At 38.8% G+C, this 52794-nt stretch overlaps 1 protein-coding gene across 1 annotated transcript; it reads left to right on the forward strand.

Moving 5' to 3' along the window:
* Window positions 1-2989: 2989 nt before the first annotated feature.
* Window positions 2990-52466, forward strand: DAPP1 (dual adaptor of phosphotyrosine and 3-phosphoinositides 1). Its single transcript, XM_019757653.3, has 9 exons — window positions 2990-3215; window positions 21741-21863; window positions 25843-25976; window positions 36703-36833; window positions 44993-45040; window positions 49630-49692; window positions 50329-50414; window positions 50840-50927; window positions 52246-52466. The coding sequence occupies exons 1-9, from the start codon at window positions 3115-3117 to the stop codon at window positions 52312-52314; spliced, it is 843 nt and encodes a 280-aa protein (XP_019613212.2). The 5' UTR covers window positions 2990-3114; the 3' UTR covers window positions 52315-52466.
* The last annotated feature ends 328 nt before the right edge of the window (window positions 52467-52794 follow it).

The following is a 52794-nucleotide window of genomic DNA, read 5'->3' on the forward strand; positions in this document are numbered from 1 at the left end:
ATTGTTAAAGTTTGATTGTGTCCATTTCTATGTCCAATACCAGTATGGAAAGAATTAAGTGCTATGAACCAGCACTATTGACAACATTATTGAAATAAATAAGAAGCGAATTATGTGGTTTTTAAATATATAACTTGCGTTTGCTTGGAAGGTGTGTGGAAGCAAAAGTTGTGATTTCTTTAATAAAAAAAAACACCATCCCAATCGTCTAATGTAAAATATATTACCAGATATTTTTACGAATGACTAGCATTTTGTTGAAACCCATCTAGTAACACTGAGTAACTGCTACCACTACACTGCTGAATGTGTACTTGGTGGAACAGGGGGATGACAGTGGAGGGAAGGGTCCTGGGGAAAATGGGATAAGTGACAAAATGGAAGAGTGATACTGCAGGAGAGAACAACAGATGGGATAGCAAACTGAGAAAGGGACAGTGGCAGGAAGACTGAAAAAGGGAAGAGGGTCATCTTAGTAAATGCTACTACTTTCCTGGGGTGGGGGGAGGCTAAAAAAAAGAAAAACCAGAATTTGCTAAAAGAGAAACAAAATAGATACTAAAACACCGAACAAAGGGCTATAGAAAAGGGAACAGGAAATCTGCTGCTTTGCGGGTCCCCTATCTCTGCCACAAACACATTTAGCAACTCCCCCACCAGGACTGGCCTTTTTGCAAGTGGATTCTGCACTTCTGTCCTAACAAATTGTAGCCCAAAGAATTTTAAATGCTCAGAAACAATCAGTTAGTGTGTATGTTATCAGAGTTCAGCCTCCCCCAGGCTGTCTCTAGACACTCAGGAATTTCTCCCTGGCCATCAGAGGAAGCCAAGGTCTCACAAATCACTGACATGCAGAGGTAATAAGGAAGAACCTTAAAGAAAGATAGAATGATGGCATATAGTCCTTCACATGAAGGACTATATGCCACCAAATTCAATAACCTAGAAGAAATGGACAAGTTCTTGGAAACATATAGCCTGCCAAGGCTGAACCATGAAGAACTGGAAAATCTAAACAGACTGATCACCAGTAATGAAATTGAATCAGTCATCCAAAACCTTCCCAAAAGCAAAAGTCCGGGACCAGATGGCTTCACTAGTGAATTCTACCAAACCTTCAAAGAGGATCTAATACCAATCCCGCTCAAACTCTTCCAAAAAATTGAAGAAGAGACAGTACTCCCTAACTCATTTTATGAGGCCAACATTACCCTGATACCAAAACCTGGTAAGGACAACACAAAAAAAGAAAACTACGGACCAATATCTCTGATGAATGCAGATGCAAAAATCCTAAACAAAATTCTAGCAAATCGAATACAACAATGCATTAAAAAGATTATTCATCACGACCAAGTGGGGTTCTTCCCCGGGGTACAAGGATGGTTCAACATCTGCAAATGCATCAATGTGATACATCACATAAATAAAATAAAGGACAAAAATCATATGATTATATCAATTGATGCAGAAAAATCATTTGACAAGATACATCATCCATTTATGATTAAAACACTTAATAAAATAGGTATAGAAGGAAAATACCTTAACATAATAAAGGCCATATATGACAAGCCCTCAGCTAATCTCATACTTAATTGTGAAAAACTGAAGCCCTTTGCTCTACATTCAGAAACACAACAGGGCTGTCCCCTATCACCTCTGCTTTTCAACATAGTGTTGGAAGTCCTTGCCAGAGCAATCAGGCAAGAGAAAGAAATAAAAGGCATCCAAATTGGGAATGAAGAAGTTAAATTATCACTCTTTGCAGACGACATGATGCTATATATAGAAAACCCTAAAGACTCCACCAAAAAGCTATTAGAAACAATCAACGAATACAGTAAAGTTGCTGGCTACAAAATCAACGTACCAAAAAAAGAAAGAAAAAAAAAAAAGAATGATGATATTAGGCACAGATTAGCCGCTCCTTTAGGAAGAGCTCTTCTGTCTTGGTGTCCCATAAAGCAGTCGCCTTAAACTTGAAAGTGTAGGGAGTCACCTTGGGGGATCTGGATCAAAATGCTGGTGCTGGTTCAGAAGGGGTGGAACGAACCCGAAATTCTGCGCTCTGATAAGCTACAAGTGAGTCCAATGCCCCTGGATCCCCAGGTGGCACTGGGAGAAGCAAGTTATACAGCACATGTTCTTTATCCATTTATCTCTGTACTTTGTCCAGTTATGCCAAAATTCAGTTATGGCAATTTCCCTTCAGGACATTCAGGCAGCTGGAATTCTCTGCCCACGAATCTGGACACAAAGCAATACCAGCTGTGAATAAGCCCATGGAAGGAAGTGGCATTCAAAGACTCTGGGCATCCTAACCCACCCCAGGAGTTGGCACCAGGCTGGTCCCTTCCAATTTTTCCTAACTTCTTCTCACCTAATCTTTCTGTTACAGAGGAAACAATAATTGTCTCTCAATCATGCCAACCTGAACATCAAGGGAATGTTGGAAAGTTGGGTAATTAAAACAGAAATATTGAGAAAGTGCTAAAAACTAGACTTCAGGATCAAAGCTAGTGGCTTGACTGATTTCTTTACCCACTCTAAAGATGTTCTTGAAATTGTAGCTTCCCCAGAGTTTAGTGTGTGTGTGTATGTGTGTGTGTGTGAGAGAGAGAGAGAGAGAGAGAGAGAGAGAGAGAGAGAGAGAGAGAGAGAGAGAGAGAGAGAGAGAAACACATGGAAGGTAGGGATGAATGAATGTATACACGTCCCTTCTCTACAAACCAGAGGCTAATAGCACTACGGAGAAACTGTGATCTGATCTCAAGAAAAGAATTTGAATTAATAGTCCAATCCCAGTTGGAGTGCTGTCATTTTTATTTCCTTTGACAGAAACTGCCAGTTGTGTGATGAAGTGTGGGTGTCCTCAGAGGTAGCTACCTAAGTTTGCATACTTCCTGACTGACAGAACACTCCTGCAAATGCCTTGGGGCCAGGGTGGTTGGTGTCAGTGGGAGGAGTAACCAAGTTTCACTTCCTTGCTGGTTGGAGACTCACAGCCACAGCTGGCTTCTCTCTCAGAGGAGTGTAAGGAACAGCAGAGCCCGTCTCTCTGCCTCTTCCCCATAGCACCTGGCAGGGGCTTCGCAGACGTGAGGAGTGCGAATGGGCAGAGCAGAGTCTCTAGAAGGGAAGATGAGCACCCAAGATCCTTCAGATCTGTGGAGCAGATTGGATGGAGAAGCGGAGCTGCTCCAGGAATTGGGGTAAGGGAACTGATCCCCGCTTCAAAGTGCTTCTTGGGTAAACATTAACTCCCTGCTCTCACCAAATGCTCACTTTGATTAATGATTACCATTAGCGCTCTATGCCCCAATCTTCTCTCCCTTCCACGTCATTCATTTCTGTCTGTCAGATGTCTTTCTGTTTGGAGTCAATTGCAATGTAAAAGTATATATTATTTTTCTAGATGTGAAAACATGTAGATGCAGGAAATGGGATTAAAATCAAATGTTGGACATTCTTTGAGACTAGGGACAGAATTGGGATGTGTGGGTTGATGTTGCTTGGTCTTCTTGATTTTGATCTGGTTTATGGATAAATGTGCTTGTTGTTAAAAATTTTGAGCTCTAAGCTGTTGACTGTAAGATAAACAGACAGCCTACCCTCTTGTATAGGAGAGGGACTTTTTCAAAAGAGAAAGAATGAGGAAGTATCTGCAGCAATGTCCCATTTCCTTTCTTTCTCCTGACATCGAATGTGTGAGCTCTTGTGTGTATGCATATCTGCAGGGACACTGTTGAGCCTTTTAAATACTAACAAGTCAGAAAGAGGACACAATTTCTGCCTCAAACAGGTTGTAAGTTTGGGTAGGTGGAGTCATCATAGCCCCTTTTTTAAGAGACAAGATGAGACAGTTTATCAGGATATTTAATCAAAGAGACAAATATACACAAGAGAGGGGTAGGGAATTCCCTATGGACACTGAACCTTTTCCCTGAAGCGTTGGGAATATCCTGACAAGGCTGGTTTTGACACCTGTGCTTCCCGAGAGGTACACCAGCACCTTTTGTCTTAATAAACAGCTCTAATCTTCACAACAGTGCGATCACACAAGAACTGTCATCATCTCCATCTTACAGAGGAAGAAAATGAGCACCAGAGGGGTTGAGTACCTTGCCCACATCACAGGTCAATTAAATGACAAAGCTGGGATTCCAACCTGCCAAAGCCTGTGTTCTTACCCAGAGAAACACTGAAACTAGGTGAAATCTCTCTGCAGTAAGACTGCGGAGATTGTGTCTTTTGTGTTGAATTATTGTAAAGGTTCTCAATAAGTCCTGTCTTTAGATTTTAAATTTGGGGTCTCAGAATCAAACACTACCTTCAGAAGGTAAGTTAGATCTTACAGTTAGAGTTTTCTAGAAAGCAACTTCCCTTTCTTGGAAATTCACTATCCTTCTTAGATTGAATCCCCAAAGAAATTAAATGTCCCTGTGAGCACCCAAAACGGGTGTCACAATGTCCAGGTACTGAAGCTGAACCCTTGGGTCTCACTTAGAACCTTAATATATTATTAAACTATAATTCTTTACATGCTTCGTGATCTAGATTCTTACCCCACGATCAGTAGGAAGACCCAAAGAAGAAGAGAGACAAATGAGATATTCAACTTCAGTCCTTTAATTCAACAATCCTTGAGTCTAGACCAGGGGTGTCCAAACTGCGGCCCGCAATCCATTTTTTATTGGACCGCAGCAAATTCCAAAAACATATTTAGTTTACTTAAATAAACCAGGTGAGGCAATACGTACTTCACCGCGAGTGAGTAGCCCGGCTGTTTGTGTATTTTACCGCATATGGCCCTAGGTGAAAAATGTTGAAAAAAGTTTGGACGCCCCTGGTCTAGACTCTGTGTTTGAGTACATTGGCCCTCTAATGACAAGATGAGCTAGATGACATCCCTTCTCCCCACCATAATGCCCGTGGCAGGAAGCGACTACAGGTGAAACCCACAAGGAAACAACTCTGTGTCTTCCCTTCCATGTTCAAAGAATGGATGTTCAATACAACCCAGAAACAACCAAAACAGGTGTTTTTATGTCCAGACTTCTCTATTTCAGAAGGCCTGGGAATTTATTAAACATTTGAGAATGGTTTCTGTAAGGAAAGGAAGCTACAATTATCTGGTGAAATTACTTCCTAGTTGTGATGCTCAACCTTGGCTATGCACTAGAACCACCCAAGGAGTTTTTAAATATTCCTACACAGGGCAAAGGCCAGACAAATGACATCAGCGTCTTAGGGGTGCGCTTTTTTTTTTTAAGCTTTCCAAGTGATTCCAGAGTGAGACCAAGGTTGAGAATCACTGCATAGAATATAAATCCACCAGAAGCGCTGTGTACATGTGGCTTTGTTTTTCATTTATTGGGTATGTACCTGAATCTGAAAGCCATTAATAAATGTTAACAAAGTGGTCTGGGAGCACTTTGTTGAAAATTGTATTGAGGTATATTTTAGAGATCATAAGACTCCCTCATTTCGAGTATATAATTCAATAATTTTTAGTAACTTTAAAGAGTGGTACAACCATCACCATAAATCAACTTTAGAACATTTTCATTCCCTTGATAAGAATCCTCAGGAGCATGCTTATTTAAACACACTCAAGGGTGTGCTGGTAAACCATCTGGGCGAGGGGTAGCCCAGATTTCTGGAGTCTGCCTGTTTCCCTGATATAAATACTCCTACCATGGGCAATGTCAAGCTGCCAAGAGTTTAACAATCAGCTTGCAAAATTCCTGAAAATTGAATAATCAGCTTGAGCCAGTACTTACTCCCCCAGGACATATATGATACGCATTTTATAGGTAATAGCTGAGAAAACTTGAAAATGACCTGTTGTCTCTGGCAGAATTCTGAATATAAATGAAACTTTCCTCCAACCTTAAGTCACTGGTTAGGTACCAAAACTTCTGGTTAATTTAATTTTTAGAAAGCTCCATACAAAACAAAATGATTTAATGTGCTTGGTAGATAAAAAGCAGCTGGTTTTAATGACTTAATTTTTAAATTATTTTAATAGGTTATTTGATTCGGCAGATTCTTATGTTTGTATTTTTGATAGCTATAAACAGATAATGTGGTGGTTAAGTTAGACCGATAGCATACATTTTTGTTCTTCTGTCCCTATTTTTTCCTCAGACTCTAGAATATGTAAGCTCGCTAAATTTAACCCTGAACTGCAGCAAATCATTGTTTGCCTGTCTAGGACAGACATGACTTGCTCAGAGCACAGGCTTATTATTCCCTTCTGAAGAGCTTAAATCAAGTAACTCAGATGGATTTGTGTCTCATTTATAGAGTGTCAATCTAAAAATATTTCTTTTCTTTCATTTAAAATATATTAATGTGTCCAACATCAAGGGGACAAAACCATCTGCACTGTCGCTCAGCTTCACTGATACCTTGGTGGTATGGGGTTGGGCGTGACCCGACAGTGGTGGAGGAAGAGGCCAGGGGGTGGAGAACGGCCCATGAGAAGCAAGAGGCAGGCTGGGAACAGTCAGGCTCTTTGTTGCCTTCAAAATGAAGTGATGAGGAAATGAAAAAAGTAATGAATATTAGAGACATCACCTAAGTAACAAACTAGTGTTTGCTATTAACTAGTAACAAACTAGTTAATAATTTACAATTCCAGAAATCCTTTGACTATAACAAAATCTCTCATGAGATAATGTAGGAACAGTATAGTTATCTAGTTTATAAAGGGGTAAGCCTTCATAAACTGTATAACTGCAGACACAAAAGGGATACTGTGAAATACAAATATTTTAGGATATTTTCAAATTAGATATTCAGATTATCTAGTCAGACATATTCCCTCAGGTGAGAAATACAATAAGTATTCTTTTTTTAATATACTTTCCCAAATCTCAAATGTTATAAGAAAGTGTTGGTGTTTGGCTGCGTTGGCCAGTGTCAAGAATCTAGACTCTAAGTTCTGGATATTTAAGTAAATAATTAGAAAGTTCTCTCATTTCTCTGCCCCTTAATCTTTACATTTAAGAGAAGGTTAGAATAGATCAGGGATCAGCAAACTTTTTTTTGCAAACAGCCAGGTAATAAATATTTTAGGCTTTGCGAGCCTTATGAGCTCTGCCCAGACGACTGACATCTGCCGTTGTGTGAGAACAGCCAGAGATAACACGGAAACAACGACCGTAAAGGTGTTCAAATAAAATGCTATTTCTGGGATTTGAATTTTACATAATTATCCTGGGTCACAAAGTATTCTTTTTTTTCCCACCACCCATTTAAAAACATAAAACAATTCTTGGTTTTCAGTCCATACAAAAGCACGTGTCCTGGCAAGAACTAACCCTCAGGTGATGATTTGCTGACCCAAGAAATAAGTGATAGTAACCAAAATGAGTTGGTATGATGAGGCAGACATTTTGCACACACTAGCTCTGGTATTCAAAAGCTACTGGTATTCCAGCTTTAAATACAAGCAGGCTCATTAGCAGAGCAACCAGGCTGCCTGACGTCCCAGTGAATCTAGGTCTCCAGGCTGTGTTTATTCCACCAAACCAGGATGCTTTCCTGTGTGATAGTCATTCTGCACTGACCCCTACTCTGTGCCAGTGCCATGCCATTCACGTAGATGCAGAGGGTGACTTCAAATAAGTTAAGGGAACTGTCCAGGTCACTGACATAAGTGGTGCAGCTGAGGGACATGACTATGGGAGTGCCCCAAAGCTGACGTTCTTGTCACTGATTCAGTAAGGTGTATACATATGTTCTCGTCATGGCAATTAGTAATTACTGGATGCTCACCATGTGCCAGGCACTATTTTAAGCCCTTTGCATATATGACTTATTAAATTCACACATCACTACAAGGTAGTCCTCCTACTAATGTCAGTCCCATTTACAGATGAAAAAAAGTGAAGGACAGGTTATATTCCCCAAACTGTCATGGACGGTGGAGATGCCTGACCACGGCGCTGTACCCCTGAAGCTGAAGCAGAATAATATTGAATGTCACTATAATTTAATATATATATATAATCAAGGGATGTGGAGTACAGCATAGAGCATAGAGTCAGTGGAACTGTAACAGCTATATAGGGTGACAGAGGGGTAGCAGATTGGGGGAGAGGGTTATCACTTTGTGAGGAGTATAAATGTCTAACTGTTACATTGTTTTGTACACCTGAAGCTAATAAAATAAATAAATAGATAAATAAATAAATAAATAAATAGTTATGAAACTGAAAGGAAAAAAAAGTGAAGGACAGAGCTTTTATCACATGCCCAAGCTGACGTGCTCAAAAACCTTTTAATCCAGTTTTCCTCCAGAGCCCACGTGACTGTCCACTAATGTAATTTCCCAATTTCCATCAAACTTCTCTCTTCTTGTATTGGCACTATATATTAGTGCTAGCATAAACTGAGAGAGGAAAAGAAAATTTCTGTGATTACTATGACCAATAAATTTATTATGAAAGACATTATTTCACATGCTTCACATATTACAAATGCACATGGACACAAAACCAGCACAATATGCTAATTAATGAGAACTTCATTGAATTTTGTGTAGATTTCATTTTTCGGAGCTAGACAAATTGACTAAGCTAAGAAAAGCACAGTAAAGTCAAAGGTTTAAAGGAACCTGTTTACAGATCTGTGATAGCAAGTAGGGCAATAACACTGGTTCGTCTTCTGTGCACAATTTTGTAGTCTTGGAGTCTAAAAACGGAAGGTGAGTCTCTTGTGGCTGTAGGAGAACATGTAACTAGCGTACAGTTTGATCTCTATTTGACTCAAGCGAATTTCCTCTTCAGTTGTTGTGTTTTCTGTTCCTCTCTGGGTGGTGGTGACTTCCTTCTACTTACATGAGGAAATCTGTCCACAGATTCTCCACACTCTGTGGGGTCACTTTGTTTTATTCATTCACTTTTCCACTCATTCATAGATCCATCTGTTGTTTATGGCATTATGCAGTGTGGGGGATACGAAAATTAAGACGAAATGGCTGTCCCCTTAGGAGTTTACAGTATAGAGGACAGAGAATACACATTCATATAGTTGGAGAACGCAGGGCAGAGTGGGCTGAGGGTATCTGGATAAAGTGCACAGCACATTGCAGGCGGAGGGTGATGACTGGGCATGGAGAAGATGGTCTTGGAACCAATAGGATTTTGGTCAGTTGAAGTCAGAAAAAAAGACATTTTCTAAAGAGAAAATGGCATGAGTCAAGTGGTGAAAGTGGCAGGACACATGAGCATTCAGAAAACAACAAAAGCCCATGGGGACTCAGACCCTCCCAGTCTCTGGGACCCAGTGGTTAATCAGCGTTCAGTTTGCTTCTGGTCTTGACCTCTGAGAGTCTCTACCTTCAGCCACATTCCATGGGAAAGCTTCCGCCTGGCTTTCTTCTTTTAGTTTCTGGTGTCCTTACCATGCCCTTCACTTTTTTTTTTAAAGCCTGGGTTAATTTCTTGCTCCCACTGACTCCCCTAGAGAATAAATTCCTTTTCTGAGCGCACACACTTCTGGCTTCTACTCCCTGATACGGACCTGTCGGAAACCACCACAGTCTTAACTGAGTCTGACTCTGTTGCTTGTTCGCCTCCTAATTCTCTGTGGCCATGTTCCCCCTGACCCCCTGCCCACTAGTGCCTGCCCCCCTATCTGTTGTTAGACCTTCTTTGTTTAAAAATATTTGAATTTTAAAAAGCATAAGAGCAATAATTTAATCTGTCTTGATAAAAGCATAGTTAGGTAAGAAAATGTTATTATTTTTAGAAACACATGCTGAATTACTTAGGGTTCAAGTGCCATGATGTCTGTAATTTACTTTTAAAAAGTTCATCCAACAATATATAAAGAAAATGTGACAAAAGGTTAAAATTTATTCTACCTAAAATGTGGATGCTATTTAAATGCGAGTATTATTTGTACTGTTTTTTTCTATTTTCCTATTATCTGAAATTACTCATAAGAAATAGTTGAAAATAATAGTAGTATGTGTTAATAATTGAAAGTTTGGGAAATAAAGAAAAGCACCAAAAAAGTCTGTCATGTACCATCAACCAAAATGACACATTGTTCAACTTCTCTCCAATCTATTGGAAATCCTTTTCTGTAAACACACACACACACACACACACACACACACACACACACACACACACACACACTGAATTATGGCCATACCATATATATAATTTTTGCTCTTGCTTTCTGGTAGGATATTTTCTGATCATCTGCTTCCTTGTTTGTCTCAAAGCAGGTTCTGGATCTGGTCTTTCCTGAGCCAGTCTGTTTTCCTATATTAAAGTTTGGATATTTCAGTGGGTCCAAAGTCCAGAAGGTCTTAAATAGATTAGGTGTTTGGACTTCGTTCAAACTCCATTTGACAATAGGGAATCATTGAATGTTTATAGGAATGTGGAATTACATGGTCATTATGTTTTGTTTCTAGGTAGATTAAGCTGGTAGTTGAGCATGATACGTGGCAATGGCTCCAGAGAAAAGAAAACTAATTAGTTAGGGAATTTACAGATTGGTGCATAAGAAACTGGACTGATGACTTGGGAATAGCAAGGAAGGAACAGGCGTAGGAGCAAGTAATTCCACTGAGCTAAGCACAGTAAGTGATTTGCATGCCAATAAGAATGTTATTGTATGGTTATTGAATGCTTCTGTATGGTTTTCCAAAATGGCACCAAAGAAATTTTGAAGACTTTAATATTATAAATGTCTTATAATTTATTCTTTGTTTGCTTTATCACTATATATTGCTAAAGTTGCTTGGGTGTCATGTGACTGCTCCTATGGTTCTGACTCACCACCAGTAGAGTCTACATTTTAGGTTGATTCCTCAGTAATCTTAGAACAATTTTACAGATGTCAATACTGAGGCAATAAGAGGTTTGGCTACCTGCTCTAGGCCAAGTACAATGAACTCCCTTTGACAGTGAGCTCCTTAGGAGAAGGGCGGGCTGTAGGTTATTCACCTTTATCTGCTCCTTCCAAGCCCACCACGTGACAAAGAGCAGATGTGTAAATGTTTGAATTGTCCAAAGTTAGGTCAAAACCAAGACCAGAACTCAAGGCTCCTGACTTCAGCCCTGCACTACACCAATAGTGATTCACTCAGTTCCCTTATACTCAAAAATTTTTATTGGTGGGAAAACATGATGTTATTTGGAGGCATCATCTAAATAATGGAATAGAGAGGAGAGAAGTAATAAAACAAGAATCTGTCTGGGCTTATTTTTTTTTTTTTTTTTTTTTTTTTTTTTTTAACATCCTCCAATGTCTGGGGCTCTTTCCTGTAGCTGTAGCTCTTCCTGAAAGTTGCCCACTCTGTCTCCTGAACCAGCCCACAATAGTAAGTCATCAATGGTAAGTCGTCAGGGGCAACTGCAGTATGAAGACAATTACCCTGAAGCAGCCTTTTATGATGCATAGGCTGCAAGAGTACCCAGAGTAAGTGCAGTGTCAAGTTTAATTCCACTCAGATGAGCCCTCCTGAGAGAACCTCTGGTTTTGACTCTTTGCAACCATTCTAGTCCTCCTCAAGTTCTTATCCACAAAATGTTTTTTTCTAGTCAGTCTTTGAGCTTTGGGTCCCAGTCCAAATCAAATATTCCCTGGCCCCAACCACTGGGGCAGTAGTGATGCTCTTTGGGTCTTGCAGCCTTTTCTACACGGTGCAGGCTGACCTGGGGACTCTACAGGACCTCTGCTAGAATGAGATGCAACTTACCCGTCCTCCCTCCAGTCAGTGGCTCTGCCCCTCCATCTCTCCAAGTCTCTGACAACCCTGAATGTGTTGATCTACCTCTGAGTCAGGCTCTTTGGGTTTCTCTTTATGCATCTATGTTCTTCTCTCTCTTTGGCTTCTTCCTCTGTCTCCTGGACCACTCTGTTTGGGTCTGTATCTGTGTTCCTGTCACTGTCTGGCTATCTGTGTGTGCTGGTATGCCTTTTTCTGTCTCCAAGTTTTGGTCTCTGTTGTTCTTTCTGTCTACAGCTCTTAACTTTTGTGTCTCTGACTGTACCATTTTATGTCTCTGAGTCTCTGAGTCTCTCTCTCTGTCTCTCCCTCTTTGTGTGTGTGTGTGTGTGTGTTTCCATCTTTCAGAACTTCTTGCATCATTCCTCAGACTCCTTCAAGAACAGGTTTATCCTGGTATCTAACTCCCACAATATTCTCTTCTTTCTTTCAGTCCTGTTTCCTTTTCGCTGAGCCTTGACTCCTACCAAACAAACAAACAAACTTGGGGCTCACCTTTAGTTCATTGTTTGACCAGATACTCACTATCCTGCCTCTGTCATCACTCAGGTATTATTCCTCAAGCCTGGAGCTGCTGGCCTCACCATTTTGCTCTGCTATTAGCACATAAAAATGTGGGAATTTAGAATGGCAATATGAAAAGTCACAGACAGGCTGGTTTCATCACAGAAACCTCTATTGGAAAGACTGTGGTGAGTCTGTCTTTCAGCTTCCCCTATGTATCACACTATGCCTGCCTGAGGCCTCAGCAGGACTTTCAAAACTTTATGCAAAGCCTTTGCTTGTTTCTCTCTACTTGGGCAGGGTCCACCGCTATGATCAATGGAAAGATAAGCCCACATTTGTAAATATGGGACTTAATGTGCATGTAGGAACAACACCGTCTTATCTTAGATACATCACAGCCTGACTCTAACGCAAATTGCAGCACTGACAACTCTTGAAGAAAATGTAACATCCATGACTTTTGTTGGCATAGAGGGCCAAAAATTTTATTTTTCACAAAATCAAAGAATCTAGCACCAACTTTATAAGCCAATGAACATGAAGGAAATCAGCAGTTAAGCAATCCCATGGAATGACTCAAGGACAGATTAACCCAATTTAACATTCCTTAGCTTGGGATTGCCTAATAGATTCATCTTATGTTCAATCACCACTGTGTTCAGAAGGATTCTGAGGCTGAGTATAGGCTTAGCAAGAAAGAAGACAGATCAATGAGCTTTATTCATGGCCTTAGAAAAGGAGAGTGGCATCATACGCATATGCTATGTATTTGTCATCTTGGGTCTACAGAGTTCAGAAAGTGTGTCAGCGTCATGCAAAATGAAGAATAATTTTAAAAATGAAGAAAAAGAGAAAATTATCTAGAGAAGAATGCTTTTGTTGGCTTCAACTCCAGGGCCTTTTAGCTGTGTTCACACAATCAGGAGCTTCTGTTCTTGCTTTGGGTTGAAATGTGTGTCCTCTTTATAATTCTAATGGGACGGAATCTATGTTACAGGTTCTATGTTACTTCCTTTTGCCAGAAAGGAGAGAAATATGTCATTAAATACATGAATCATTTGTAGACATGGGTTACTAAGAAATTTTCTCACCAATACATACATAATCTAAATGGATGCATAGCTCATGTTTCAACATGCACTGTTCTTCAAGCATCATTTTGCATTACTCCTTGTCATAGACCCTCTGTTCCAGATGAGCATTCTATTTCCTGAATATGCCATGCATATGTCAGCCTCAGTGTCTTCGCTTATGCCATGGCTCCTGATGGAATGCCTTTTTCTCTCACTACCTAATGAATCCTATATATATTCTTCAAGCTCCAATGCGTGATTTTCCTCCTCCATGAAACTTAACCTGATCATCCTGGCCCTCTGTGAGGTCCCCTTCTGTACCATTTACTGTGCATATCACTAAGATGGCAACTGTTGGGGCATTTTCTGACACTCTTAGACTGCAAATCCTTCTCTTTTCCTCCCCATTGGTACTGCAGAGCCACTTAGTACTTTGCTTTGCCCTCTTTGTCCTCTTCTTCAGATACCATGCACTGTGAACTCACACCATCAGGGTTATTGAAATTAATTAAATTTCTTAAGACCAAGAGTCCTTCACCTCCATGCTTCTGAAGCTCTAAACTGCAGATCAATCACATGAGGCTGTTGACAAATACAGATTATAACTCGGCAGGTGTAGCAGGGGACCTGAGAATGCAAATTGTTAACAATATCTCAGGACACTGAGCAGCTAGACTTCGCATTGTTTTTAAACACCAGGTACAACCCATTACTGTTCTTAAAGCCAATTTAGTGAGTCACAATCAATATTTGTAAAAAAAATAGAAAAGAAATTAGTAGGTAACATATAGAGTAGTGTTGTTTCCTATAACGTGTTTCCCTGGAAATAAGACCTAGCCAGACCATCAGCTCTCATGCATCTTTTGGAGCAAAAATTGATATAAGACCTGGTATTATATTATATTATATTATATTATATTATATTATATTATATTATATTATATTATATTATATTATATTATATTCCCAGTCTCACATTATATTAAAATAAGACTGGATCTTATATTAATTTTTGCTCCAAAAGACGCATTAGAGCTGATGGTCTGGTTAGGTCTTACTTCCGGGGAAACACTTTTTGGCTTTTTGTGTGTGTTTGTAATATAGATTGTGTGTGTGTGTGTGTGTGTGTGTGTGTGTGTGTGTGTGTGTATTTATATACATAGAGAGAAAGAGAGACAGAGAGAGAAAAAATGTATTGTATACTATGAGACAATTCAAAAAGTTTAAAGGCCTCTCCTTTAAAGTACAGTGCAAAATGAGATATAAACTTATATCAGCAAATTAAGACAGTAAAACTCAATGGAATAAGAATCTATGAAGGTTCCAATATGCTGGGGCAATTTCCCAGAAGGTTCTAGCATGAAGGGGCACTGGAAAGAAAGGAGAAGAGGCTGAATTTGGGGACCAGCTTTCTGGATATAACTTTGCCTTCACTGTGGTTGAGCTTATTTCCTGTACTTTACTGAGAGGCAGCTATGAAAATTCTTTAGTGGGTGGGTGTTTCCTAATTTGTTACTGTATCATGGAAGGGATAATACCACTGTTTCCTTCAAGGTCAACTGCTGGGTTTGATAGTCTCAAAAACCCAGTGCAAATATTCTTTTGAAGCTTGAGGAGTCTCTGCTCTGTTGCCTCTGTTGGCCTTGAGACATAATAATGGCAATGTGTGGGCCTTGGGGGGAAAGGAGAATATAACATTGCTTTGACTGTATTGTTATAAATAGTAGTTTCTTGTTCTTTTTTATTTCTACAGGGAAAATGAGACTAAAAGATTTTTTTTTTTTTAAGTTTTAAGAAAATGAACCTTATTCCAGACTATTCCCAGTACCTAGTACAATGTCTGGCATATTCATAAAATGTATAATTAGCTAATCTTACATCTTGTTCTCTTCTGCAAAAGTTAAAGAATCATGTAAAAAGTTTATAAAAGAAGACTGTGTTCCAACATATGAAAATACGCGGTTTTCCTTCCTAGGTATTATTATTAGTCACCTTGACAGATGAGAAAACTGAGGTTGCTACTTGAATGGGGTCACATTGCTAACAAGCATAAGTCTGAGGAATGGATAGATGAGGAAATGACTGGAGACAAAGGAGTGGCCTCTCCTCCCCCAAATTCTCACAGACATAGCTGCTTATTAGCATTTCTTTTCACTTGGCATTACCCAGCAGTAAAAAGGTTTCTTTTTGTACATAATTCTAAAACCATCGCCGTAATGCAGCTGGGGAGACTGGCTGGAGCAGCAGAGAAAAACGAGTTACTTGGGAGATTTCATCAACAGTCAGTCTAGTGTGAATCAGTGGCATGATGGAACTGTCAGTAAACTAATGCAGTCTTGGGTTGCTTTAATGTGTACCCAGCAGCTAGAACAAGGGAGACCTGTGAGGCTTTAGTCTGCACGTTGGACCTTAGTGTTAAAATAGATAAAAATTTGGAAAGTATTCAAAGGAAATAAGGCTTCTGGGTGATAAGGGGACTGAAAGCCTGTCACAAAAGGAGAAGTTGAAGATAATGGAAAGAGAAGAGAGTACATTCTAAATGCTTTCAACTATTTATTTAAGTATCATTTTATGTTTTTTTAAGTTTAACTCTAGGAAGTAGTCTTCGACCACCAGTTGAAAGCAGGAAATAGCAATTCAGTGCAGACAAGAGTTTTCTGGCATCAATCATGGAAATACGGAATGAGTTGACCTATCAAGTAGTGAGTCCCCGTCATTACCAGTATGTAGGAAACATTTGGATAAGGGTCATGTCAGGGTTTAGATTTTATTCACATGCTGTAGAAAAATTAAAAGAATTATAAACCAAGCTGATGGTTGTGATGGGGGATTATGTGTGGCTTTTATTTATTAAGTTAAACATTTTAAATTATTTAATTAAAAAATAAAAAGCATATATGATTTTTATAATCATCAGAGGTGAGTTTACTGTGAAGACAATTACGTTTCATCATCAAGGCCCCTCCCTGGCACAGACCCTGGCGATGTAGTTAATAAATCTTGTCGCCTCGAAGGGTATTTAATATTAGTCCCTGTACACGAACATTTAAAATACCCTGGAATCTTACAGCTCATATTTGAGAGAAACTTGATGGAAGACCCCAAATTTGCCAACAATCTTAAAAACTCCATTACCAATAAAGCTGAAAATAACTTTTCTACACTGTCAATAATTTTTTTAAATATTCCAGGTGAAAGACTGAATGACTGTCCTATTCTCACTCTAGAAAATTATATAAAATTATTATTATATGAAGGGATAATCAAAGACAATATAGCCAAAAATACAAAGGGAAAAATATAGGGTGTGTTAAACAATAAATGAACGTAAGTTATTTTTCTCAGATTTGTGATGTGTGTGGTTTTCGTCAGCTGTTTTGATTTGTAAATTTTTGTGATTTCTCACTCTAAATTATTATGGTTTTCTTATTTTTTTGTAATTTTCTATTAAATTTCTTAACGAGACTTCCAAATTTTACTAGCTTCAAGCCCCTTAAAATCTGATTCTTCTCCCTAAAAGTCATAATAACAAAATAAAACATTTTTAAACACAGTTCTAATTACAGGAAATTTAGATCCTTGAGATTAGGACTGTATGCAATGAGCTATTAGAAGAGCCTGGAAAACCCTCTATAACAGCAGCCATGGACCTGTAGGGATCCCATGCCACGCCCAACACAGCATCCGTCTCCAGGCTTCACGTCAACAGGCCTTATCACTGCCCTTTCACACTCACCTGAATTACTCACACCACTGTGCAGTGCTCTGATCCTACACACACCTGGCATTCTCTTGTTTCTAGGCCTTTGCTCTGGTTATTCCCTTCGATGGAATAGCTCCCTGAACAATTCTTTCTCCAAATCCCACCAGACTTCAGATAGAAAAAAAGTCACCGTTGCGCACACGCACGGTAGCCCTGTTTTTTTCTTCTCTCTCTCTCTCTCCTCCTCCCTCCTCCTCCCTCCCTTCCCCTCTCTCCTTTACCCAAGTGCTGGGGCAATTCCAACATTCAATAAACTGTAGTTGAATAAATGAAAAAAATAAAGCAAATTATTAACAGGGTTATCTCTGGAAGTTGGATTAAGGATGCAATTAACACTTTTCTTGTTTTCAAATTTTAGTTACCCAACAAATACATTAATCTATTTTGTTACTGGTTTCATTAGAAGAGCTACATTAGGAAAATTTGATCGAACTGAAATCTTCTTTAGCAACACCCTCAACTCTGGTTTCTTCCATTAAGGAAACCATGCTTATGAGTTTGGTGTATATTTTTTTCAGACTTTTATTTCACGTGTTTGCATATCTTTATATGTACACATATATGTGTTGTGCAGTTTTGGGGTAGAAGGGGTGATTTTTAAAAACTAAGTGGTATCATACTGCAGTTAGTTCCTCTAACTTAACAGTATGTTTTCGGATCTATCAACTTTTGATATGTGTATCCAACACCCTCAGTGTTTCTCAGTAGGGGTGCTGTTGGCATTCTGAGAAGGACAATTCTTGGTTGTTCAGAACTGTATCATTCTTTGTAGGATGTTAAGCATTCCTGGTACCCCCTCACCACATGCTGGTAGTGCCCAATTCCCTGACCTCATCATTTGACAACCCAAAATGCCTTCACACCTTTTCAAACACTTTTGGTTAACTTTTCACAGAATCTCATCTTATGAGCACTCAACTTTATTTATCGTCTCACTGTCACTGGATATTTAAAATGGCTCCAAATTGTTACTCTCCCAAACGTGTCTGCCACAAACACCTTTGTGCATCTTTCCTTCTGCTTGTGTGTGAGTGTTCCAGTAGGTAGATGCAAGAAGTGGAATCGCTGGTTACCTGTGCACGTTCAGTTACACTACCTCTGCTAAATTCAACGTATACCCCTACCAACAGTAGATGATAATATCCGTTGTCCGCAGATTCTCCAATACTTAATAGTGTCTAACTCTTTTAGCCAATCAGGTGGATAGAGAAAATAGCACATTGTTGTTTTAATTTGCATTTCTCTGATTGGTAGTAAGACTGTTTGTTTGAAATACAGAATTCCTCTCCTGTGAAAGACTTTTACTTTCTCTTCTGTATGTGTATACATTTTAATTTTTACTACATATACTTTATAATCGGGAAAAAAAATTATACACACTTTAAAAAATAATGTATGCGTCCTTCAGGGCCTACTTAGATCTTGGCTCATTCAGGGAACTGTCTTGATTTTTCCTCCTGGAAGGAAGTAGGGTGCTTCACTCTTTGGTATGTAGTTTGCAAAGTATTTGTCTCATGCTCCTGACTAGATTAATGACCTTCTGAAGCCCAGCCTGAGGTTTTTCCATTTTTGTCCCTTTTGACCTGCCTCGTACAGTGCCTTGCACAATGCTTTGCACAGATTTGAAGCTTAATAATAAAGATTTATAAAGCTGAATGATAGAAGGTAGAGATGGTTGATTGTGGGGACACTGACAACTTCACTCTACTGTATTTTCAACCTTTAGTTCTTCATGGACACAAGTGGATACATTCCTACAAAGAATATGTAATGTTGTTTGGATCTCTAGTGACTTCCCTGAAGTCTCATCATAAGTTTCTGGGAAAGAAATGCTTAACTCAATGAGAAGAGGAAGTTTAGGCATTTGTGTAAGAGCTATTTGGAGAATGAGGCTCCTCCCTGCCCCATAGACACCATGAAGTGCAGGTGGCTGTGTGGCAGGCCCTATCCTAGGTTTACCCAAGCCCAGGACTCCTCAAAATCCAACAGACATCAAGATCGACTCAACCAAGCTGACATCCAGAAATTAACATTCACTGAGATGTTCCAAATTGGAGCACAATATGGTTCTTGCTTTATGCTCAAGTATTTCTTATGTGTTTATGGTATATAGCTATTATTTAGAAGATTACCATAAAAATTTCTTAGTAAAAACTGCCTTCAAGCTGTAATTATCAGAAGAATTTTGTAAATACTTTAAAAACAGACTTCAGAGCTCATTGAAAAGAGTCCAGAAGAATGTCCAAATCCTTTACATATTAGAATTTTGTTCATCAAATTTTGTTGCTTCAAATATGTGATCAATTGGCTCAAACTGAATCTTATTCTGAAATGTTCATTCAAAAATTAATTATTGGTGAAAGGTAGTTAAGAACTTGTGACCTTGTGGAGATTTCACCTATCAAAAGAATTGGAATTTGGGCTGTAGCCAAGCCTGCAGCTTTTTTATAGCTTCACTTTTAATTCCTCCAATTGTCTTTTTTTTTAAGCTGAGGTATAACTGACACAAAACATTATATTAGTTTCAGATTCCAATAGTCCTTTTGAAGCATTTTGTACTGAGAAGATTTGAACTTGTCTGTGAATCAGTTCAATGAATGAAGCTGCTTTGTGGGTAAATAACTCAATGGATTTTCTTATAAAATGTTTTTCATTGCCATCGCTTTCAGCTAGCAGATACATTTCTAGTACAGGATGGAGGCATCTCTGCCCCAAAGAGGAAATATGCTAAAGAAACACACATTAGGAAATGCAGATTTAGAAAACCGATAGCTTGGAGACCTATGTAGAAACTTCCTTCCACAGATGGTCTTCCGTTTACGTTTTATTTATGATCAGGCTAAAATTTCCGACCATGGTGATGTCACAGTGGATGCCAGCGTGGCCCCTCACAATAGCACCCTTCGCTCCCAGAGCCGGGCTTTTCCGTAAAGTTCTTGTACACTCTCCACACCTCATTAACAGTCCTTTGTTCACCGAAGTCATTGACATTGTTTGTGTAATTGCCTGTGTCCCCTTCCTCTCCACTGCTCTGGACCATGAGTCCCTTGCGGTAGCAACTACCCCTGGTACCTAGCTTTCTGTTATCTGAAATAAATTGAAAGTAATAAAAAATTATATTCCAGCAACAAGAAAATCATGCCACAGAGAACACATCACAAGTCATGGCTTTGGGGATCTCAATGGTTTCATGAGAACAACTGATGTGTACTCAGATCTGCTGTTTGCAAGGCGTGTTTTAACCATTTATATGTGTGTCAATGTGATCAGTACTCACAATTGACCCATGAGGTATGACTATTATTAATCCTCTTTTAGAGGTGAGAAAACTGACACTCAGATTGGTACTGTAACTTGTACAGCTAGCACACAGTTTCACCTGGATAGAGACTAAGGACAGACTCTGTTGGTCACAGTCCTTCCTAATCACCGCAATGGACTGCCTCCACCGAGTCATTAGAAAGAATATGAAAAAATCTGTCATTAGGGGATAAGAAAAAGGTGAAGAACAGTGTGCCTAGAATGCTCTTATTTCCATAGAATTAGGAAAGGGGCATATCCAAATGCCTCTAGATGCATACGATATCTCTTATGAGGAAACACAGGAAAATGGTTAACACTGGAGAGAGAAATAGGGGGACTGACGATTAAAGGTGGGTGGAAAAAAAAGCTTTATTTTCATTATGTCTTTTAAAAGGTATTTGGATTTTTTTTCTCCTACCATGGATATATGTTATCTTTTCTAAAACAAACTTTTTAAAACCCATACGTCAATTCAAATCTCCTTGGGACTTCCCCAGATCTTCAGATATTTGTTAGTTTGAAAGACTGTTTGATGCAGCTTGCATCTCCATATAAAACATCTGAATTCCTTGTACTCAACTTCATTTCACTCATGGCAATGGACTCTAGTATAATAGCTCAGTGGTTTTCTACACTGCAAAAGGTGGTACCACACTGGCAAAAGAAACTGAGAGAGCGAAGAGAGGAAAAGAATAATTGGTGAGAGCCTATTCTTATGGTTATTTTTGACTTGGACTTTAAAATTGTTTTCTGTTTTCAAAGAAATTTTGTATGTTTGTCTGCTAGGGCTACCATGACAAAGTACTACAAAACGGGTGGCTTAAATAGAAGAAATTTATTGTCTCACGGTTCTGGAGGCCAGAAGCCCAAAGTCAAGGTGTCAATAGGGTTGGTTCCTTGGTTATCTCTGGTGTCGATAGGGTTGGTTCCCTCCGAGGGTTGTGAGGGAAGGATCTGTTTCAGCCTTCCCGCCTTGATTCATAGATGGTCATCACCACAGCCACATGGCATTCTCCCTAGTTGCAAGTCTGTCTCCAAAATGTCCCCTTTTTATAAAAAGACACAGTTGTATGGGATTACGGCCCACCCTAATGACCTCATTATAACATGCTAAAGACCCTACCTCCAAATAACATCACATTCTGAGGTACTGAGGGTTAGGACTTCAACGTATGAATTTCTTGGTCCTGATGTTTTGGCTGAAAGCATGGTCTCTATGTGCTACTTATGTGGGGAATGTTGCTGAGGTAATCTTTGAGAGGAAATGCCAGTGAGGGAAGAGTGCCCCTGTGGTTTGCCCTGAGTGAAAGCACTGTTCTCTCCTTCCTAGGTGGTATCACGGCAACCTCACTCGTCATGCAGCAGAGGCTCTTCTCCTCTCAAATGGATGTGATGGTAGCTACCTTCTGAGGGACAGCAATGAAAGGACTGGGATGTACTCTCTCTCCGTGAGGTAGGATGCTTAAAGACTCTATGCATTCAATATGGTTCCATCTCTTACTTACATGGCCACTGACTTTATCATCACACTCAAATTGCCATATAACAAAATTCTCTTGATTCCTGTTAGATCAGCAGAGCCAAGGATCCCAAACTCTGAGTGGTGAGACTGTAAAAAACATTCTTGCTCCTTCCATTGGCAGTGGGGGAAATGTTAGACTTGAAGGAGTCTTTATGAATTGTTTAATCCAAACTTCTTGCTTGATGGATGAAGGAACTGAAATCTGAAGTGGTTAAGTGTCTGGCACCCAATACATCAGCAACAGAAATAGCATCAGAATCCAGATCCTGAATGCCGGCCCAGTGCCCTTTTAATAGTCCTTGCTTCCTCTGGAAAATCAGAGTGATTTGTGGCTGTGCGACTTTCATAATCACAAACTAAAGCAAGCAATACTGAAACTATCAATGTTTTTTGTCTAAATGGACTGACCTCCTCTCTCAAGTTTCCATCTCCCCTGAATTAATGTAGTCCTTACCAGGTATACCCAGCCAAAAAGAGTAATTGTCCAGTCCTTCCAGAGTCTCTCTCCTCACCCCTTCCTTCTGGCTGAACTATCAGAGAAGTTGACATACCAATGAGATAATCAGAGGGAGCCACTGGTCTGTCAGCGTCTGTCACCTTGGCTTCTGCTGACATGTAGCAAGTCTTTGTGGGCTCAGGGGCATTTAGTTGCCTCTGGTTCCATCTGGGGATGTGAAGACTCCATGAAATTGCCCTAGGCCACCCACCGCTTTTTAACCTCAAGCTGTTACTATTTTATTACTGTTCTGATGGAGCCTCCGTATGTCCTTGAAAGAAAGTCACAGGTTCCTTTCATGCTGCAGTCCCTCATGCTGAAGGTTTTCTCTTTTTCCCACTCCACGTGGTCCAGGTCTCCTTGCCACTAACTCAGCAACTCCCTTATCTCTGAAACTTCGTTTCTATCCTTTCTATCCAGCTCAGCAACTTTTTTGTTTGTTTTTGTTTTTAATTAATGGCAGGGTTCTATGAGCTGAGCTCAAAAGCCAGAATTAACATATTTTCTTATCTTCTCTTTGGACTTGAGGCATTCCATATTTTCTGTGCTACATAACAAATTACACAAAAACTTAATGGCTTCAAACAACAAAAATTGATTATCTCACAGTTTCTGTATATCAAAACTATAAGCATAAAAAAAGAAAAGTATAGGCATGATGTGGCTGGATTCTGTGCTCAGGCTTCTACCAGAGTAAAATACAGATGTTGGCCAAGGCTGTGGCTTATCTGGGACTCAGTGTCCTATCTCTTCATTCTCTCCTGTCCTCTTCATTCCTTTTCATTCATATCCTTGCTACTGTTGGACTGAGCTCCCCATTTCCCATATAGCTATGAGCCAGAGCCCACTCTCAGCTCCTAGAGGCCATCCGCAGTTCCTTGCCACGTGGCCCCCATAGGCAGTTCACATGGATGTTTGCTTTTTCCTAGGCCAGCTAGAACACGTCTCTCTGAACTCCTCTTCTGTGACCAGCCACAGAAAACTCTGCTTTTACCAAAACTCTCCTGTGATTAGGTCAGGCCCACTCAGATAATCTCCCTATTTTAAAGTCAAATGATTTGGGGCCTGATTATCTGCAAAATCCCTTCCAGCAGCATTTACATTAGCATATTCTTGAATAACTGGGGAAAGGTGTATGTATTCCAGGGGCTGAGTGTTAGAATGCTGCCTGCCACACCTTTCATTCCTAGGATCATTGGAAGTCTAGAGGAAGTCTACTTTAAGGGGAATTAGAGAAATAAGTGGGAAGGTGGTGGGGTAAATAAGAGGGTCACAGGAAAAAAAAGCAAAACATACATTAACATTTTTATGTTACTCTGCTATATTTTCTTTACAAATTTTCTAAATAACATTTTTGAAAAAATTATTAATCAAAAATTGAATTTTGTTTAGGAGGAATTGTGTTTTTTCTGATCGAAAACAAATGTTCAAAGTTCAACTGGTTAGGTTGTATATCCTTATTGCATGGATCTCCCAAAAATCTGAAACAAACCTGTGGAATTATGGAATCCAAGATTGTTAACTTTTCACCTATATATGTCTTATCTGAAGAATTGGATCATAAGTCCCTTACAAATGGCATATATTATACATTTATATAAAATTTTAAATACAAATTATTAATTTCCATCACAAGCATTTGGAAATGCTTAAAAAAAAAAAAAAAAAAAAACCTACCAGCAGAGGTGACAGAAATCACAGACCAGCTCAGTAGAATGAGCTGTTTTTATTCGTTCATTCAATCAGTCAGTAATAATAAATAATTAAGAGCATCCATTCTGTGCCAATCACTCGACAAGTGTTGTAGAAGATTCAAAGACCGGTGCTCAGGAAGTATAGCCTCACATGGGCAATAAGACCATTTAAAAATACCTCTCTACAAAATGGAGTGCAATGAATGACATGAAAGAAAGCAAGATACGAGTAAGTGCTTGGGTTGTTGAGAAGAAAAAAAGCAAAACTCAAGCTGGATGAATCTTGCAATACTTGACAGAGTAGGTGGTATTTGAACAGACACTGATCAGAAACAAAGGGGAAGAAATTGCAGGTGAAGGGAACTGTATAAGCTAAGGGCCAAACTCCTAGGACAATTATAGATCCCGCTGGACTACAGCAACAGTTGGCAAGGTGTGGTACCCAGACCAGTAGCATCACCTGAGAACACGGTAGGACTCTATATTCTCAGGCTCCACCCTGGAACTACTAAATCAGGAATTCGGTGGGAAGGGCTCAGAAATCTGGGTTTTAACAAGGCCTCCAGGTGATTCTGATTTCTGATACATGCGAAAATTGGAGCATGCCCCACATAGAGAGAAGAGCAATACTGGGAGTCAAAGTAAACATACTATATGTAATTTATAATTTATTTAATGCTCTTTCTCATTCCAAAAGTCAGGTGGAAAATGATAATGTAGGAAACTTGGTATTTAAGTCAGTAGGCAGTGGAACCGGCATGGGAGGAAAAGGGCTGGGCTCACATAACTAATTAGGTGACAGAAGCAGAATTCAGAATGACTCCCAAACAAGGAAGGGAGGAGGGACAAGAACAGAAGAGAATTTGGAGAAGGTGTGACATGTCATTTCTATCATTGCTCTTCCCTGCCCTTCTTAAACTCATGGCCGTTCAAGGAGGTTAATGTACAAGGACTCTTTCAGTAAGTCAGAGAATACACAGGGAGAATTGTCTCTTGTCTTCAGTAGAGTGAAAAAATGGGAACAGCACACTGCCAAGGGAAACTGTGCTTTAAAAAAGCCCATGGTTTCTACTTCAGCTTCAGTTGTACAGTGCATTGATCAGGCATCTACAGTCTATGAAGTGATTCCCTTAATAAGTCCAGTGGCCATCTGGCACCTTACATCACCTTTACAACATTGTTGATTATATTCCCCATACTGTGTTTCATATCCCCATGACGACATTTTGTCTACCAATTTACACTTTCTAATCTCTTTACCTTCTCTCCCATCCCCTCCTCCCCCCCAATCTAGCCAACAAGTTATTTTTTCTGTATTGTATGTCAAGTATAATTAAATATATATACATATGTATATATATGTGTATATATACATATATGTGTGTGTGTATGCATATAGTCACGAGATATGGAGTACAGCATAAGGAAAATACTAGTCAATGATATTGTAACAGCTGTATACGATGTCAGACGGGTAGTAGCTTGGGTGAGTGGTGTTATCACTTTGTGAGGGGTGTAAATGTCTAACTATTATGTTGCTTTGTACACCTGAAACTAATAAAAAATTTTGTTTTTAAATGTCGGTGGTTTCAATGATTGTATCATAATTCTCAGTTGTTAGGAGGGTTTAATGGTGATACTCATACCTACGGTTATTATTTCCCTTCAAAAATGATATTCATTTGTTAAATAACGTTAAACATTTCTTTTTCTCTTTCAGAGCCAAAGACTCTGTCAAACACTTTCATGTTGAATATACCGGATATTCATTTAAGTTTGGCTTCAATGAATTCTCATCTTTGAAGGAGTTTGTTAAGCATTTTGCAAATGAGCCTTTGATTGGAAGCGAGACAGGTAAGTTATGAACTTGACCTATGAAACATTGTTTCAGAATGGAGGAGGGACAAGGTGGGTTTCAATGAAAGATTTGTCACTTCTATTGAATGGTGTGCATATGACATGCAATTGGATGTTTTGAAACATTACTTCCAATTACTGTGTCATTTACTACATTAATAATTATATATATATGTGTATCTCATTATTTCAGTAATATCTTTAGAAGAAAATGTACTTTGAACAAAATAGATAATTTTTTCAGAATATTATGTAAAGGATTGATTAAAAGCTCACAATTTCTTTAAAACAATCTATTCACTTTATAATAATATATACAATGAACAAAGAAATAACAAAAGTAAGAATAACTTTTTGATTCCTCATAATTTTACGTATGGGTAGTTTGCACATTGGAGAGACCCATAAAAGATAATTTTGAGCATTTTTAAGAATACAATTCATACTTAAATTTCTACAAAGATCACTGAATATTTAAAATATTGACTAACAATTGCTCTCGTGAGCAATGCCTTCATTTCATCATAAAATTCTGTTTTTCTTGTCTTGGTTTCTTGTAAGTTTTTAAACTGGACTCGTGTGTGACTAGAAAAATTTGAATTTTCCTGTTTGAGTGGTTACAGTCAAACCGGAAAATACAAGTTAAAAAAAAGAACCTGTGGCACAAGAGGAACTCAAAACTTAATAACACAGCTGGTTACTATGAATTTGTACATACTCATTTTCTTGGTAAACATGACCATGGGGCTTTTTGTTAATTTCAGTCTGGTAGGAAGAGATGCCACCATTGGCTTTTCCTTTTTAGTGAGTTTGTGGCCTGGATAGACCCTGATATGAACCATACAGTATTGAGTATAGAGAAAAAGTACAGTGAAAACCACAAAATATTTGCCTTACTTTATACTGACCACACAACTTCTCTAATAGAATATTCCAGACTATAATTTTGTTTTTTTCTGGTGGAAATTCTCCCAGTCAGTCCTGAAAATTACTTCATCATTTAACCAGCAGTAGTTCTGATAAACTAATGGCAGGTAGGGATGTACTTATTTTTATTGTTACTTTGGATGTATTTATTTTGGATAAATTTATTATTACTTTGGATGTATTTATTTAGATGTATTTATTGTTATGTTGGATGTATTTATTTTTATTGTTACATTTCAATTTCTCAAATCCCTTCACCTCAGAGTTATTTCTTACCTGTGTCCAACCTCGTACTCATTTTTGTTCAATTCTTGGTCACTGGCAAAGGAGAAGAGACTTTTGAAGCCAAGGACTTTGTTTTGTCTGCCTCTATGTTTGTCCTTTTTCATGTCCCCTTGGTCCTGGTACTGTGGATGGCACTTTGGGTGAATGAATGAATGGATACTATGAATAGGAACTCCTCGTAGCCTTCAAAGCCATTATAATTGTTATCTTCCAGCCTGTTCTTTCTCCAAGCAAAGTCAGCTCCCTCTTTTACACTCTCCTCCTAGACCCTATTTTCAACCCCTTTGATCAATCTCTGGGTTCTTTCCTGAACTTTCTTGAAATTACGCAAACGGTACACATTCTGCATACCAACAGGTTTCAAAACATTTTAAGATCCAAGTGAATGCAGTGCTTTTTGCTTGGACCTTTCAGGCACTGATCTAATAACCAGGCAAGAGTATCACCTAAGACTGCTTCAAAGTAAAGGCTCCTTGACATTAAATTTGAGACATGTTAAGATTCCCTGTAAATACATTAATCTAACTAAAGAAGATTTCAGATTAATGCATTAGAGAGTATAAGGATTTTTAATCCTGTCTCCTACAGTCGTTTTCTCCGAAACTATAGCTTGCTATATCATTATCATTACTGTAATTATTTTATTTATTGCAATAAAACTCAGGAAACTAAGATTTTTATCTTCTCCCCTGCATCTCCTCTGTTCTATTCATTATTCAGTAGGGAATTTACAGCTGTTTGAACCCCTGCTACAGGACTATGGTGCTGGTGGATATGCACTTGACTTACTGGCTTCCAACCCTTGAGTTAGATTCTACTAACTCTATGAAATATCCCTCTTATCTGTTCCATCCAGACGAAGGCAAAGCTACTGAGCCTGGGAACAAGGGGCAAAACCCATGACAGAAGAGTGTTCCTAATTTGTCCCTCTGGGAGTGATAGGCCTCAGGAAATAAGATAACAGACTGAAGTCATGATGACTCTTAAGTCCTGAAGGTCCTCAGAAGCCAGAGTCAGCTCTGTGATCCATGAAAAACAGTGAATGCAAATTGGGATGCCACCTTCTAAAAATAGGTCTCTTGTTCATTTAAGAATGGGGTCCTGGTGTTGGCTCCCCATGACCAGGCTGATGATTCCTTGTACACTATTAGGTGAAGTGCAAATTCTTCTTAAAGTTGTTGTTAGGTTAAAGATCACCAGGGGAAGCCCTTGCCTGCGCAAGGATGAAGTCCTGCCAGGCTTCTCACCTCCAGATTCCCAGAATGAAAAGGACTAGAACTGGGTATTTCAGGCCACCCCTGTCAGCCCAGACCCCACGCAGGCCAGCCTTAGCCTGCAGGACCTGGAGGGTGACTTTACTTAAGAGAAACTTTCTCATACTCATCCACTGGCAGGAAAGGCATTACCTCTGAGGGCAATAGAGAAGATCTCCAAATAACTAACAACCATACACTTTTGCTTTATAATTGTATATAATGTCTTTAGCAGAGTGAATCCCAGAACACTTGGTTCTGGGTCATAAGAAAATATTTTCTCAGCATAGGTAAAACTGTTAACTTAAAAGGATAAATACTATTTTAGATATCTTTTTTCCTATTCTATTCCTATTGTCTATTCTTTAAACTTTCAGGATTTCTGTTTCCTAATCTGAAGAACGAACGTTTCCTACAGCAAATCTAACCCTTTGATAACCTTAAGATTCTATTACTATAATTTCCCCGTTACTCTTACTATAATCTGCATCTAATCTCTCTGATCTCCATTAAAGTTTCTGTTCACTCTAAATTCGTCTTATTAATACCCATAAACACTCTTAAGATGTTTATAATTCTTAGAACCCAATTATTTCCCAAGTACATTATGGAGATATACAATGCACCCTCTTGTTTTACTTTCCTCAGTGGTCCTTTTATCTTCTAATATATTGTATAATTCACTTAAAAAAAAAATCTTTGCACTAGTACCTAAACTTTTTGAGAGGAGGAACTTTTATCAGTTTTGTACCATTACATCCCAGCACCTAAAAGAATAAGTGCTAATAATTATCCACAACCTTTAATGTTGGGTATCCCATTACTAATGCCTGCATTGCAGCTTGCGTGGCAACCCCACAACCAGCAAATTTCTGACAATAAATTTGCTTTTAATTGGTAATAGTAAGATAACATAGAAAAATTCTCTTCATAGTTGTACATGGCCTCCAAATTCAACTCAAATAGACTTGGATATTTGAGACTTTTATGAATATGGATATGTTTGGTTCATTATTAATTTTTACTGCATCCTCTTGTAATTAGTTGAGTTTCATATATATACTCTTAAAAGTGTAAATAGCATTTATCTTTATGCTTAAATGCCCAACTAGTATTAGAAGAAAAATTACCTTTCCCTTCACCTTTTGTTTGTATTGCAATACTTATGTGTGTGAAACACACGTAAGTTTCTGTTCACTCTAAAGTCATATGTGCTTTATCATAGGAATTACTTTGTTGTGAATTTAATGAGCTAACCAGCACGAAAAATTATAACGTAAGTGCTGTGTTTGTGCTAACCCTTTATAATAATTGGTTCTCAGTTTTGAAGATCCTATCTTGTTCTTTCTAAAATGTCAAATTTCCACTTCTCTTTTTGTTTTAATGTGGGGATTCCCAACCTCTTGATAGCTGCTACAGTTATTTTATTTTGTGAGGCCAGCCGTTTTACCCAGGTAGTATTTTATAATAATAAGGTAAAGTTAATTTTAACTTGAGATTTGTGTGATATTTCTGAAAATAATTGGTGGAAACTTGGAGTTTTGCCAAACCATGACCAGGACTCACTTACGTATGTTTGCCAAAATAATATATTTTCTTAGTTTGTAATGAGGTGTGTTTGAACAAGGAAAAAGCAGGCAAGGAAGAGAATGAAACAAACATTTGTGGAGTGTTCGCTAAGTTCTATTAGATTAGATTCAACATTCTATTAGATGTTTTGACAGATATCAAATTATTTAATCTTCTGAACCACCCACAATAAATGTATAAAGTGGTCCCATTTTCAGATGGGGAAATCAAAACTCAGAGATTTTAAGTTATTTGCCCAAGGTTGCACAGATAGTAAGCATCAGAGCTGAGGCTGGAATCCAGGCCAACTTAGGTCTAAAGCATAGATGCTTTCCACTCACTTTACTGTCTCCTGAAACTGGTCTCATTGTAACACTATAGTATGATATGGCCACAGCACAGCATGGTCTTAAATGGATTTGCATTGGAAGAATCTCTGCCACAGTGATATAATAGTGTTTGTAGGATATGGCAGGGCTACACTACATGTTTTAGTCCTATCCCTCTGTCTCTAAGGTCTATAACAATATTTTGGTATATGATGTAAAGCCATTGCTCTAAAGAATATGAATCAATTTGAACTTCTGCCTTTGTATTTGTTGCTGTTCTTATTTTATCTACTTAAATTGCCATTTGAAAAATTATACTAGAGGAAATCTTAAAACATAAAAAGAAAACATCCCCCAAATACTTTGGCCCATCTCGTTCATGTCTTACCCAAAAGGCTATAAAACAGCCTATGTAAATACAAGAAAGTAAAATAAAATTTAAAGTTTCTTGCCTCTCAATTGGACCTCTGCGTTTAACTGGATTTATAAATGTTAGAGTGGGCAGAGATCTCAGACCATTTAATTTCTTCTTACAAATGAAGAAACTGAGAAACGTTGAGGCAGAAACTCACATCTCCTTTCCTGAAGCCGCCTCCTAAAGAATTCATTTCTTTGAATTTTGATTTATGCGTACGCTCTCTTGCCCACAGTAGATAGAGCACAACATTTCACACGCCATAGAGAGTCTCCACGGTGGTGACCACACCAAAGCTGAGAACAATATGTGGAATAATGAGTAAACACAAATTCCAAGTTCGACTCCTGTCTCTGCCATTCACCAGCTGTGTGTCCTCAGGCAATTTATGTAACCTCTCTGAGCTTCAGTTTCATCATGTTATAAAATTGAGCCGATGGTATAATAGTTCATACCTTAAAAACCCATGACTTGCTGTGAAAATTGAATGAGACAGGCATGGAAGACATTTAGAATGATTCTTAGTATGGCATAAATAATCATTATTATTGTCATTTAATGAAGCCCCTTTATGATAATTCATCCCATCATATTATACACAAGAACTGTACATTATTGTATCATGAAGAGTTAGTTTAGGGACAACTGAATTTGTATTTATCAAGTGTTTTTGATGACTTCACCAAGTTTTAAGCCAGTTGTATAGTGGATTCATATGAAAGGTAGATCAATCTTTGACTACTCTAAAAAGAGTGACGTGATTTGACTTGGATATTTTAACAGAATATTATTTATTTTCTCTTGCCCTGGTTATCTGTTTCTCCTACCTCAGTATATTTTTCCCTTGAGACTGGAAATTAAATATTAAAGTCCCTTCATATGTAAATGAATGTGGTTTAACTATCACTATTTTATGATGGGATAAAGTCCATTTGCAGAGCAAGTTGCAAAGGAGAAAGATCTTGAATGTTTCTCTAAACCACCCCTAGAAAGCTACTTCCCATTGGCAGGAAGAGACAGAGGAACCCACCAGTTGCAAAGCTTGTTTTCTGAGCCTGAGGACAATAATGAAACATGGATGGATGTGATCTTATTTTAATTTAATTCATCAGATAGATAGTGAGTGACAACTATGAGCTAGGCACTGTTAGCCACTGACAATATAGTGATGAATCAGATACCATCCTCACCTTCAAACATCTTACAGTCCAGCTGGGGAACCTGATGGGTAAGCACTAGATTTAGTTCATAAAAGAATATTCAAACAAAAGTTTCCCTTTCAGGAGCTATGTGTGCTCTTGCACTACACTTTATTTCAGTTATCAAACCAGTGTCTGGGGCTTAAGACTGTTCTCACTCTTCCTGCTGGAATACAAGATGAGTCCTTCAATGCAATCTCACAGTATTACATACAGAGTAAGTGTCCTGTAAGTTACAGTTCAGTCAAAGCAAATTGAAATGTCTGCTTTGGTCCTGTTCTGATCAACTCAAAAATGTACCTCCAACAAACATTTCTGAAACCAAGCTTCAGTCAAAGGCAGGAAACAATAGTCTGCTTTATGCAGTTAAGAAACTGAAATAAAATTGTAGCCGTGTTTCCCAGACCTGTGGCTGCTAATCTTCCTCTCTCTTCTCCCTCTACCAGCCCTGCCTCCTGTGTTGCCTTTTATCTGAATGTTCCAACCAAGTCCTGGAGTCAATTTGGTCTGAATATCACTAACCCAGATTCTTGTTCTATGGAGTCATGGCGTTATCATGGAACTTGGGTGGAAATTATGAGTCTGTAGTGGCTACATTAGACATTTCTTATGATTGCAAATCACAGAAACCAACCCTGAATAGCTGAATTTTTTTTTTTTAAGAGGAGTGCAGGGAGAGAAATAGAATTTTTTGGAAGGATATCAGTGTTTTCTCCCAGAACTTAAGGATAAGCTGAACAACAAGAGACAATAAGGAATCAGCCCAGTAATCATGGCAACTCTGAAGCTTTCAGCAAACTGAAATGCCTGCCTAGATCCTGCTCTGAAAACTTGAAAAGTGTACCTCCACCAAGGTTTCTGAAACCAGGTTTCACGTCAAAGGCAGGAAACACCAGTTTCTTCGTGTAGTTCAGAAACTAAAGTTAGTGGACCTTCTCTCCAGGGAAGTAACTAAGCATATCCCTGGGAAGTGAGTCCAGTGAGTGCAGCCCAGGTGAGGTGTTTGGGGGGAGGAGCCAGGGTCTGTGGGGATCTACCTCCATACTGGGATGGGGACAATCTCGATAGAAGGGGAAATTGCCATAGGCCTAGCAGCCATACAAAGAAGTCTGTATATTGGCCCTTCCTTAGTTGGGCAGAATGGTCAGCTAAGGACATTCTGTCTTTTAGGAGGCCAGATTTTTATCAGTGAAAGTTATCATTTTAGAAGTAATTTGTCATGTTCTTCATTCCACCATTCAACCTAGCCTCATTCAGAGTCTTTACTAAAGTCACTGTATAGTCAACTCTGTTTTCCTGGTTGACGCAATATCATTTCCCTCAGTTTAGCTTTTGTTGGTTAAATTTTAGGAGAGGCTTTTGAAACAGAATTTGGATTCCCACAATGGAGGTCTGGAGAGTCACCCCCAAAGTTGTTGTCCTGTCCTTGCCCCAGGCAACAGTAGTTGTGGACCTTGTAGTCTGGTTCACCCCAGGCTCTTCCTTGCCTTATACCTGAATTACTGTGAAATTCATTCATCCATTATCCATCCATCCACTCTTCAAACATCAAAGATTTTTTCAGGAGGTGGGGATACAAAGGTAAATTTGGAATCACACCTGCTCTGAAGGGGCTCTCAGGGTTTGTAAATGTGCCTGTTGAAAAGGCAATCACTTTATAATACCAAATGTTTACAGCACTGCAGGCTCAGGCAGCAACAGCAGCCCAGATATCCTTACATGGCAGCACAACCAGCCCCTGTGGCTATGCTTATCTCCCAGGGACTGTTACTGTTCTAGGCAGGAAAATGCCCCACTCCCTGCTCCCCCCACAAAGATGCTCACATCTCTCTCCAGACCTGTGAATATGTTATGTTTCATGGCAAGAGGGAATTAAGCTTGAAGATGGAATTGGCTACTAATCAGCTGATGCTGAGACGGGGAGATGATCCTGGATCATCCTGGGGGGTTCACTGTAATTACAGTGTCCTTATAAGTGAAAGACGAAGGCAGAAAAGGGAAAACCAGAGACATGGCAGAGTCAGAAGGACTTGACCCGCTGTTGCTGGCTTAGAAGATGGGGGGAATAGGGTCACCAGTCAAGGAATGTAGGCAGCTTCTAGAAGCTAGAAAAGGCAAAGGAATGGACCCTCTTCTAGAACCTTCAGAAGGAAAGAAAGCAGCCCTGCCAATACCTTGATTTTACGTTAGGGAGACCCCAGTTCAGATTTCCAATCCCCCGAACTATAAGATAATAAATCTGTGTTGTTTAAGTCACTACGTTTGTGGTGATTTGTTATAGCAGCAATAAGAACCTAGCACAGACAGGAATATTCCTGGTTATAGGCAAAAAGAGGATTGAGTAGGTGCATCTTCCTAGAACATCCTTTAAAAAATTATTTTCATACTCAACATATGGAATAGGATGAAAATTTGTCATCAACTTTGAAGATAAAGCACAAAACTTCACATTCTTTCCCATGTGTGAGCTGCACTGATCCCTGGGGTTCAGTCCCCCTCTCCCCCACAGTCCAACAGAAGTGTTCCAGAGACACTGATATGTCTGAGCACTGCGGTCAGAGACTACTAGACCACGCCCCCTTTTATGCTTAGCAGAATGGTACACATTGGTCTTTCTAACTTAACATTTTTAAAATTCATGTTCTTAAAGATGTGATAATTGGGCTTTTATTTAAGGACTTAAAATACTCTATAGCAAAGCATAACAACATCTAACATTTTTATAATCCTTTCACAAACACTTCTTGATCGGTGCTTAAAACAGCCTTGTGAAGAAGAGCTAATTATTCTTACTTGTCAGAGGAGGAAACAAAAGCTAGCCAGAATGATTGTCCAAGATCAACAGGTATTGAGTGGCAGTGTTGGGTGTTTCCATGACGCTGGGGTGATACCAGGCACACCACTGGAGGTGTTTCTCCGGGGTGGGTTACGTAAGGCGCCAGCCCCAAATTCAGCAAGCACCTGCCATGTTATGTTACGACAGTGTTCACATAGCCCTGAGCCTGCACAATGGCTGCTCTGGATTTTGGTGTCGCTGCTTTCATTATGACTGTAAAACTGTCACCGGCCCCTTGTCCTGATATGACGAGATCTGTTCTCATGAAAGGATCGCATTGACAAAAGAGAGTGCAGACAATGTACAAGAGTGGGACTGGGGCTTCTGATAACTGCTAAAGTGCTTTTACATTGTGATCCCAAAGCTACTGACGTGAGCTGGATGCAGACAGAGGAGGAGACCAGAGTCTCTCATTCTATTCTGGGGCCAAGTTCAGAGACTGTCTTGGCTTTTAGCAATGCTCCCTTTCATTTTACAGCAGTGCATTATCTGGGCTCAGGTATCAGAAGCCACAGTTGTGTTTGTTTCAGTACATTGTGTGTTCCAAACACAGCAGAAAGGTTTTGTTTTGCTTGTAGTTTCATCGTTATTATTAAGGGGTTTACAGCTGCAGAGCAGGTATTTTCCTTTCCTCGTTATCTTTCTCTTACTCCAATCCAAGGCCTGTACTTTCTATAACGTTTCAAATTACCTCTTCAAAGAAGTCTTGCTGACCACCCATATAGATTATCAGTCTCACCCAACCCCATCTCTTTCGCTTGCTCTCTATTCCTTTACCTTGCTCTATTTGTTCAAAACACTTCTCGCACTTGACTTTTTTTTTTCCAAATTTTTTTCTCTCTCCCCTGCCACAGGAGCAGATGCTATAGCTCCTTTGTTTGCTGTTGTATCCCCAGTGCCTAGACAGTGCCGGGCACATACATCTCAGTCAATATTTGTTGAACGAGTTACTGAATTCTTTACATCTCCCCCAGTGTCCAGTACAATCACAAGCCTGCAGTATAAAAGACCCTAGTGAAATAAAAAGCAAGAAGCCACAATTAAGGGGGAAAAAACCTTTAATTTACTTTTTCTGCAGTCAAAGTTTCTAGTTTCTGATTGACTGATTGGGGGGAGGGAAGGATCCGAAGGGGAAAATGTCAGAAGTGTTGAGTCAGAACTGCTCTCAGCCGCTGAATGAATGTGCCCAAGCCCCCACAGCCTGGCCCCTGGGCGGAGCCCATTTCCAGCTGGGACTGCCCTCCTCCAGATGGAAGTCAATGCCATTACTCATGAGCACGCCCTTGTTCGCTTAAGATAAGCAAAGTCTTCATTTAGTTTATTTCATTAATTGAGTCATAGAAGACAGTAGGAAGAACAGTGTGAGTCCACTTTTTTGAGATCCACTGATTTGTTGCAAGTTTTTCAGAAACCAGTAAGAAATAAGGGCAATGGAATAAATCCATCCTCCTACATCCCAGTGCATCTGTTGGGTTTTGTTTTCATGGCTTTTGTAAAGCCTTCCTGGAAAACTTTCAGTTATTGCTTACAGTCTAGACCAGTGTCACCTCTACAAAGCTTTTCTGAAGCGTTCCAAAGAAGGGGTTCTTCAGGGCGTCCGGGGGCCACTAGCATGCTTTGTTCATATCACTGACATTTGTCCCTAACCCCATTCCTTTAAATGACTATCCGTTAAATGCTATCCACTGATAGTTCTGTCTGAGCACTAGGAGGCCAGAAGTCATCTCATCATGCTTTCTGTCTCCAGTGTCCAGCTTAAGTGCCTGGCACATGGTACTCAATCAATATGGAGAAAATAAACAAATGAATACGTGAAAAAAACAAGAGACTGCAATCTGGTTGTTAGCATTTGGACTTTCTTTCTGGGAAACTATTTGAAGACGGTTTGTTTTTTTGTTTCCTTCGTTCAGGCACTCTGATTGTTCTGAAACATCCTTATCCAAGAGAAGTGGAAGAACCTTCCATTTATGAATCCGTCCGGGTTCACACGGCAATGCAGACAGGAAGAACAGAAAATGACCTGGTACCCACTGCGCCTTCCGTAAGTGGCCATCCATCCCACGCAGCTCTCTCAGGGTCTGTTAGTGATAACGTGCAAGAAGAGTAATATACTTTTTAAAGTGTGTTTGTTCACTTAAAAATTCTAACTTGGGACATAAAACTTGGAAAGGAAATTAGGTTTGAAGCCTATGACTCAGTTCATCGGGTTCAGAGTAAATCGTGAAAAAGTACAATGCGATTGTGAGAGGATTTTAAACACTTAGAAAATGACAATTAAATCCCCATCCTTACTTTGCTAAACGAGGTCATGGTAGAAGGAGTGAGAGATGTTTAAGTTCCCACAGTTAGATACACTATTATTCTTCAACAAGTTTCTGAAATGAAGAAAACATTTTTCTTTTTCATTTCAACTGTCTATGGAAGAAAAATATTTTCCACTTTACTATAAACCCCCTGGGATGTTCTTTTTTCCGAGCTTTTTTTTCCTTCACTGAATGAAGGGTACAGACGGAAACCACTTGCCCTTCTTTGCAGTGTGAGCCATTATTCAGCTTCAGTGCACCAGACCACTCATTGTTCTTCTAAGAGTCCAAGTCCGTTTGTTCTAAGAGCCGTGACCCTGCAAAGATTCGCCTCCAGTACCCTCTTCCCTTCATTATGGTCACGGCTCTTCTATTCTTTTTCTCTTCTTTGTTTGCTGAATACTCCTGGTCTTATCATCTGGATTTGTGGAGATGATAAAGAGGACGACACAAATGGAGTATCAAGAACTAATTCTAAACAGCAACCACCTCACTTGAAAAATAATTACTTGAAGATATTCAGCTACAAATTATATTAAAATATGTGTGATCTATCTGTCCCTGCAGTACTTCTACTCTGCGACCGCAGACATCTCTCCTAAAAAGCAGATTCTCCACATGACCTTTGTGCTTAACATCCTTCCGTGGTGTCCACGGTCTTCTCTGCTGGCCTGGACTCTGCTCACCGCTCTGGCCTCACCACATGCGACTCCTGCACTCACGCTGTGGAGCCTGCCTCTCAACAACGTGCATTTCTCTGACTGCTCCTTCTCCCCTCCCTGCATCTAAAATGCTACCCATACCTCGCTGCCCCCTTGTTTTTCAAGACTTGCATCAGGGATCTGTATCTTCCAGGAAGCCTTCCCAGACCCCTCCTAGTTTCCTGTAAAACGCCCCTCTTCTGTGCTCCCAAGCAGCCTCTGCTTATCTTTATTCTGGAATTGTCATACCAGAGGCTAACCACCCTCCCAGCAGCCTGACACGTCTCGGGACAGGAATCACAGCTTGTCTTTGTAGCTTTATAGCCTAGCCAGGTTCAAGACACACATTACATTTTTGTCACTATGCTACATCTACTCAAAACTAAAAATCCTGAAAATTGGTTGGGAGAGATAGTTTGGCTTTATTAGAGTTGGAGGAGGAAACATCGGACCTCAGAACTGAAGACATTTATGAGAGGAAGATAATAAATAGTCGTCAGAACAGACCAAAGGACAAATCAAGACCTACCCTTTAGCCAATGTTTTATTTTCCAGTCAACCCGATCATTCCTAACTTTCCCCTTTTCCATCCTTACCTCACCACCAATCTCTTCAACATCTCTTTCATTTGTCCTCTCAGTTTACCTTGACATTCTCCTCTGTTACACTTCTCCTAAGATCTCTGCTCAAGGTCAATCACAACATGCCCTACCACGTGTGCCCTTTATTAACAGTAAAATGCAGGCCATTTCTAACTTGTATAGCTGGTGTGGGCATGAGATGTAGCATACTTCAGTAGAAATAGACCACTTTAGACCAAATTCTGGAAGCCTTATCATACTTATGTGCTCACTCCGGGTTATCATACAGATTCACCTGCCCGAGTATCTAAATATGACCATACACACAAGGTTCTGTATAGTGGAGTTTTTAAAACAGTGGTGAGTGAATTGTTGAGAATGACTGCACTCACACTATAGCATGAGAAGTCTATGAAGTTTATTGTGCATTAATATAAACAGGAAACTATAAAGGTTTACTGGTGGATACCGAAATGTCTCTTATTAGTCCTCACTAAGGAATGATTGACAGTTGGTCAGCTGGCTAGGGAAACAGTTCTGGTCTAATCAGACACTCCTGTCCTTGACTGAACACGAGAGTTCTCAACCTTCCCTCTTACCCACATGCACACGTGATACTGTACCTCCATCTCTAAACTGAGAGTTCCGAGGGCTTCCAGATTTCTGCTTTCCTTTTAGGGGATGCAAGTCTTACACAAGCTCTGGCAGTGGAACAAGAGAATTAAGGCCAACTTACAGAAAAGAAAGAACTTCTTGCTTAAAGTGAAAATGAAAACAGATACCCTATTGCCCAGAAATGTAGACGCTTTTGTAACCCTGTTTAACATCCTCTAGCAATTGCATTTGGGGAAATAACTATTTATATATTTTATAAACAGCATAAGGTTGGGTCCCTGAGATAGGATTAAATTGAACTAATTCACTTATTTAATTTCTTTTTTAAGTGCCTACGATACACCCAGGACTGCTTTAAGGCCTGGGGGTTTGGTAGTAAATTAAGCAAAGGTTCTGCCTTCATTGAGCTCATGTTCCAGTGGGGAAATCAAAGATAATAATCAACTTAATAATATAAAACCAATAGTAATCCATCATAGAAAGAAAAGGTAGGATACGGAGAGAAGCAAGAAGCAAGGGAAACCTCTTTGAGGAGGTGACATTTGAGCGGAGGCTTCTCTGAAGGAAAAGAGACCCTTGTCAAAATGTGGGACAGTGTTGCAGGCCTAGAGAACAATACAAAAGCCCTCAAGTGGGAACTAAATTGAGGTGTTTTAAGGACTAACAAGATCATTGTGACTGGCTTGGAGGGAGTGGTAGGAAATAAGATAGTTGAGGTAATTAGGGGTCAGGTCATGTGAGACAATGGAGTTCTCAAGCTTGATCTACCACGTAGTTAAGTGTTTGAAAACTTCTGAGAATGTTGTAGTTGCCAGTGCTTTGGGCACTACTAGTATTATTGGGTGTCAAGAACTGCAAACAGTCTGAGACTGTACCCTACCTACAAGCTAACAAGTTAGCCTACCAGTTTCATGGGTGTTGATAGATGGCACCTGACTGGTCAGCCTTCTCTAGAGGGTGACACTGTTTCTATCTATTAAGGCTGTTTGCTATGCAAACATGTTTTTAAATTTGGTCTGGGGAAAAAAGACTGTTAGTGTCTTGCTTACAAGATGTACGGAAACAAAAGAGACCCCTGGAGAATTGTTTCCCCACAATGGGCAGGAGTCATAGAGGCTAAATATGCTGCATAGTGAAGAAGTATCCTGCCCAACATGTCAGTTGTACCTCCTTTATACAACATGAAGGAGCTTTTCGGACAAGGCAAAGAATTTAGTTTTGTTCTAAGTGTTGACAAGAAATTTTGAGATTTTTGAGTAACATGATTTGCTTAACTTTTTAAGTTTTAAAAAGATCATTCTTACTACTAAGTGGAAAATGGAGTGGGGGCAAAGTTGGAGGCAAGGAGCCCAGTTAGAAGGGTATTACAACAGTCCAAGTAAAAGATGATGGTAGTTGAAACGAGGGAAGGGGTGATAAGAATGGATAGTTAAACCGGGAGGAAAGGATAACCAGTCAGTTTCAGAAAGTGTTTTGAAGGTAAAAGGAACAAGAACTTACTAATGGATTGAATGTGGTAAGTAAAATAAAGAACAACAGAGTAAACACCCCTCTATTTATTGAGATGACTAAGATTGTAGGAGGAGTGGTTTTGGGGGTGGGAAAGAGGAGTTGAGTTCTGTTTTGAAGCTGGGAAATATGAGACACCGATTAGTTATGTTGATAGAGATTAAATGAAATACTATATTTTAAATGCCTCTTAAATATTGGCTTCCTTAGCTTTCCTTTTGTGGTATTCTACATTTTTGACAACACTCTCCTTCTAAAATTTCCATTCCCTTTGCTTCTGCAACATCTTTCTCTCTTTATTCTTTTATCTATTTAACACATTTTATAGCTCCTCTTCTTGGATGCTTCCCTTGTATGTTTGCTTTTCTTAGTGTTCTGCCTTTGACTCTCTTCTCATAGTTAAACCTTTAGTGTCTATTCTTCTAGCCTTTTTCTTAAATAAATATATATTATACTTAATAGATAAATATAAATATATAATGAGCCCTTCACTGTAAATAGTTACAGTATGCTTGTTCCATGTCATTACATAATCTTCTAAAATATCATTAAAACAAATTCTTTAATATTCCATTATTTGGATATATCATAATTTATTTAGTTAATCCCTATTATATTTTCACATGTTATTTTTGTTGTTGTTTGAGGTTTATTGAAAACATACATGCTATTGTTAGTTTAAATAATTTCAAAGTTGCAGAAAAATTGCAAAAACAGTACAAAGAAATTTGTTTATTTCTGAACTATTACAGATTAAATGACCTACAAAATGCCCCATCAGCCCAGTACTTCAGTGTGTGTTTCCTACACACAAGGGCATTTGCCTACACTACATGACCTCATAGAGCCATTCAAATTAGGAAATTAACACTGATACAGCGCCATCATCCTATCCGGATCTTATTCAGGTGTCCCCACTTTTCCCAATAAGGTCCTTCAGAGCAAAAGGATCCAATCCACAACCAAAAGTTGCATTTATTTATCCTATTTCTTGAGTATTCTTCACTGTGGAACAATTCCCCAGTTTTTCCTTGATTTCATGACTTTGCACTTCTGAAAAATTAAAGGCCAGTTATTTTGTGAACTGTTCCTCAGCTTGATTTCTCTGATGTTGCCTCGTGATTAGATTCAGGTTTTGCATTTTTAGCAGAAATACCACAAAGGTGATGCTTTGTGCTTCTTACTGCATTCTCTCAGGTGGAACATAGTTTCAATTTGTCTCATTACAGTATGTTTGATTACTTTATTAAGTGTTGTCTGTGAGATTTCTTCACTCTGAAATCGCTTTATTGCCTTTGTTATTAATACATATTTTCGGGAGGTTGAGACTAAGTAAATGTCCTGTTCCTCATTAAACTTTTATCCACCAATGTTAGCATCCATTGATATATCTTGGCTGTTTAATTATTACTATATTGTTGCCAAATTGTGATTCTGTTTTTCCTTGTACATTTATTGGTTGTCATTCTACTATAAGGAAAAGCTTTTTATTTTCTGAATTTCTGCAATTATTTATTTTTATTTTTTGTTTATTTATTTATTTACTTATTATTTATTTTTATATCAATGGATTATAATCAGGACTCCTATTGTTTATTTACATCTTTCCAATTTTCCCAGATTTGGCCAGTTAGAGCCTATTCAACGTGACGTCTGTGTCCAAATAGCTCCACAATTCATTGAGAATTGTCTCACTTTCTGGTATGGCAAAATGTTCCAAGCTTCTCTTGTACATTGCTTGCATCCAGCTCTACAACCAACAATTTCTGCAAGAAATTTTGTCCTTTTATCTGGAGAGTGGTACTTTACAAATCAAGATCTAGGTGCTACATGCATATTGTTGTCAGGATGTCACTCTCGCAGCCTGCTCTGAGAACAGAGCTAAGAAGAGTATGTATGCATATACCTTTATTGGTGTCTGTATTTATTTTTCTTTCTATTTCCCTATCTATCTGTCTGTCTGTCTGTCTATCTCTCCATCTATGTATCTCTATCACCTATCCATGGATTAATACCAGTACCTCCAGTCCTAATCCAACACCACAAGGCTCATTCTAGTTTTTCCGCTTTTCATATGTGTAATTCCCTTCTCCTACAGTGAAGACTATGAATTCCATTATCTCCAATACACTTACTTATTTGTGATCAGTCAAATGTCAGCAGTCTCCTGTTGCCTGGGAACTACTGCCTGACCACTGCCACTTCCTCCCCCACCACAGATGCCCACATAGGCTGACTTGGCTCTGACATCGTGCCCTGGCTGCCATCTCCACCCCTTTAGGCCGAAGCTCTCCTCACCCTGCCAGGCTTCAGTGCCACTGTTGTCCACTGATCTCTGTCTGCTGCTTGGGACCGCCCTGTACTAAGATGGATGAATGCCCTGCACATGCTCACACTGATGAGCTCCACCCCACCTGAGGGCTTGTGGCTAAATTTAAGGCCGGTGGGCAGGTAGAAAGGATAATAGGAAGGCTAATCCTTTATTTTTAAACGTTTAGGGTGTTTCCAATTTGGGACTCTTATAAACATCTTTCCTGTTAAAGACCATAGATTTTTTGTCAAAGATAAGAGAAATCTGCTGTATAATTATTTCCTTTCTTATATCCTGACACCATGAATAAAATTAATACTTTCAGCTCTTCCCACTGCAGCCAGCCTTCCACTTCTAAAACCTTAGAAAAATCACTAAACTTATATTTTTTGGATGGAAATAAGATAGAGTAGCACAATTCCTTAGCTCAACTTCAATGAACAATTCTATTAGGATATTCTATGCAACAATTTACCCTTAAGTATTTTTACCTCAGCAGACAACAACACAAAATCTTAATTTTTGCTATTTCCATAATATAACAAAATTCAGTTCAATTTCTTTTAATGTCAAAATAAATCAAATTGATTATATGAAATCAAATTCACCAATATTGTTTAATATTATGTAAATGAACACCTAGGAAGTTCATCCTTACTTTAATGCCATAAGAATTTAAAACTAAGTGGTCATATATTATTTCTCATTTTAACTCTTTTTACTGTGTTGGTGTTTGTTCCTCTTTCTATTGGGTAGGGAGAATTCACCTCAGAAAAAAATACTCTGGAAACTCCCATAAAAAGAACCTTGTTGCCAACCAAGTAATTTCCCAGTTTCTATTTTTTTTTTTTTTTTACTAATATGACATATTTTATAACCATTAGATAGTACCATTAAACTTACTCTGTTTTATTTCACTGTTTCAAAAAGACCTTTATTAAATATCTACTCTTTCCTATTTTAAGAGTTAGGACACTTAACCTCTCTCACAGGTACTGGCCTGGTTGAATTAAATCTAAATATTTAGTTATTTGTGTCTCCACTAGGCTGGATGCTCCCTAAGGACAGGAAGTAATCATATTCATAACACATTTATTTTAAATCCATTGTTACTTCTTTTAACGGGGCACCTTGCCCCCCAGGATAAGATTATTGTTCTGTTAGTAGATAAGGAGACAGGAGAGACATATGTAATATTATAATATTATAACATCATATTACAACAAAATATCTTACCAAGGACTCAGTTGCTGTAGAAATTTATGAAATTATACATTTCTTCATCTTAGGGTCCTTGTTTTATACAAATTTCTATTAACACTGTTCCCCACTATTCCTTATATATCGAAGTGTGTGATGTTGTTACCCTTGAATTAATGATGTGTGAGTTAAAAGAAACGACACATTCTCACTTCAAATCCCTATTGGATGAATCATGTATAAATAAACCTGCTCTTGAAAGTCTGTTCCATGGAATACAGGTCTCAAGAGATGGTCTATGAAAAAATAAAGGGGGTAGGGGTAGGGAGTTGGTGGAAGATTATGCAATAAAATAAATGTTGGAAATGCTATTTCTAATATTCTCTCTTAAAAATTCACAAAGCACATTAGCATAATATAGACTCTGGAAAGCTCAGAAGTAAAGAAATCCCTTTACTTCACTTAATCCAGAGTTTTCCAAATATCTTGAGCCAGTGCCAACGTATGTGTGCATGTTTATGTGCCTAACATCCTATGTGCAACAATCCTAGCAGCTGGGTTTCACATGATACAAAATATCTTACCAAGATACAAAATATCTTACCAAAAGACACAGGAAGGCTGAATGGATAAGAAAAAAAGTCCCTCACATATGCTGCCTATAAGAGACTCACTTCAGATTGAAAGACACACAAAGATGCAAAGCTTTGCCCAACAATAACTTTTATAAGCAATATGATGTGCAAATAGCGAACTCCAGTTAGAAGAGAGTATTTTAATCGTCATCTGTTGCTACAGAATTATGCCAGAGGATCTAACAACACAGGGAGGATTTTCAAGTGCCTAGGTGAAGAATGAAAGGTGATTATTTCAAGATCAAAGGCAAACTTGTGTTTCATTTAAAAACAGGACAGAAACAGAAAGACAGAAATCATGTTGTGATAATTCTGGGCTTCACTTGGTGTTTCTTTCTTTTTCAGCTGGGCACCAAAGAAGGTTACCTCACCAAACAGGGGGGCCTGGTCAAGGTAAGGATGCATGTGTTTGCTAGTGCCAGCCACAGAGAAAGAGAACACATCATGTACACTCAATTCTCATTTTGACAGTTTTTGAAGCATAATTGCCAGCTCATTTTGACCGAGTTATAATATTTACCTGTTTCAAGAGTTCATCTTAATGGCTAATATTAGTTAAAATTCTGGAAAATTACTTGACTATCCTTTGGCAAAGCTATATGTATGAGAGTAGCTTACAGTCATTACCCATGAAAAAAAAAAAATACAATTATCTTGATGAAATAATCCAGGATGAAAGTAGCAAGTTAATTCTAGAATATTTCTTTTCTTCTTAACTTTTTTTAACAAAGAAGAAGGAAAATTGTATAAAATGTTACCTGAAAATAGGCCAAAAACATCACTGTTTTAAAAAAGCCCCAAGAAAATATAAGTTAGTACTTTATTGGGGGGAGGGGGAGAGTTGTTCTATTGTATTAGGTAGTACCATTAGATAGTACCATTAAAGTTACTCTGTTTTATTTCACTGTTTCAAGAAGACCTTTATTAAATATCTACTCCTTCCTATTTTAAGACTTAGGGCACTTAACCTCTCTCACAGGTACTGGCCTGCTTGAATTGAATCTAAATATTTAGTTATTTGTGTCTCCACTAGGCTGGATGCTCCCTAAGGACAGGAAGTAATCATATTCATAACACATTTATTTTTAAATCCATTATTACTTCTTTTAACGGGGCACCTTGCCCCCCAGGATAAGATTATTGTTCTGTTAGTAGATAAGGAGACAGGAGAGATCCAAGATGGCAGAGTAGATAAACACTGTGCCTGCTTTCTTCCATGAATACATTAAAATTACAATTAAATTATAGAACAATCAACGTGGACAACCATCTGAAATCTAGCTGAACAGAAGTTTTATAACAAAGGATATAAAGAAGAAGCCACGTTAAGACTGATAGGAAGGGTAGAGACTCGAAATGCTCCAGCCCCAAACTTCTGTATAGCAGGTGAGAATCAGTAGGGATATCTTGGCTGTAGAGTTTCCCCAAGAGAAATGAGGGTTCCCAGCCTCAAACCAGGCTCCCCAACCCAGAGTACTTGTTCCGGGAAGAGGAACCCCCACAACATCTGTCTGTGAAAAACAGTGGGAATTTCAACCATCCGGGTAGGACGGAAGGCTGTGGAAAACCTAGACGTCCTCTTAAACAGCCTGCACACACACTCGCTCGCAGGCACTCACCTTTGGCTCCAGCGGAGGGACGGTGACCCAAGGGGCATCAGAGGCATGCGGGGAGCAGGTTGAGGTGTGTGGCTTTGAGACCAGGGCTGGAGGACCGTTTCCATTTTCCCTTTATGAGGTTCTCCTTCCACGCAGCCAGCAGGTGGCTGCCATCTTTAATGTGTTAAGCCCTTCCCCTATGCTTATGGTCAAATCTGAATCTGATTGGTCTGGTGAACTCCGGGGCTCTGCCCTGCTGACTCCCTCAGACCCCACCCCACCCAACCCCATCAACGCCAGAGGCACTTTCTTGGCAAGCAGCCCACTCTTGGAAAACTCAGAGACCACAGGCCCCAGGTGGGCAATGACTGGCCTCATTGTGCTCTGAGACTTTTCCTGAGTAGCTCCAGGCTCAGCACTGGCACCAAACCAGAATCTACATTAACCTAGTGAACACAACTCTTCCCACTCTAATGGCTCTCTGAGATCCTTCCTTACCCAATACACAGACCACCCAAGGCATTATCACAGCTGAACTTTAAAGGAGCACACAAGTGGCAGCAGACCTCACGGTATCCTGGCTTATTGCAGAGCTACCCCAGGCCTAGTACTCATGGCAGACGCCTTCGGTTCACAGTGTGGCCTCTCCCAGGTGCCTTTAGGTTTAACACAGGCAGTGAAAAACTGAGAATCGCTTTGTAGCTCCTACCAAGTAGTCCCCGGTTGGTCACAGGCATTGGGTGACCTCAGCTTGCACCAGAGCCACCTAAGAGGCCCCAGAATCAACATACCTGGAGGTTGGCTTCAGAAAACAGCAGAGCACCCACCAATTAGTCCCACAAGCAATACACAGAAAGGGCGGTCTCAGCAGGCACCAGAACCTGCTGGTACAAATCCTATTCAGTGGGCTAAGCCTCCCCACACAGCAGCCCATAAGCTGTGGATGTGGCCAAACTCCAGTCAGCCTGTGGGTTAACCCTACCCACTGACATGCCAATAGCAATTAAGACTCAACTATAACAGGACGGCACACACAATGCACACAAAGGACACTCCTGGAGCATCTGGAGCAGGTGAAAAGGAAGACTGTGCCAGGGCCCCACAGAGGATATACTATATAAGGCCACCAGGCCAAGACTGGGAGACATAGCAGATCTACCTAATAGAGAGAAACAAACACAGAGAGGCAGCCAAAATGAGGAAAGAAAGAAATACGTCTCAAATAAAAGAATAAGAGAAAACTCCAGAAAAAGAACTAAATGAAATGGAGGCAAGCAACCTACCAGAGACAAAGTTCAAAACAATGGTTATAAGGATGCTCAAGGAATTTAGTGAGAATTTCAACAAAGAGATAGTAAGCATAAAAAAGTACATAGAAACCATAAAAAATATGAATAATAGAATAGAAATAGCTACATATCCATCAGCAATTACTTTCAATGTAAATGAATTAAATGCTCCAATCAAAAGACACAGGAAGGCTGAATGGATAAGAAAAAAAGTCCCTCACATATGCTGCCTATAAGAGACTCACTTCAGATTGAAAGACACACAAAGACTGAAATAAAGAGATGGAGAAAATGGAAATGGAAAAAGAAAAAGCAGGGGTAGCAATATTTATACCACACAAAATAGACTTTAAAACAAAGGCTATAACAGGAGACAAAGAAGGACCCAGTAAACCCACTCCTGGGTATTTATCAGAAGAAACCCAAAATGCTACTCATGAGGTTCTGTGCATCCATATGTACATTGCAGCACTGTTTACAATGGCCAAGATGTGGAGGTAGCGTAGGTGTCCGTCAATGGATGAATGGACAAAGAGTACGTGTTATATATAGAGAGTGGAATATTACTCGGCCATAGAAGGAAATGAGTTGTTGCCATCTGTGGTGGCATGGATGGACCTGGAAGGTACTGTGCTGAGTGAGTATATCGGACAGAGAAAGATAGATGCAATGTGGTTTTGCTTATATATAGATTCTAAAGAACAAACTAATCAAACAAAAATATTAACAGAAACAAACTTATAGGTACAAAAACCATTTTGATGGTTGTCAGATTGGGGGTTGGGGTTGGGGTGTGTATGAAAAAAAAGAAAGGGATTAAGAAGTACAAATTGGTTGTTAAAAAGTTGTTATGGGGATGTAGGTTATAGCATACTGAATGCAGTCAATAATATTATAATAACTATGTATGCTGTCAGATGGGTACTAGATTTGTTGGGGTGATAGATGAGAGGGGTTTGGGGACAGGGTGAATAAAGGTGGAGGGATTAAGAAGTACAAATTGGTAGTTAAAAAATAGTCATGGGGATGTAAAGTAGAACCCAGGGAATATAGTCAATAACACGGTAATAATTATGTATAGTGCCAAGTGGGTCCTAGACTAGTCAGAGGGATCACTTCTTCAGTTATATAAATATCTGACCACTGTGCTGTACACCTGAAGTTAATAATTTCAACTGTAATTTAAAAAAGGGGAGGGGAAGGTGAAAGGGAATAAGAATTCCAATTTTCCATGTATAAAACAAACAAGTCATGGGGATGTAATGTACAGCACAGGAAATATAGTTAGTAATACTGTGACAACATGGTACAGTGTCAAATGATTGCTGGACTTTTCATGATGATCACTTCTTTCGGTATATAAATGTTAAATAATTATGTTGTACCCCTAAAACTAATACAATATTTTATGTTAGCTATATTTTTAATAAAAATCTTTTAAAAATATATGGATAACAGCCAGTGCTAATGAGGATGTGAGATTGATAGGATTTCATAAAATTTTTGTAAAATATATGAAAGTTTATTTGTCAAAAAACAAATGTAATAAGACAAAAAAAAAAAAAAAAAAAAAAAAAAGAAGAAGAAAAAGGAGATAGTGACGAAGGACAGTTTTTGCTACCAATGCCAAGGTTTAGAATATCATGTGGTCTGAGTTTCCTAAACCTCAATTTGCACATTTGAAAAACAAGAATAATATTTGGCATTTTATAAGGATTGACTATAATATATATGAACCTCCAAGGATAGCATGTAGCCCACAGTAGGTGCTCAAAAAATAATATCTATTATTATAAAGTTAATAAGATGAAAAATTTAGTGGTTTGTAGTAAATCACCCTGAATATTTATGATAGACTCTTTCTTTTAATTTGCTTAAATATGCTAATGATATCTTTGCTTTCACTGTGAGCTAATGCATGGAATCATTTTAATTTTTGTAGATATTTTAAAACTTTTTCTTCAGAAATGAGATCACCAGAATATTTTATTGTGTCTAATCTTTTAAATACTTTTAAAACAAAAGGAAATTATCTAGTTCAAATATTGCCCTCCTGTATTCAAAACCTACATGTTTTAATTATTTTTTTTCTCAGACCTGGAAAACAAGATGGTTCACTTTGCACAGGAATGAACTGAAATACTTCAAAGACCAGATGGTGAGAAACATGATAATACATTTGCCTTTTAAAAATCAGCTCTCTAGGTGAAAGGAACATCTACCTTTAAAATCCCTAAGATTTTCCTTATGAGTACCTGAAATACCGAATAAATAAGTGGAGATATGAGTTCTTTTGCAAAGATGAAATGTGTATGCCGGAAACTGCTCTCTGGGACTGGTTAAACTAGGGCAATAGAATTATTCTCGTACCACAATGTATTAACTGTCTCTTGCGGAAATTTTCCCCTTTATTAGAAACATGTCCATTTCCCAGGCTCATTTCATTAAGCCAATTTAAATTTATTTCGTTTCTTCTCACTTTCTTGATACAAACTTTCTGAGCAAGTAGAGATTTAACAACAAAAGAGAAAAATGATTCCCTTCCTTGTTTAAAATCCACCTCCATCAAATTTAAATTGATAAATCAATGTCTTCTTAGTGCCTGGTTTCATGAATGCCAACTTCCAAACAGGGAGTTTGTGACTTCGTTTAGTACGTTTCCTATTATCCATCCCCTTGGTGAAAGGAAAATTGACAGTTGCACATGGTAGAAGATTTGTTAGGGGAATAAGTGATGAACAGATTTATGTGTTTTTTATGATGACATAGGTTGCTGTTTTTTTTTTTTTTTAAGTCACCAGAACCAATTCGGATCCTAGACCTAACAGCATGTTCGGCTGTACAATTTGATTACTCACAGGAAAGGGTAAACTGTTTTTGGTAAGTTGTTTTTCAAAGGAAATATTTTTAAAAGTCTTCCTCCCAGACACATACTTTAGCTGAGGAATAAAAAACTGTGTGTCTTAATGTGTACAAATGTTTTGATCTGAGGGACATGGGTTTAACACACGTGTGGGATATATATATATATATATATATATATATATATATATATATATATGTTTTTCCCTTGAATTCTCATTAGAGAATATAAGTCTGGCCTATAACAACAACATGAATCTCCAAGTCCCCGACATTTCTGCAGCATGCTGGCAGGAACAGCTGCAAATATACCAGTTCTTCACATTGCTTCCCCAGGCCCTTTGTCAATTCATGTTTCCTTGGAATACTCTAATTAGTGTCCAACTAATACATATTCAAGTAACCATCTGCAGTATCTTACCTTCTTTCTTTTGTCTTATCAGCTTAGTATTTCCATTCAGAACATTCTATCTCTGTGCGAAGACAGGAGTAGAAGCTGATGAGTGGATCAAGATATTACGTTGGAAATTGGTAAGTTATACAAGTCTTCTGGGTGGATGCCTAGTACTCAGAAATGGCACGCTGATGATTTGAGACATATTTCTGTTGAATGAATCAGACTATAACCGGGAATCACTGGGATGTTTACTTTCAGGCTTGCGGAATAGTCTGTCGTTCTTCTGGGACGTGGAAGGGATGGAGACGGGTAAAAGGAGAAAGGAGGATATGCACGGGGTCCCAGCCCCACAGCCTTAGCCTTGAGACTATCCGTCTTCCTTTAAGTGTGAAGGCTGGCCCAATTTGCCAGGAGGAGGACATGTGGGACCAGGAGGTCAGCTAGAGGAAAGCTGATACATTTCTACAGTAGAAAGTCCTTTAAAATTGCCAGAGAAAGAAGCTTGCCAGAGGAGCCTAGCTTAGTTTCCAGTGTAAGCATTACTGTTTGTAAGTCAAGAACTAAAGGTGGTTTACTTTATTTGTTTTCTATATGCTCCCCAGGGAGGGAGATGGAGTGTTTCTAAAAATTTGTTAATCTCATACTTTTTAAGAATGTGTTTACAAGTTAGTGAATTGTTAGCCAAGAGCTTGTCGTTAAAGCTTTATAAAATATCCTGTAGATACCATCTTGAAACCCTTGATGTTTTCAAAAGTAAACAACTTTTCCTAATTATTTTTTATGAAATTAGCTTATATATAGAATCTTGTTCAATGATCCTGTCTAGATATTGAGACTTTTGCTTTTGGTTCTTTCCAGTTTGAAATCCAAAGAAACATACCACTCATTTTGAGATAGTTCCAATGTATTTGATATTTAATGGGAAATATTTTGCCATATGAAGCTTTTGCACAGATATGAATCAATTTTTTATTCTTTCTATTTTGTAATTTTGCAAGTGGCATATAATCATTATAGAAAAGTTAAGGTAAAAATATATCAAATGCACACACTTTAGTGCAAATAAACACTCAAAAACAAAATAGAATCATTCTCTAGAGTTCTTTACCTGCTTATTCCACATAACAATATGTTATAAACTTCTTTCCCTATCAATAAATGTAGATCTATATTTTCATTTTGATTCATTAAATAGTATTGCATTTGTGGATTATTATAAGTATTAGGCCAATTCGCAATTTGTACCTGTTTTAGCAACCACTGTATTATATTTCTCCTGAGAAAAATACCAAAAAAACCCAGATTCAAACATAGGGAGAGCACATGATAATTAATTTTTATAGTTGGTTTCCTTACTGGCCAGCATGTCTTATTTCATATTTGTTCAAGACAGAGTTTCTTGTCTTAAAATTGGTTAATAATACGTACACATCAATATGTGCTTTATTACAGTCTCAAATCAGAAAGCAGCTCGGGCAAGGGGAAGGCACAATCCGATCTCAGTCATTCATCTTTAAATAGACCTTTCTTGACGAAGGATGCCCTAGTCCAGGAGCAGGGTGGCATGCTCCCTGATGCTCTGAGCCATAGCAAGCTTCAGCTGGAAGCTGACTACAGATTTTTCTTTAAAAAAAAAAAAAAAAAAAAATTGAAAGCAGATGCTGATTGGGATCTTCCAGAACACACCACATTTGCTGACTCATGGAAAACCACTGCCCTTCAAGATGCTGTCATCTCCTCGAGAATACCGAGTAGTCACTGTTCTGATGGAAACCGATGGAACCATCATGCCCAGAGTGCTCACTCTTAGAACATGCCACATAAGATAAAGGGTTTGTGTTTTCCCTCATTGTGGTCCCCAAGCTTGTGGACGTTATTTGCCTGGAGTCCCACTCTGTGTCCTGGACAGCTCATCTGACATCCAGGCTGCGCTATGGACCAGCAGGGAAATAGCTGTGTACTTTGAGGTTTAAGCTGCCTCTTCAGAAACTATATAATGAT

This window comes from Rhinolophus sinicus, chromosome 1 (genome assembly GCF_057876585.1).
Source record: "Rhinolophus sinicus isolate RSI-liver-muscle chromosome 1, RSI-T2T, whole genome shotgun sequence".
Taxonomy (NCBI): Eukaryota; Metazoa; Chordata; class Mammalia; order Chiroptera; family Rhinolophidae; genus Rhinolophus; species Rhinolophus sinicus.

Excerpts from the sequence above, each read along its gene's own strand:
- DAPP1 (XM_019757653.3), top strand. The coding sequence starts at position 3,115 with ATGGGCAGAGCAGAGTCTCTAGAAGGGAAGATGAGCACCCAAGATCCT. Across the intron at positions 3,216-21,740 it reads GAGCTGCTCCAGGAATTGGG|GTGGTATCACGGCAACCTCA; the intron begins GTAAGGGAACTG and ends TCTCCTTCCTAG. Across the intron at positions 49,693-50,328 it reads AATACTTCAAAGACCAGATG|TCACCAGAACCAATTCGGAT; the intron begins GTGAGAAACATG and ends TTTTTTTTTAAG.